The 72,089-nt window shown below is 43.5% G+C and overlaps 1 long non-coding RNA gene across 2 annotated transcripts; it reads right to left on the bottom strand.

Moving 5' to 3' along the window:
• Positions 1-32,391: 32,391 nt before the first annotated feature.
• On the bottom strand, positions 32,392-44,660 carry LOC115946273 (uncharacterized). Of its 2 annotated transcripts, none has more exons than XR_004080367.1 (5): positions 44,521-44,660; positions 38,487-38,640; positions 36,060-36,108; positions 35,834-35,889; positions 32,392-34,763 (listed from the first exon to the last, which is right to left on the bottom strand). It is a non-coding gene; the product is annotated as an uncharacterized lncRNA (long non-coding RNA). The 2 variants fall into 2 exon arrangements; XR_004080366.1 differs by having other exon boundaries at positions 38,478-38,640.
• Between the last annotated feature and the right edge of the window lie 27,429 nt (positions 44,661-72,089).

The following is a 72,089-nucleotide window of genomic DNA, read 5'->3' on the forward strand; positions in this document are numbered from 1 at the left end:
TGAGTTTCCTGGTCTCTGGGGAAACATGGAGCAGGTAGGGCGTGTTGGTCTAGCTCGGGGTGTCATGCTCTACATTGGCCCTTTTGTGCAAGTTCCCTGTGCAATTTGGGGGCTCCAGGGTGTAGCTTGGACTCCAGTTGCTTAAGGCTCTTTCCCCCATGCTATTGGAAGGATGGTACTTGCAGTAGTGCTGGGAAATATAGAGCTCTGTTTTGTAAGAAGCAGCATGAGCTGGAAAATTCAAGCGAGACACAAACTCTTCAAATTTGGAAACATAGAATCATAGAATCAACCAGGTTGGAAAAGACCTTTAAGATCACCCAGTCCAACCCTTACCCCAGCACTGCCAAGGCCACCACTAACCCATGGCATTGAGTGCCTTGTCTACACAGTGTGTGAATACTTGCAGGGACAGTGACTCCAGCCTGAGGCTTTAAGAAAAACATCCACATCTGAGATTTGATTAAGGGTCATTTAGCTGCCCATGGTTGTATTTATACAGGCTTGGAGTTGAGCTGGCTCCCTCATCAGGCTCCAGAGCTGTGGGCACAGCTCACACGGCAGCAGAGCAGCTCAGCAGCCAGTGGCTGTTGGTGTGGGACTACCTTGTCCCACCAAGGACTGGATGGTATAGCTGTTGACAGCAGTATTAGTTTATCTTGCCCATTTACACATGCCCCAAGCCCAATAACTGCTTTTCCTGCTGCACCCTCCTCTCACAGTGCAAAGCACAAGATCAGCTGTCCTCTCTTCTTGATGAAGAGCTACCTGGTGGCAGCAGGTCCCCTCACCCCACTCCCTGGGTCAGCTGGCCCTCCCTGGTCACAGACATGCACCCATGGCTCAGCACTGCAACTGCAAGAGCAATGACCTAATTTTGGAGTTCTTCCTTCTGCTACATGTCCCAGCAAGGCCCATAAATAACCCCCAAACCTCAAATTACCAGCACCCTCCCCTTTTCCAGATAACATGCCTGTTTCCCCAAGAGTGCAGCTGCAGAGACAATCTTTTCCCAGTTTTCCTCTAGAGGGACCCTTACCTTGATTTTAGTTTTATTAGCTGTGATTAAAACACATTTGAGTATAAAGAAGCCTCACTAAAACCAAGATGCTAACCCCGCAGAGATAGTGGCACGGTAACCATTCCTACCACAGGCTGTCTTAGAACTGAGGAGAGTCCTGGGTGTGTGAGGAATCAAGACAGAACCACTGCAGTGCAACTACTAAGTTTTACTGAACCATACAAAGCAAATACATTAGTGTGTTTAGTCTTAAATGTAATTAAATGTTTCAGTAGCAAATTAAGTGAAGAATACAAATCAACAACATTTTTCCAGATACTGGGTACATAAATATTAAATCATTATAAAAGGCATATTAAGAGGAAAATGCAAACATTATGCAGATTTCAATTTCCTCAATTATTGCTAATTCCCCCTGAGCCCTACATTCATTCTCAGTGATTGCAGACAGACTAATCACTCAAAGCAGGACACCATTTAATAAGATGCAGCAGCTGAAACACAGAGTTTGTCACTGGCCCGTGTTGGCATTGTCAACACGGTGGCACTGTCGTCTCAATCAAGCTCCTCAGCCACAAGTGACTGTGGTTTGTGATGCCCGTGTCTGCAGGTATGTAGGTGATGTGTGTTTCACACTGCTCTGCAATCTGGGGAGATCTATCCATCAGCATCTGCCTTCTAAAGCCTACAGAGATCTATTTATGTAACTCCCTCTCTGGAGGAAAGGTGCTGGGAAAGCAGCCAACAATAAATGGAGTGGGTGTGGGAAAACGAAAAATAAGTGAGCAGAAATACTACATAAAAGAATGACCATATGGTTTAAGCCACAGGCTACATAAGTCACAGCTATAAAGCTGTGTCTGATAACAGATCCAGCAGAGTAGGTGCGTATGGCCAGAAGCTCCACAGAGAGGGTCTCAGTGGGGATCAGGTGTGGGGATTGGATGGGGGCTCAGAGACCTCCACCAAGCACAAAACAAATCAGAGCGAGCCCAGAGATGGCTCTGCCTTCTCCCAGACAGCCACAGACCTACTTTACCCACCCACAAACAACATCCTGCAGCCAACACCTGCCAGAGCATCTGTTCACTGGCCACAGCATGGAAAAAGAAAACAAACACCACTCAATCCTATACACTGCTCTGCTTTAAGGACTGATAATTGAGTAGACCAAGTTGCTGATTCTGGATCAGAAAAACCATGTACACTCTCCTTGATCATGGGCTTCTTAAGGCCCCTCCAGTGATCTCCAAAGCAACCGTCAAAAGAGAAAACCTACTGCATAAGTCTTCTGTCATTCAGTATCGTGTAAGACACAGGCTGAAACAGAATTAATGGGCAACAACTGTATTTCAATAAGCAAACTAGGATCTTAGCTCTTCCAATGAATCTTTAGTACAAGGGCTTCAAAGCAGCTTGCTGTCCTGACACACTCTGCTGGGAGATGGCTGTGGGAAGTGCTCCAGGTCACTGCCTGCACAGCCCTGCTAGCTGCCTGGTCCTTCTAAAATAGAAGGTGGGAAACACTCACAGAAACTGAAGCAGGAATTAAGGCAGGCTGTAGCAGGAGCATCTGTATTTGGTGGTGTATCCAGTCACATTGGAAAAAGGGAGTCAGTTGTCACTTCTTAACCTGCATCTAGATGAAACCATGTGGATTAACTCCCTTTTAAATCAGGCACCTTCATTAATTAATTAGTTCCAGCATGCTAGTCCTCCAGCCTGTTAGTGAGAGGGACTCCAGGGATGACAGCAGTCACTCACCAGTGGGGTGTTACCTGCTTTAAAGGAGAAAACACTCTTTACTCAAGACAGGCTGCTGCGATAACTATTAAAATCCAACCCTAAATAGCAAGGATAGACTGCAGCATGAGAGGTGCTGACCCAGATGTGCCAGTTTGCCTCCTTTCTGCAATGGGACCTCAGATTTCGATGCTACATCTGGTCAAGGTGAACTCCCATCATCACAGCAGAACACTGCTCCGAAGTTCTCATACTGTGGCCTGAAATCCCAGTGGTACAGGCCTGTCCCTCACATAAGACATCTCTTTGTCACTCACACCACATTACAAAATAGACTCCTAATGTTGCCTTATCCATCAGCACACAGCACTGAACCAGAACTGAAAAGGTTGCTCCAAATACCAACCTTGACCTACCACTCAGCTTGGACAAGCACCACTGCAGAGGGTCTCCTCCAGCTCAGCAGTGGTGCTGGAGCTGAGAACAAAGTGGGCAGATTTCATCTTATACCCCACACATTTGGCAAAAAAGTGTAAAAAGGATGGAATGGGAAACATTTTGTTTGTGCCTGTTCACGCCTGTGGGAACAGTGTGTATAAGCAAGTCATCTATCCTCCTCAAGCTTCCTGTGGCAACTAGAAACCAGATAGTTTGGCAGATGATAATGAAATGAGTAGAGGGCAGATTGGACTCACTGTTATATGTATAGCACAGTTCAGTGCCATCTGCGAAGCAATACCGCATTCGAAAGGAATGAAAAAGCTGAAGAAATAGCTCATCAAACTGAGAAAAGGGGTGACAGACAAAATGATTGATGCTTTACAAAGGCCATTTCTTCTCTTGCCACCCCCACAAATGAGCTCTAAAACTGATGCAAGCAATAGAAACAATTTCTAAAGTGGGCATTTCTGCCCCTTGTGAAGATGGATCAGAGAATGGAAACCTGAGATTGATACAACCATTATATATGATCATCAAACCAATACTCCACAGTGTATTCTGGGCAAGATATTTTTTTTTCTTTCGTATGCCCTCTTTTTTTCCCACAAAGATTTCTCATTTACAGGATTAAGTGAAATTCTTGCTGGATGCTTGTTCAGAAAATGGAATTTTTAGTTGTGATTGTTCAGTTCTATTTTTCCTTTAAAAGTGGTTGTTTCCCAAGCTAGATTTTAACTTTGCACTAGGAAAAAAAAAAAATTAAATTCCTTAAACCCAAAACTTGGTTTTTGGTCCAAATCCAGCTGAAATTCAGTTCAGTTTGAATGTTATCTTCTCTGAGTTGGACTACTCTATTTTAAACTACCTCTTCCCCAGTATAAGGTGAATGTCTACACAGGGAGACACCAAGATACCCTGGAACTCTGGCATAGCAGGGATGTCCAGCCTCAAAAAGTGAGACATTATAGCTTCAGTAGTCTATCTTTAACAGGAGGCATCAACATGTTATGCTGCAAAACAGAGCTGTCATTTACAGCTGAAGATAGTTACATTTTTCACACCTAATGAGATACTTTAAAGGGGAATATGATGCAGGTAGTGGAAAGGAAAATAATCACCCCTCTACCAGGCACATGCAAGGACATGTCTGCCCCATGGAATGCAGTGTGCTAGTTGAGTTCATCCCACTGGAGTGCCTAGTAGCTCAAGTTTATCTAAGGTCATTTGTGGTAGGCAGAGGAGAAAATAGGAGGGAAACATACCTGCTGACTGGGCAGATCATCCTAGATCACCTTCAGGGGCTTGGATAGTGAGACAGGTAGGAAGTGGGTACTTTTTTGGGGATGGCTGCAATGCGATGCTTCACACAGTGAAGATGTGACCACCAGCAAGCAAATCCCAGGATGAGCCATCAGCCTTCTCGCTATTGCAGGGCTGCCTTTCCAACTCTCTCTGTACTACTGCATGCACCCAGCTTTTCCAGTGAAAACCTCAGCTGGGATTTCCATATAGACCACCACTGAAATCCCGACATGTAGCTCAGCTCTAGGGCAAAAAGCTGCACACCACTCACTGCTCCTCAGAGACCGCAAGTGCACTCTGCTGAGTCAAAAAAGCAGAGGAAACCAGGATTACTTCTGGCTCGAGGTCCTACACATGACAGCAGAAAAGTTTCACCTTTCCAGTGCAAGATTTCATTTCCTGTGCCAAGCCCATGTCAGACATCACAGCAGGCGTCAAAATTCTCTTTTTTGGAGTTTTCTGTTCCAAAAAGAAATCCAAAGTGGTGCTTCCAGGAGGAAGCTACAGGCTGCTGTCTGGTTTGATGTGTGTGTATTTTTAAAAATGAATGAAAAATGTTCAAGATGGATACTAAGTAACAATATGTAAGCCTGAGGCATCAGATGGTTAGAAAGCTGTATTCAGTGTGCACAGATGTAATTCACTGTAAGGAATATGTGACACCACACAGCAGTTCAAAGTAGCAGGCTGCTACTAATTACTATGCTCTTAATGACTTCATCCATCAAACTATAACATGTTCTATAATTATACAGCACAGCCATATGACAACCAAATGCCCAACCACTGTTTCATAGGAGATGGTTACACAGCAAAATTCTCTGCTGATTACAAGCAGAAAACTCAAAAAATAACCGCATTTTAAGTTGTATGAGCCCCCAGAATGATTTTTTTTTTACCCTTTTGTGAGGGTTGAAGACCTGGGAGGAGAGAGGTTACACACAGATAAGCTAAGGAGGGTCTGGTGGGATTTGTCATCATACACATCTGGGATGTCCACAACCCACCACAATTTAGATCAGTTAAGAACACCAGGTGGACATACCTTGGCCTAACAGAGTTGTGCTTCTCCACAGAGACCAAACTGTGCCCAGGGACCTGCCTTGCAGGCAGACAATGGCCTCAGCATCTTCAGAGGGTGCAGTAGGTGAGGATGAAGTGTGTCTCTGACAGATCCTGAACTTCTCTGCAACAGTGGCCGGGCCTTCCCGGGGTCTGGGCACTGCTCACATCCCCTCCACCTGGACTGGCAAGGCCTGTATCTTGGCTCTTTCCCTCCCTAAGATGAACACATTTACAACATCTACCATCAACAGCTACACTGTCCCCAGCCAGACAGCACACTCTAGTGCATGTATTTCTCCCCCTGGGGAAAGGGTGTCAGATTAAAGTCAGACATGTTATTCACACTGCTGTGTGAACTACAGAAAGATGCTTTGGTGCTAGAGCGGAGGAAGACAGGGGTCTAGCCCCCAGTTTTCTGTAACTTGTTCTTCATTCCCTCCTGAGATCCAGTCCCTTCATCATTTCTGTGCACACGGTGACACCCTGCTCAGTGGTACAGCACAGATGGAGGTAAGCATAATTCATCCACTCATCATTTGTGTAATGCTGACTTTACCCTTTTCCCATACACATCAAAAAGGTGTGATTCCCACATTTTCATTTACTATTTCACCACTGCTTTTTTTCCAGAGTCACTGTGGAGGGTGTTATACAGGAACCTAAATAATAAAACTACAGATAAGACAGAGTATGTCAGGATGAACTGCATATTCCCAAGCTAGCAAACTGTGAAGCTAACATTGTACAGATATCCTGCAGCAGACACCTGCAAACTCTAGAGCTGACTGCTGGCTGGTTGAATAAGGCTGTGGTGGGTCCAGATGCACTGAGCTCTCCTGTCCCATCACAATGAAGCAGAGAGCTTGTTCCCACCTTATAAACTTAACTTGCATATCAAAATCAGAGGGCTAATCTCCCTAGAGTTTCTCTGTAGAGTTGAATGAGTGAAACACTGAGTAGGTGAGTTTATGACCTCTTCTATTCACTGCTAAGTTGTGTGTGAGTGCTGGTTTTCAAGATGCACTGGCACAAGGATGTAAAGGATCATATTTATTAAACAGCATGAGAAAAACACAGGTTTAGAAGATGTTGGTCAGGAGCACACCAGAACTCTCCTGTCTCAACTAATCAGAAAATTACTGAACTTCTTGTCCCTAATTTGGGAGAGATGCAACTACTGGGAATGGCATGACACACACCCAGTCATGCAAGCTGAGCAGACAGTCTCCAGAAAGCATTAAGGAAGGAAGACATCCTGCAAGATACTTTAGTCTTCAGCAGAATATATTCTACATATTGGCAGAGTCCTCAGGTACAGCACTAATTCAACAAATTTTAGCAATCAATTTACCAGTTCACGGGGTTTTACACAGATTTCAATTACATTTCAGCATCTTGACCCAGAGACCTGCACTCCTGATCCAGAGATGCAAGTTATTCATCATACAGAAACAACCAAAAGACTGGGACAGCTGAAAATAGCACTTTATTATAGGAAAACCAGGAAAAATAATTTTATTTAAAAATGGACATCACGTAAAGTGCTCATTGCTGTTAGAATTTCCTAAATCTTTAGAGTATTTCAGAATTTAATTATTGGCATAAAATTCGCAGTTCATTAGTATGAAAATTAAAATTTTAAGTGTTTCTATTCCAGCAGTAGATAGAGGGAGTACTTACCTCTATGGGTTTTTTGTGAGATTAATATAACTGTTGAGAAAGAGCTACATAAAACAATTCTACTTCATCAGTTTGTACTTTTTTTGCTGAGTGTGACAAGGTCCAATACTCACCAGGTGGTATTTCAGCCTTCAGGGTGCTACTGCCAGGCTTTCTTTCCTATCTCCATGGGGTCACTGGCAGCATTAGCTACACTCTGAGTACCTCAGCTACAGTGACCATACCCTCCCCTCTTTATGCAGCCTCTCCTCTTGTCCCAAGGCTGTCTAGAGCTTCACCAGGACAGTTGCACTTCCCTGGGCCTCCTCTTCTCCTTCTGATTGTCAAGTATTTTCAATGGCCATGGAGCATGCAGGTTGCTGGAACTCTATTACCAGAAATGCCTCGTACTGCTTGGGTGTACAGTTTGCTTATGGCTCTTCTAGTTAAAACACATGGTTCAGCACGACATGGGGCAGCACAGGAATATCCTGGAGCTCCTGAAAATGTTTCATTGTCAAATACCATCTCAAAAATACTTTCTTCTTTTTCCCATAGATTTTTTGCTCTCACACCAAGCCATTGCCCTATACAGAACAAGATACTTCTTAAACCCTATCAAGGTTTCTATCTGGACTTGTGCTATCTGGACTTCTGCAAAGTGTTTGACACTGTCCCACACAACATCCTTGTCTCTAAATTGGAAAGACATCAATTTGGTAGATGGACCACTCAGTGGATAAAGAACTGGCTGGATGGCCGCATGCAGAGTTGTGATCAATGGCTCAGTGTCCAGCTGGAGACCAGTAACAAGTGGTGTCTCTCAGGGATCGGTATTGGAACCGGTCTTGGTCAACATCTTTGTTGGTGACATAGACAGTGGGATTGAGTGTGCCCTCAGCAAGTTTGCCGATGACACCAAGCTGTGTGGTTCAGTTGATACGCTGGAGGGAAGGAATGCCATCCAGAGGGACCTTGACACATTTGTGAGGTGGGCTGATGCCAACCTCATGAAGTTTAACCATGACAAGTGCAAGGTCCTACACCTGGGTCAGAGCAATCCCAGGCACAGCTACAGGTTGGGCAGAGAAGAGATTCAGAGCAGCCCTGCAGAGAATCCTGGGCTGCATCAAAAGGAGCGTGACCAGCAGGTCAAAGGAGGTGATCCTGCCCCTCTACTCTGCTCTTGTGAGACCTCACTTGGAGTATTGTGTGCAGTTCTGGTATCCTCAACATAAAAAGGACATGGAACTGTTGGAAAAAGTCCAGAGGAGGGCCACGAGGATGATCAGGGGACTGGAGCACCTCCCATATGAAAATAGGCTGAGAAGGCTGGGTCTGTTGAGCCTGGAGAAGAGAAGGCTGCGTGGAGACCTCATAGCAGCCTTCTAGTATCTGAAGGGGGCCTATAGGGATGCTGGGGAGGGACTTTTCATTAGCGACTGTGGTGATAGGACAAGGGGTAATGGGTTCAAACTTAAACAGGGGAAGTTTAGATTGGATATAAGGAAGAAGTTCTTTAATAAAAGGTTGGTGAGGCACTGGAATGGGTTGCCCAGGGAAGTAGTGAATGCTCCATCCCTGGTGGTGTTCAAGACAAGGTTGGATGAAGCCTTAGGTGATATGGTTAATGTGAGGTGTCCCTGCTCTCACAATAAATGGCAGGGGGGTTGGAACTAGATGATTTTAAGGTCTTTTCCAACCCTAACTATTCTATGATTCTATGATTTGCTAGGCTCTCAAGTGGCCATTCATTTCTACAGGTTAATGTTATCTCTGTCAACTTCTCACCCCCACACCCATATAGCTTCCTTGTGTGGTATTTTGTCAGAAGTTTAAATGACTGAAGTCAGCATGTCTTGCCTCCTACGTACTGTCCTGTTCATATCACAGAGCGATCAATACATACAAACACAGGAAGAACCATTTGCACCTAAAGTAGTCAGAGTGGTTAACCATGGTGACCTGCTTCTGCACAAAACAAAGAGCTGACGTCTCACACCAGGGCACCAGCAACCGTGACAAGGTGACACACTGCTGTCCCAGACAGCACAGCCCAGGCAGTGGTGGCTCTGAAAGGAAGGGGATAAATTGCCTTTGCAGTATGAGGAGGTGCCAGTTGCCACCAGCTTGCTTCAGCATAGCTGCAAGAGTAATGACCCTGAAAAGACTGTATCAGTCACTATTCTCTGACATGAGGGCTCATAGTATCACAGAATGGTTTGGGTTGGAAGGCAGGTTAAAGACATCTAGTTCCAGCCCCTGCCACTAGACCAGGTTGCTCTAAGCCCAGTCCAACCTGGCCTTGAACACTTCCAGGGATGGGGCATCAGCAGCTTCTCTGAGCAACCTGTGCCAGTGTCTCATCACCCTCACAGTAAAGAGCTTCTTTCTAATACCTAATCTATCTAATCTTTTTCAACTTAAAGCCATTCCCCCTTGTCCAATCACTACTTGCTCTTATAAAAAGTCCCTCTCCTACTTTCTTGTAGACCCCCTTTAGGTCTTATCACACTTAAATAGATTTTTCTATGGCTTATCCTACACCTTGTTCCCTTTTTCATTCTGTGTTTGAATACTGGGAAATAGTGCAGGGAAGGATTGCCTTAACACTGGGGTTTCTGCACTATGTCACCTCACTAGAGCCATGCGTTATCTCTGCCAGTTTGCACCAGCCCAGCACAGCCAAGCCTTCATTGTTATGAAGTGTTTGACATGAAAGGAGACTGTTAGGTCTATCACTCAGTAGTTTGTACTTTGGGTTGTGCCATGGGGTTGGGTTTTTCTGCCTGTAAGGCTGTGCACGCTGCTGAAAATTATATTCCACGGCCAACTCTTGAGCTGATCCTGGCAACAGGCACTTTTTGCATCTCCACAAACTTAGCTTGTGTATCTCAAAGCTAAGCCTTGCAGGTTGTTCAGCTCGCCCAGGACTTTCATGTTGCAACTGCCAATTGCTCATCTAAGCCCTGCTTTTACCTCAACTATCACTCACTGGTGTCATTTACATCCACTTTCTTTTTCTAAGGAACAGAGGAGCAGAAAGAAGAAAGTGTTCATAGAAGGTCTCTTTTTCATTATTGTTCCTATTTAGAAAAATCCCATTTGCATTGGGAGTTTTTCACAGTTGCTTTAGTGCGTTTGTGTTGGTTCCGTTTTTAAATCATTAATCCAAGGTAGTCAGTCCTTCTGTCTACAGGTAAAGCAGCACACAGTGTTCCAGAGACTGCCGTCCTCCACCATGGCTTTCTACCCAAAAACAGGAGGGGAAAAGTTTCAAAGAAGGGACTGTTGCTAGGAGAGCACTAAGACATAAAAGGAGGACCAGGGACAGCTGGAAAGAATTATCTCACCCAGAATCCTGCATGTGTCATCCCTCTCCACCCTTCACTCTTTGTGAGTCTCCACACCAACATTTTCCTCCTGCTACTGGCACCGTTGACTCCCTCGACTATTCCCACCTGCACTTGACCTTTATTTTTACCCTAAAACAACAAACAAGGCTTACCCCTGAGAGCCCAAAAGGACACACAGTGTAAGGCACATTTCTCAGCTCCCAGTGCCTTCCCAAGGCAAGCACCAATACCAGCTGCCCAGGTTCCCAGTGAGCAAAATGGTCAGAAGAGCCTAAAAATGGTGGAGCAAGCTGGAAACCAATGCATTGAACCAGCAAGGTAAAATATGATTAGCTAGTCAAACTGGATATTACTTTCTTTGCCCTTCAAAGAAAAGAGTAGTGGAAATGCTCTCATGCTTACAGCCAATCTTAAAGAAGAACGCTGTAGTATTACATCTGCCACAGGATTACTTTGCTTTCAATATCACTATCCAAAAAAGAGTTGAACACACATAATAAGACTGCATCACAAAGAAATCATCTTCTATAAAAAACCTGTTTCATAATAAGTAACTCTATTACCTTTTCTGCCTGTAGGAGATGATGAAAAGGGGACTCATCACCAGCCACACTGTCTCCAGCACGACAGGACAATGTGCAACTGATATTTCACTCTACTTCATGAGTAAAATTGGGAATTCATAATTCTGTCTAACACAGGAGGACTTGAAAGCACTTTGGAGGAAGCTCATGGGATGGGATGCCAGGCAATGATATCATGGTCCCAAAGGAGGAGCATTTTAAAGACTAAAGCAATAGACTTTGTTGGGGCAAACCTCCAACACCGAACAAAGGATGGGTCCAACTGTGTGTATGTGTGCATATGTATGTACGTACACACACACACAGACTCAGTGGAACAAGCATGTGCGTAGCTTAACATAGTTCTCAAAGTTGTGGCACTGCATTTCTCCCAACCTTCACTAAAACTGTTTCAAAAAACAAATAACAAGCACATCACGATACTTAACAAGTTTTGCAGGAGCAGCTTAATATGTGGCTTCGTTAAATCTTTACATGTTGGGCTATCATAGCTGTATCAACAAGCAACAAGCTGTCACCAAAAGAGGCTGTTTCCATGAAGCAACATAGCAGAGCTCTCATGATGTGTAGGTCAGATGCTTAAGCGGGGCCAGGCCTGGCTCGCTGCCCATAAAGCCAAAGGATGAAAAACACAGGGAAGAAAACAACTATACAGACGTGTCCAGGCTGTGGTGGTCACACATTTTGTCTGAGTTGCCAAGTAGTGACACTGCATCCATCTACTTACCTTCCTGAAGAAAGTGTAGCCCATGTTAGAGCTCAAAGGCAGCTAGCTCCTACCAGAGCTCCCCTTTCTGCCAAACCAGAAGAAGGCAAAGCATTATTTTAAATCAAGAACAGTGAGGAACAAGCTTTTGTGCCACTGGGCAGCTCTGCCTGCAGGGAAGCTCTCTCACATCTCCATCCCCTTTCTCTCTGAGCAGGCTTCTTTTACAGAGGAGAGACAAACGGCAAGAATCTGCCCTTCTACATTCAGAAGCTTAACACTGAAGCCTGAGGTTGTTACCCTTTGCAGTGTGTGCCCAGGAACTGATATATCAATACAGGGTGATACATCTGACTTGCTTTGGCAGTGAAATGAACATCAAAGCTTGGACAGATTAATTCTATTCAAGGCTCCAAGCACCAGAAGACACATAGCAATCTCTTTTTCTTCCACAGCTTGGAAGCTCTTGTTCTTGCATAGTCCACCTTTCCTTGCTTTGCACTTTCTGTCCTCTCTCATGAAGACCCAAAGCCCCATCAGTGCAAGCTCATAGCTAGAAGGAATTGTACAACCTGTAACTACTGCTCCCTGATTTCAAAGGTCCAAAGGACATTTTAAGGAAGATAATGGGTGTCCTGCATATTAGAAAATGTTTTTTTTCTGTGTATTTATTACAGGAAATTATATCATCCAATGGAGATGGGTCAGAGACTAAAAATCAACAGACCTGATCTCCACAGTTAGCTTATTAATTATCACATATTTTCAACTCTGAAACCCAGTTTCTTAGTCTATAAATTGTGACTTCAGGTGTTTAAAATACTTGAATGCTGCTTAATGAAAGGTGACAGAAGGGAAGAATTTTCTGTTCTCACAATAAATCAACATGAGGATTTTTTGTCCCAGAACACTTCTTTCATGTTAACACATTCGCTAGACTTCATTCAGTAACACTTTAAAGTGAGTTACTAGGGAACCCATCATCCAAACCTCAAAGAGAAGAAGGCAAAGAACCCACTGCTTTAAAACACAGAAGGAAAAAGAGGGTGTGCTTGGTTTGGGTTTTTTTCTTTTATGACTCAGTTACTTATGAAAGAATGTGGGGTGGTGCGCGGGGGATCTGAGAGAAAAAAGTGATCATGAAATGGCAATACTCCTGAATAGGGGTAGAACTGTGACATTTCATTTATCCTAGGCTGTGGGCAAATGCAGGTTCTGAAGAAACAGGAGCTACAGAAAGCTGATTTGTTCTTGAAAATCTTAAAACCCTGGCTTGCAAATAACTTTTTCTAGTTTTCATTAGGAGTGTTTCTTTTTGGCACTAACTTGGATGGAATTTATTGTTGAAGGATCTGAATTCCGGCTCCTTGGGTTTTACACATGTAACACCTATGTGAAGAGCTGTGTGCTGTGAACACCTTTGGGCATACCAGCCGACTTAGAAAATGTGACTTGGAACTTTTCAAGTCTTTTTATTCTTTTTACAGTTCTCTGTTCTTCCCCTCAGCATATTTCCTGTTTCCTCATCCTGTAATAGTTATGTACACTTAAACGGTGGATGAAACACCTTTTGAGCTGTTGTTGTCAAGTTTTATTAACATTTCCCACATTGTTTCCTGTTTTCATACTAGTACCCCAGCAAATGTCTGCATAAGTGAGCAACATAGCTGGTCAGTACTCAGCTACCCTGAGTGCTGGCAGATCATTCTTTTCATAGATCATCAGCTATCTCAAAAGATATTAAAATGATGCTGCTGCAGCCATAAACTTAGTAGATATTAAAGGAATAATTTCACCCACGAACAAAGTTCACCCAGCTTTGAGAGAAATGAGAGGCTGGACACAGACCTAGGCCAGGGAGTAACAAAGGATGTTGCATGTGCTTGAAAACACAGGGGAGGTGTACGGTGGTACACAGTCATTTTCCAGCCTGGTATAGGAACAATGACTTTCACAAAAAAATGGCAAAAAATGCCATTTTGTTCCTGCAAGCTGCAGCACCTCAATACCATGTTCCATTCCTGAGGTTACACTTCCAGCAGTGCAGTGTCTCAAAGAGCGCTGAAGACAGACACTCATAAATTTAAAAACATAAGAAAAGTTTCCATAAACTTCAAAGCAGCAACTGCTTGCAAGCATCAAGTTCTACTAATACTTAGCATGCAAGATGCCCAGTCTATAAGTGTGTCATGCCATAGGAAAACTGATTGCCCAAGTCAGCACCATGCAGCGAATTTATGGTGGCTGTTACATTGCTTTCCCATGTAATCTGCCTGCAAAATAGAGCAATATTTCTCTATGGTAATACAAATTATGTGTGTCAGTAGGGGAGAACAAATCAAGTGCTTTGTGTTAGACAGCAATATTAAAAGCAGCGGACACATCAAGGCGTATTCAGAATTTGTCAGACAGTGACTGAAAGCAGTAGGAAAAAAGCCTATGTTCTGCCACATCAAGCTTCAACAGGGTTTGAGGGAAGGGAGTGGAACTTTAAATGGTGTGGTGCTTAAAAAGAAGCCAGATCACAAGAGAAAGCCATTTCAGATCCAGTAGGTCTGTGTTTCTAACCAAAAGTCTGTGTAAAAAGAAGGAACAGAGAAGTGTGTTTTTCACAATTTTCTCTTGTGGTGTTTTGCTAAGGCTGTTACTTCACAGGATGTTCTATTGTCTTCACTGCCACAATGCACAGGAACACCCTGCAAGCCACTGTGGGCTCTGATACAGTGCCTGACAACATGAAAGATGTGTTTTTGCTTTCAAGACCAACAGAATGAAAATCAATATGTGAAAATTTTGCCACCCACACCTGGCAGGCAACCTTCCTGGTTCAATGAGATTTAAATATAAAGGAGAAAAACCACTAAGCCCACTGCATCCAGATTGGTCTTTGCTGGACTCCTGAAGTCCTTTTGGTAAATCCCAAGGTTCGGCCATAATTGTGCTCTTTTTTGTTTCCCAAGGTGCTTTCTGTGAACCAGGAGGGGATGAAAAGAGGACCACTGACTTTTCAAGCTTGTATTTATTGTGCTGGAGACAAGCTATTTTTCCAAAAGTATTCACAGCTGGGATTGCTGTGTAGTCTGGGGCTAAGACTACAAAAGAAAGCAGCTTTTATGTGAAAGTCATCAGCACAGGCCTAGGACTCCATGAAGATCAGCATGTCTTTGCTCTGGTGGCCTGAAATAAAGATCCAGCATCAGAAAGCAGGAAGACCAGACCTTGTACCACAAAAAACAAGATCCCTTTGTTTTCAAGTTGTCAAGCACAAGTCCCTTTGTGCTCTTTCATCTGATGGGGACCCTGATTTCCCCATTCTCAATGAAGCAAGTTTCTGAAACAGTGGTAGGTAGACATGAGAAAGGGCTGGTGACCAAAGATCTGAAACTGCACTACAATAGGAGCAGACCTAGAGGTATGCTTACCTCCACCAAGACCTATGGCCACTATTTGTCTGCACATCCATAGCATATGACAGCTTAGGTCAAAACAGGCATTTCCACTGGGATGACTTTGGGGAAGTAAGATCAGCAAGCACCTCTCACATCAGGCTCCCCCTTGAGCCAAAACAAAAAGGTTCTTGTAAAGAATAACTTCAACAGCCCCTCACTGGTCATGGCTATGTGCACCACAGCCTAGTCCAGACTGGGACATTAGATGCCCAATAGAACTCTCAAAGAGGTGCAAGATGAGCAAAAGTGCCAAAATAACATCTCTATGCTAGTGAGCCTGCACTCAGTTTTAAGGCAGCTATGTTTTGCAAGGGGGGATTGAAGGTACAGTGGGAGGTTAGTCAGTGTCATAAAATGTCAGTAACTTTTTTATACAACCAGAAAAAGTCTTTTGGGGTTTGGTTTGGGGTTTTTTTTACACCTACAGAGTCTATACGTTGTATTTTAGATGCCCCAAAAATTCCCCTTAGCACTTTTATCATTCAGCATCACTCCGGAGTTTAGTCAGCCAAACCATACCCTTTTCCAGTTATATGAATTGCATCTTGAAAACAGCACAGCCACTAGTATCACATCGTCCTAGAGCTGAGCCACATGATAGAAATCTCTATCCTGTTTTTCTACAGAGATGAGTAAGATTTTCCTGTGCAATTAATTTATGATATCTTTCTGTGTATTTGTGTAAATATATAGAACAAAGATGCCACTGCAAAGATAACAATTTGCCAAAGTGCTTTTTGCATTCTTTCAAGTGTGGTTGTTTTATTTGCAGTTTACTGTATTTTAGTCATGTTCTGACATTTGACGAATTTTCACTGAAAATAGACCTCTTACTAATAACAGAACCAGACATAAAACTCATAGTAACAAGGAATAGCAGATTTACCATTATTTACTGTTTACTATTATAATCTTAAACAACAGATTTACTATTTATTGCATACATTTATTATGTAGTAACATTAGAGTATTTGAGTAAAATGGAAATAATTGAGTTTTTTTTAATGAGGCTAAAAACATAATTTACTTACACATATGTAATAGTAATAACAGTAATCATGATAAATATTTTTGGACGGATTTTGTCACTTTCAAATACTTCACCCTCTTAAAGACAACAGATCTATTTCTATGAGTAAATCCTGCATGTTGCAAGGAAGGCTGCAAATTCTATAGTAACACAGAGGTGAAGAATAATTTACAAAGACACAAGAAGACAAAGTCCTGATTGAAAGAAGCCTAAGTGTTTAGAGCCAATTTTCTATTGTCCGCTAGGCTATTATCACTGAGATCTGGACAGAATTGGGAATTCTGTCCATCTTGGATTCGATCCTTATTTAATAATCAAACAATTAACTTCAAACAACCAAGCAGACCAAAACACTCTGTTTAACAAGTGTTTTTACAGAATAAGGGTTGCCTCATGATAAGATAGGGTATATGACCTTATGTAATTTCATGCTCTCGTCAAACAGTGGGATAAAATTGTCGCTGATTCATGAGCTGTAAATAGGGGACATAGAAAGACAAGAACATGCAGAAATATGGGCAAAAAGCTTCATATATGCTTGCTGATTTTGGACAGGAGGCATTGATTCAAATGAATACATTTGTAATGGAAGACTTTACCTCTTCCCTGGGCTTTCCTGGAAGTGTGATACTTCTAATCTCTTGCAGTGATATCAGATTTTTCAGCAACATCTGAAGCTCTGCAGCAGGGGAGGTCATGGGGAGGTTGTTTGGCTGCTCAGCATAGCCAAGCCATGGTCAGCCAGCAAGACACTAACTCAGCTCCACTGCTCTGAGCCACCTAGCACAGACCTTCCTCCTCTTCCTTCCCCCTTTTAGACAGCCCCTATGCCTCCCAGCTTGAATTTTTCATATTCAAAATAAGGCTGCTTGCAGTTGCAGCTGCAGTCACAACAATGCCTGCTCCCAGTAGTGCAAACCCTTTGCTTTCCATCCTTCAGGTGGCTTTCTGCAGAGCCATACATCCCATTTATGCCCCCTGGTTTCTATTGTCACCCTTTGATAACTGTAGGACACATTAAGGTAGTGCAATTCACTAAGGACAGCTTTCTATTTGCTCTAAAACCTGAGCAAAACAATTCAGCAATGTAACTTTGCCCTTGTTCTCACACTTTCTTCTCACCTTTTTAGGCATCATTGAACTCTTCATTAACAAACACAGACAAGAACCATGCATGTCCTATAGATGCAGTCCATGTGTGCCAGCAGATCACCATGTCCCATGGCGCACTCCAGCTAGGAGCTTCCCACCAAGAGCAGGTTCAGGCACAGGGGCTGACTGGATCAGCTGGAGGAGCATGATGTGGAAAGGCAAAGGGTATCTCCTGGGAAAGGTTTGGGAGTTTGAATTTTTGTCAGCTTTGCTTCAAGTAATTAGCACTGCTTCGGAATGCAAGCTGTGCAGTGGATAGGGAGTTGTCTGGTTACACTCACTGAGGTTTTCTCCGCATCTGCCAGCAGCATCCATGATCCCATACAAAGCACTGTTCTCCTGCACATGGTGTGGGGCTGTGGTCCTTCCATGAGGCTGGACTCTGCCCTAGGGCTGGGAAAAAGTGCAGGACTCCCCAGGAGGGCAGTGGGCAGGGGCTGGTTAGGGAACACGCAGGCACACAAAGTGCCCACTGTCCTCCTGGCACTCAAACATGTTTCATCATCTGGCACACTTTCTTTGCCTGTGCAAAAAGATCAAATCCAGGAAAAAGCAGGAAAAAATGGCCATTTTTTTCAGAAAGGCAGGTCCAAACGTTTTCTTTTCCCCTTCTCCCACCTCAGCATAGCCCCATTCCCAGAGCAAGGGTGAGAGAAGGGATCCCATGCAGTAGGACATGCTGCAAGAAACATGGGCACGACACAAATAACTTCCCAATGAACAGCACCTGCCCTACTTGCACTGCGCCATCACAGTCAGATGTGCCTGTGTCATATAGAAACTAGGTTAAATGAAAGGGGTGTAGCTCTATGAACCTTCACTTTAGTACAGCTTTGCACCTTCTGGGTCAATACCTGAGGGTTTTGGTCAGTTCTGGTCCAGAGAGAAGTAGGTACACAGGAGGTTTGCCTGAATAAGAACTAAAACAAGAATTTGAGATTTCAGCTGCTGTGAGGTGAAAAGACACCTGGAAAAGATGTTTTATCAGCCTAAGAGTGCTATTCTGTGTGGTTTGTACTGTTTTTAGCTGCCACACCAAATCCAACCTTCCCAAAGGATGCATTGGAGCCTGAAGCCACAAAGCTGCCAATACCCCACCTTTCTGACCACTCCTAGTCTCCCTGTCACAAAAATAAAGCCCAGGCTAGCACATTGTGCTGGGAGCAAGTTGTTGTCTCCTGCCAGTGCAGGCTCAGTATCCATCTCTCACCCCCTTCCTCCCTGGGGCAGCAGCAGCTCTCACATCCCTCTTCTGCCCAGGGACAGGGATCACCTTCCATGAAGCATCCAGGCACATGATGCACCCCAACATCAAAAATACCATTGTGCTAAAAGGTATGGGAGAGCTGTGAGCAATCTGAACCATAACTCTGGGCAGGTTACTCATGACTAACTCCTACACAGGCCAGATCTTACTCAGCAAACACAGGGCTGGGGCCTAGGTTGCACTTTCACAGGCAGTTCAGCCCACTGAGAGTGAGAAAGGGTGTTTCATTCCTTCTGGCAACAAAACAGTAAACAGCTTTCTCTGGTAATATTGTAACCACCATGCTCTCGGCATTCACCATTTACCCAAGGAGAGGGGACTTGTGCAGCCTGGGTCCCTCATTAAAGGGAATATTGCCCTGCAAAAGGTGATCTAAAGTTTAACTAAACAGAATTTAATCTAAAAAACAGCTTGCAGTGTTTCGAGCCAAATCGCAATTATTAAGCATCATTATCAATCAATTTTGCTCTTCAGACCATCAGGAGATACTCTCCTACTGACTTCCACACTGTGCATAGGAGCTGGGTCAGTAAGTTGATTTACGCTGTCTGTAAACTCAAGTTTTGTTACAGGTGATATTTTTAAATGCTGCTTGTTCCTACTGAATGCCAATGATGTTGTGTTGCGGTATTTGTTGTACCACGTGTATCCATCTGCAGTATAGCCATCGACACCAATTTTGCTTTCCTCATCCGAACTGTGCCTGCTGGTACTAGTGGCTGTTAAAAAACAATCCCATCAGCAGATTCAGAATATTCTTTCACCTTTGTTTCTTTCTTTTCCTTCCTGAAAACCTCCTTCTAAAATGCTGTTTAATACATCTAGAGAACAGCAGAAAATTAACACCATCCTTTTGTGATTGAAGCCCAGATACCAACGGAGAAGATTTTGAGATATTAAAAATGATGTTTACAATGTGATAACAGCATTTTCCCAGTGCAAATGGTACTGGTAATCATAAAAGCCAACACCTTAGGCCATCTCTACTGAGCACAGCTTATGGTATTGGTCCCGGGGGAGCACGAGTACTCCAGTGCTCAGCGGAGGAGCTCTGGTATAACATATCCACTGACCTGCACTTGAACCTACCACTTGCTGTTTTCCTCTTATAGTCTAAATCTGGAAATGTGCTGTCTGGTCAGTAGCATACTACCAAATCATTCAGTGAAATGTTCTGGATGCCATAAAAGCGTGCCTGTGCTTGCAGCGCCATAGAAAACCAACTTGTAAAATATAGCCGGAGCGCAGCTCACAGCCGCCACCGGTATCAGAGGCAGCCCATGTGCTGCTGCGGAGGCACCTCTGTAATGCAGCCAGGCAGCAGCTGTGTGCATTGCAGACATTGCAGGCGGTGGGTGGCTGTCTGTCTGTGTGCTCAACAGCTGTCCCCACCGCCACGCCAAGCCAGCACCCGGCCTCCCCAGAGAGCACCTCTTTTGGCTCAGCCAGCACCAATTCTGGAGCACCCTGTGGGAGCGGTGCCACTGCTCTCACCCATCCTTCTCAGTGGGGTCTTGGGGGGATGCAGCCACCTCTGCCAGCCTCAGGCACAGGGAGAGCCCGGTGCAGTGTTTGCCTCTGGGTAACTCGATCAGCTGCCACAGCCGTCTTTGTCATAAATGACTGCAGACACCAACTATTTACTGGACAGATTTGTGTTAAAAAATACCAGGCAGTAAACTGCAGATTTGGAATTTTGCCCTCTTTATTCCCTAGCCCTGAAGTTTAGTTGAATCCCTTCACTTTGGTGAGCCTGTACATCTGCTGCCTTACAGCAAATCCTGTGTGTTGATCCTGGTTGTGCTAAAGACACGTGCATGTTTATGACATTTGTAAAGGATGCCATTAATCCATCCACAAACCTTCTTACTTTATGCTATTTGGTAAGAAAAACAGAGTTTAGTATTTGTTACCAAAAAAAAATCCAAAAGCCTAAATTTCCAAGTGTATTTGGTCTGCCATCAGCAGAGGGATGCTCTTGGCCATGTTTGCAGAAGCCACCAGCTCACAGTGTGAGGGTCCTGGGGCAGGCCAGCATCTCAGAAACGTGAACCTTCAGAACTGCATCTTCTCACTGCAGTTCAGAAACTGCTGTAGCAGCTGTAGAGACCACCAACAGCTTGGATGGCAGTGAGCACCGAGGACACTGGCAGCCAGAGGGAGCCGGGTGCGTGACCTCACCTAAAACCGCCTGAAATCACTATGTGTCTTTCAATTGGCTTCAATGATCTTTGCCTCCCTCCCCAAATGAGTAACAAGGATCCTCACAGATTAGGCAAGATGCATGCACAGACAGCCACACAGTTTTAAATGTGCTTACTTATGTTTAGATACTTTAAACTTTCTCAAAGAGACTGACACTCTCCATGAGTCGTCATGGGTTTGCTTCTGGGGTGTTTTCCAGTTTCATAGCAAAAATCCCCACCAGCTATTTCAATCACTCCTGTGAGAAAGGAGTATTTTTCAATGTAAAGTGGTGGGGTTTTTTTTCAGGCTGTATATTGCACCGACACTTAAATAACATGAAGCAAACTGTTTACTCTTCTCAAGCTACAATGTGTCACTTAGCAAACTTTTAAGCAGAACTATACACTTCACTCATTCTGACTAAAATACTGGATTTTTTAAAAGCCATACAATATGCATGAGAGCACCAACTGAGCAAACGAAACCTTCTTTTTCCTTCCCAGGGTGACTGCATGAGCTCTACTGAATTTTCCATTGTGATGTGCTCTGGCTGCAGAGGCAGGGCTGTGACTGTTTTGGGCATAGGAGGTGGCAGGGCTGGGCACACAGAGATCTGAACCTTTGGGACTATTTTGGGAGTACACAAACCATGAATGTAGGGCTTGATTTTAAAAATAGCCTCTTCTTTACAACTGAAGCTCCAGCTCAGGACACAGGGATTGCAATGAAGCAAGTAAAGATTAAACAGCTTCAATGCAGGACTTGGAAACCATAGCTCGAAACCCTTCTGCAACATAGAATCATAGAATCATGGAGTGCTTAGGGTTGAAAAGGACCTTAAGACCATCTAGGTCCAACCCCCCTGCCACGGGCAGGCTTAATGTCATGCTGAAGAGGATTCTTCTAGGCTTGAAAGAGCAAAAGAGGATGGAAAAATGAACAGGATTTATAAAACTCCTTCTCTGATGGTGTTTCGTTGCTGTTTTTTCACATAAAAAAAATCACCCTTCTTCTTTCCTCTCTCTTCATCTGGTAAAGCAGTTCTGCTGCTCCAAACAGGGGCAACTGCAGGTTAGGTATGAGGGCCAGTTGGACAAGCCTTCCACATTGCCAGGCTGAGGTCCTTTCTCAGTTATAAGGCTGCTCTGCCTCATGCAGAAATGCTCTTTAAAAGCCAGCTGAAAAGGGGAAGGGAAAACTGGGTTACACAAAGAATTTCTGTCCCTCTTGCTCCATCTGACCAAGCAGAATGGAGAGGCAAGCAGAAGAGAAAACAAGCTCAGAGAAGTCTTTTCTGCTTTTCTGCTGTCTGAAAACCCCCTTGGCATTTCCTGTGCACTAAAGATAATCTCAGAGCTCACATCCAGTGGCAGCACAAACACCATGTGTCTCAGCACACCTGACACCCTCGCACAGCTTTGTGATATTAAAGTTGCTTCATTTAGACAACAGCGAATAACAAGCACTGGTACCTACTCTTCTCAGCAGGCCTTCAGGGCTTGGCAAGGGGACACAGGGCCTCTTCTGGACCTCTTTATCCTTGGAAGAAACCAACTAAGAAGCCAAAGGAGATACATAGAGCTGTTGTCTCCAATGGGTCTGTGGCCAGAAGCAAACCTAAATGATAAACTATGTACCACATGAAATTATTAAATCCTACACCATATGAAGAAGCTTTATGTTAAGAAGTTTCCAGAAACAGTTATTTTCATTACCCACTAAGGACCATCTATTTAGCAACTGATAGACTTTGGAAGTTGTTTCATCAGCACTGGCCAGACACCCACTCCTCTTATCAGATCTCTGCTCCCAGGGAGTGCGGGCTGGGAGAGCCGTCCTGTGCTCACAACTTCTTAGATCACAGTGAATTCTTTATATTTACAAAATCTCTATTAGCCTCTGGAGACCTCAGATAAAGACAAAAGACCATAAAAATGTCCATTGGAGGTCACACCAAAGGTCCCTCTAGTCTAACATCTAATGCTGGCAATAGCAGATGCCTAGGAAAGAATACAAGACTAGGGCAAGCCTATAATAAAACTACCATGACATACTCTCTCAACCTCCAGTGATTTGGAGGTCAGGGACTTCCTGACCCAGATAGTGTATGTTTGTGTTTGAGGGCAGAGAAGGATTTGAACCTCTATTCCAAGCATTTGAATGCTACGGGAAAAAAACACTTAACCCAGCTGGTGAGAGAAATAAAATGTTCACTGTAAATACAAAGCTGGTGGAAACAGACCAGAAGTGCATTTCCAAGCCTAAAACATTACCTCTAAGAAAACACTCAGCCTTCTGAGGCCAAGAAGCATCTTTTAGCCTGAGAGGCTCCAGCTGCTCAGCATTCCCAGGGCAGTGCTCACCCAAACCCCTTCTTCCTTCAAGCTGATCACCCAGAAGAAAATGGGGAGGATGAAGAACTCTTAGCAATAAGTAGGACCAATGCATCCAAAGCCTTCCCATTAAGGAATTCAACTAGATGTTAAAGGGTCTTCTCGGAGAAATCGCAGGTTAGATACTCAAGCATCAGACCAAAATGGTGTCTCATACTGGGAAGCAGTGGGCAAGTGAATCATTTACTGGCCAAGCACAGCTATTCCAGATGGAGTTAATGTAAGGAAGTAGTTATGATGTTGAAGTCAAGGGGTTACCATGGTGGCCCAAGTGCAGACCAAATCATCGGGCAATGCCCGTGCACTAGCATGCATGTGCTGATGGTACCACAGGACAAAATGCTGCCACATCATGAACTGCAGCATTCAGACCCAGGTCACCAGGACAGATATCACAATAGGTCTCACTAGCAATAACAAAAACGTGCACAGGTGCCTCCATTACTTGAAAGGCTGCACAAACATTCATTCCGCTGCAACATTCTGCAGGCCCCCGGCACTCACATGAAAGAGCAAGTGTGCTTCAGACGTACTGCACTTTTCTCTGTCAGCCACCACATCCCCTATTGAAATAATTTCCTGTTTTATTTGTCAGATTGCTGTTGTCATAAGCTGTTGCTGGGGGGGGATGGGGATGGGAAGGTGGTGTCTGACCAAAGAGCACAATAGCCTGCTGGATGAGGGGTCAGCTTGGCTGCTGACCCATGGAATGGAGTTGTGGTGGAGGGACAACATGAGGAGCAAGGGGAGAGTAATGCTCATTGCTCCATAGCATGTTTCCTGGAAAATCAAGGAAAACAGGTTTGATAGGACACAGCGAGAGAGCCTCATCAATGCTTTGACTACAGAGTTGATGTTTCAGGCCCTTCTAGTGGAAGAAAAGCAAAAGCTGTGTGGGACAAGAGTACCTGTTTGAGGATCAGTCTCTGTAACTAGAACAGAGATACAACACACAAATCCAGATTCTAGTATCAAGAGCTACAGCCAGCATAGCTGTCCTCTCTCCTTATGGTAAGCATAGCAGAAAAAGTAAAAAAAGGGAGCTTCAAACCAAAAATGGTGCTAAATGTTAAGCTACAACAGCTGCATTATTGCTGGTGTTACCTTTGCCTCTGGTTTCCACATTCGTGTTTCTTTTACACTGGGACAAGTCTGTTGGCCCACTACAGCCTCCTATTGGATTTTTTTATTTATCTTAGAAATACACACAGCGAGCGGCAGTTTGAGTGAGGTGAGGGTCAGATGGGAAGGCAGGACTGAAATTAGCAACAACCCAGCTGCTGGAAATTATTTTGCAGGCTCTGGAACAAACTGCTCAGTTTCACTAGGGGCCACTGTGCAGCACAGCATTGGCCCTTTCCACGGGGCTGGCAGGAAGGACCAGCGTCACATCATGGGCACAACGAGGGAGGGGGAGGAGGATGTGTTTTTGTGCAACAAATTGATTTTTGAAAAGCCAAGATTTTCGCTCAGAGGAACTTTTTAGAAATTCACCAGCAATCCATTTCCAAAGCCAGAGTAACTGCAAAATTCAGCTTTTTTCCCCTCTTTTTTATGCCAGAACTCAAGTAATTTTCATGGCTGTGAATCAGAACATCTTCATTCTTGTGGCATGTTTTTCACTTTTATGAACACTAATTTCACTACATTTTTAGAGTGGTGACTTTAGCCACAGCGTGGCTGCTGCTAAGTTCCCACGGCTACCAGTAGGACTTTTATGTGGGAAATCTGTGGGCAGCAGGGAGCCTCCCTGTTTGTATCAATATGAACTTCCCAAGCACATCAGCCTGACATTTTCTCAGCCCGAGAGCCGGAGCACACATGCTCTCACTTAGAGCTCTCTTTTCCTAAGCTGAAGGACATGTGTGATCATTTTAATTCCGACAGTTTTCTAGGAGCCTTTTGCACACACAAAATTCCTGAGGGTTTTTTTTCTCTTCAGCCATGCAGAAGCCCAATCTTATGAACTGCTGAGTGCCACTGCAAGGCACTAAGGGACTACAAATCCCGGGAGTTGTAGGAAGCATCCTTCCAAGCATGCTGGAGACCCTGAGTACTGCAGATGCACCCACATTCCCTCTCCACCATCACAGATGGGGCTGTTGGTGCTGGCAGGTCATTGTCGGCACAGCCGTCCCGCAAGAGTTTCCCAGCCCTTCACTCGGTGGCTACGCATTCCAGAGATGACCAGACATAAACACATCTCCTGCACTTGCATACTGGAGCGCTTTCTGCAGCTGGGTAATAAGTTGAAGAGCACATTAAAAGCATATATATTATCTGCCCAAACTAAAAAATAAAAGCTGGTTATATTTTGTGCTCAGAACATAAAAATGCGGTGGGAGGGCAATGGGTGAATTGTATGGCTTCAGCATTATTAGAGATAATATACTGCAGGAAAAAAATCAGCTGTGGAGAGACACCGTTTAGCCAACATTTAGAGAAAACACACAACCCACAGACATGACAGGACCATGCTCAGTGATTCTAGCTCACTATTTCTTCCTATCTGCACAATTGCAACCACACTAGCTGTGGAAATGTTTCAGGTCCATAATCACTGATGATGGACATCCATCATCCGGAATGTGAGGCACTGGGAAGCAGAAAACCTTCATCAATTTTTATCACTTTAGTCACATTTATCACTTCAGTCAAAAAGGCTGCTTGTGAGAGATGCTGCAGCTCTGCAAGAAGCTGAAGCCAAAGGAAATCTCCAAGTTCTGATCTTTCAAAACCCTCATAGCTCCCCATTTTTGATCCAAAGTGTTCAACTACTTTATGAACCCATCCTTTGGCAGCCACTGCAACTTTTATTCCTTGTACCTGGCTGCAAGTGAAGTCCACAGGACACTGCTCTGGGCATATTCCTCAACGTGTTCCATGTGAAGACAGGAATATTGTGAGATACACTGCTCGTCAGCTAGCAGCGAGAATGTCAACACAGAATTTACAAGGCTTGAAACGGAAAAGAAAATAAAAAGCTGAAGGTACTTTCACTGTTGTTGCAGCCAGGATAGTCCAGGGATATAATTGTGGTGAGGTTTATGGGAAGAGGTAATATCTTCCCCAAGACCAACAGATATATGTGGGGGAAAAATAAGATAACCTTCCTCTAGATGAAAGCTATCACAGCTGGGCTTTAAAGTTCTCCAAGTCTGACTGTTAAAACCTGGAAACTGTTTCCTCAGGCAGAACAGGGCTTCCCCAGACACTTGCTAAATGGTGACTTTAGAGGTGCTATGTTTTGGCAGTGCTTAGACCATGACAGTCAGAAACACACAAAGACATCACAGCTGGGTAAAATTCCTGCTGAAAATACTCACCAAAGGCTAGTGTAACCAGCAGTAAAAGAACACCCAAAAGATTTCTCTCTTGTCTATAACTTAGTCCCACTTTGTAAGGCAGTCTCAGTGTTTGTGTGTGCACATCTGTGCCTTTTCCCTTCAAAAAGTGGCTGAACTCTTTGGCCAAAGGAGCCAAATGTGACAAAGATTTCAAAGTCACCTGCACATCTAAAAGCCAAATGAAAATAATTGGGCTAGTAGAAGAGAGAACACCCATACACAACCTCTACAAGCAGTCACACTAAAAGTGGAGCTGTAATATGAACCTGACATTATTATGTCCTCCAACACCTACTGTAGGAGAAAGAATCTGTAACACTTCAGTAGGGAAATGGCTTCAGCACTGATTTGTACTCACCGATTATACAAACCTGCAGGGTTCAGTGGTTTTGATGTTCAACTGATTATTTACTGATATTAAGAGCATGTTCATTTGCAGGGTAAGGGGCTGGAAATGGGGTTTTGCTAGGTACCTCATGGTCACTCATGGTCACTTCATTGAGTCAGTGGCCACTCTTTACTGACTCCCTGGCCTCAAATAACGCCAATCCCACCAAGGTGCCTGCAGGCAGGAGGCATGTATGGAGCTGACCTGAATGTCAGGCTGGCGAGAGGAGCTGAAAAATGAGAAATGTGCAGAAGAAAAGCAGAGAGCAGCAAAACCAGGGCAGAAGATAAGATGGAAGGATGCAGGTCAGTACTTTGGTCTCTGCAAAACTGGTATGGACTTTTTGGTGTCAATTCATAAGAAGGGAAAGTGGGTGGCTCCAGAAACACAGTAAAAATGAGATTAACTTGCCTACCAAATTCTCAGTCATCTCCTCTCATAACCACTGCCAGGAAGTATTAATAACCCATCTAAATTTAAAAAGAACAAAAAAGAAAATACTATACCGTGTGGCTCAACCACAAAGAAACCATGAATTTGCTCTTTCAATAATTAAAAGTGACCCAGCAAATTTTCCAGAGCAATCATCTCTAGTTCATGGAATAAAAGGCTATCTTCACTGCCCATGTATGCAGAGTGTGCTGCATTATCTGCCCAGATGATTGCATCATTTTGCCTGTTTGGATGAAATTATATTTTGTGAGAGTGACAAAGTAATTCCCCATGCACCAGTTATTTTTCTGCTTAGAAACTCCATGCAAAATTATTCCATTCATGGAAGAATTGTAATGCCTTAACTACCTACTTGCTCATATTTTGTAAATTATAGAAGCAAAAAAAGCTCATTGCCTCTGCCAGCATGAGACAAATATTTTACTGCATATGACGAGGGCTGACAAAATTTCCACCCCAAGCTCTTTTGAGTTCAGCTTGGGACATGACTTACAGACTTCTGTTTTAACTTTCTGCTCTGCAGAACCAGTGTGTTCCTCCAGCTCAGCTAGCGCTGCGTGTGCTTTGACCTTCAAAACCAGATTTCTAGATCTCTTCACCCTTGGATATTTTTAATGCACTTACTTCACTGAATGAGAAACATCATCAGTATCCGTGTCCCGAGAGTTCTCCAGCAGGTAATGTCTGAAATGTAGCTCTCTGGGTGCTATTTGGAGAAAGACTTCACCACTTTTAATCCTTTGCAGCACAACCGCTTCACACAAGACAGTGAGAGTAAATACTGTGCAAAATGAGTAAAGATGGCAGGAGTGAGTTTGCAGGCAAAACCCACCATGAGTCAAACTGTCCCCTAGCTACCACATTAAATCATTCTGATAGAGGTGAGATTGTGCAAATGCCATGAAGACAGCTTCAGTTCATTAACATCTGAGAGAGGTTTTCTCAGATGAGTGTGGTCCCAGATCTGAAATCCATTAAAACCTTGAATCATTCCGGATCTGGCTTTGAGAAAGAAGGGCAGTTACTGGTGTTGAGTGTGACTGCATGTATTGAAGCAACCCAAGTCATTGAATTCTCAGTGCTGCTGCAATGGAAACAAAGGAAACAGAGCTGAAGGGACTTCTGAGAAATGTTGCAAACCAGTTAACCAGACAGGAATTGGAACAACCTATCAAGCAATATGGAAAGAGACTGGTTCCTAGAGATATGCCATGTACAGCCATTTTGTTCATACAGCGCCTTTCAGTGCTCCAGTAATCAGATCCATACGTGTTACGCTACTGAACAAGAAATGTCCTTTAACAATGTCCACAGATTTAAGCATAATTGAAGTAAAAAATTGCTTTTGTTGCTGTACCACTGTGTACAACAGCTCTTGACTAAAAATTAATAATGTCTGGCTTACTGTGTCTACATACCACATCTCAACGAGTCTAATTTCACATTAGAATCACCAGCCTTTGCCTTTTATCAGATAGAGAAAAGGGAAATTAGCACTCTCTTTGTCATGTTTCAGAGCAAAACTATGAGCTTTGAAGTTATGCATTTGTGAAAGAAACCATGGTGGGCTGTTAAAACAAGCTTTTGGTACTGAAAAGGTTAACTAATTTTGTTTCACCAATAAGTTTATCTATGATCAGAACTGAGTCATACAGAAAATACTCCTACAAGATCTGACCTTTTACTTGTATCCCACACTGAGATAATATTATACTTAAAATGGATATCAATAAGAACTTTGTTTTAAAAAGTATATTTAAAATAAATTACTTTTAAATAACAGAAACTGTTTTCAATTAGCCCTGTTAAAGGAAATCAACTAGAAAGTTATGTATGCTTTTTTATTTTCTTTATATAAATTATACCCAGGAGTCCTATGATAGCAGCACTGTACAAACTATGCACTACCTTTGTATTTATTTCTTATCAAAATAAACTTAACAAATTAGATTTGTTTTTACAGCACTTTATATCCAATAATGACAATGTTGTATTGGTCCCAGGATAAAAACAATGAAAGTAGCAGCTGAATGGTATTTTTATTAAGAGTTAACAAAAATGTCTTATGCAAACAGAGTGTATAAAGAAAATTAATTCCATAATTCCTCATGATGAAGGCATCCTTCTTTTTTTCTTTTTTCCTCACAATATCAATCTCATTTGGAAAGATCATTCTGAGGGGAAAACTAAGTTTTAGCATGACTTACTCAGCAAAATGATATGGCTGAACTTAAACATTGCTGACTGCTAGGATTTAATATTAGGAACTGGCAAATGTTTTGATAACTTAATACTTTTTAAAAGAAAACTTGTTTGTTACTGAAGATTTTGGGAGCCCAGAAGAAATATAATCTAAAAAATAACAGAAAGTGCTAAAGATCCAAAGCAATGTTTCTTCTTTTTCCCATTTTTTCCATTTCCTCTACCTTGAACTGGTTCCTCCATGCTAGCAATTTAGAGGCCTTTTTATTGGTGGCAGATTCAAGTATCTCTGAGATATTCACCCTACAACTCAGCAAGAGCCCATGTTTTCCTCCAGCAGTGGCAAAACGGCAGAGCTAATAGTCTGGGGTTTGTTACTAAAAATGAGTCCTTATACAAAAAAAGGAGAAAAAAAGAAACAACCATTGTTTAGAACATGTGGTTTGCTGCTATTAAGTTAATAGTGGAAAACCTCATTACTTTTAAAGTTCATTTTATTTTGTGGTGGCATTGTTCTCTAGACTGAAGCAGATTTTCTCTTAAGCAGAGCCTCTAATTCCACCTTACAATCTTCTGTTCAACAAGTCACTCTTAGCTTGGCCAAATGCATGTTTTAAGTCAAAGTGCTGAATTAAAAGGGAAAAAAGAAAACATTTTCCCACACATGCCTCTGGGGCTGCTAGCAGGCACTCGTGTGCCATCTTCTCCAGCTTTTGCTCTGACTGGAGGAGTTTTCCAATAAGGATCTTGGGTTAAAGGTGCTCTTTGAGCAGTGCTAACAAAGTTTCTGTCTCTACTGAAGGATTAGATACTGCTGAGGGCTCTGATGAGGTCAATTAGAGGTTGGATAAATTCCGAGGCCAGCTCCATGCAGGAAGCACCATAGAGAAGCAGAGATGTAAGAAAGGTGTAACATGGTTTGATGGAGCCATGGGTTCTGAAAATCAAAGTGGCCAAACAGAGAAGAAAATAGAAGATTGTAAAGGTTTCTGGTTCAGGTTTCTTCTCAAATTTTGGAAGCATCTAATCTGACTGTTCATTGAGGCTATAATGACCTACAATAACAGAGAACCAAATCTGCAATTTGAGAGGAAATTAACCCCAGGCAGAAGCCTTGCCTATAGTTTGCGTGCTATATATGCCTATATATATATATCTCCTACTTACAAGTTACTATGACTCAAATCTGAAACTCTCGTGGTTTAAAATACCAAGCACAATTCAGAGTCACACAATATTTGTGTTCCACCAGCAGCCCAATATTTTTTTCAGTTACATATGTTCACACCATATAAAATTCACTTTTGTGTAGACATGAGCTATTATATTGTAAATTCCACTCACAATAATCCTTGTGTAACTCAGTCTTTGAGCTGTATATCAAGATACCCTTAAACCTTCAAACTCAGCCATTCCTCTTGCACTCTGCACTTTCCTAGGTACCAGTTCACCATGAAAATTTGACATATGAATAAGCAAAATTTATACACATCACACAAGATCACTGATTATCTGATGATGGATTTTTTTCCTGAACATCACGCTAGCTCTTCTCAGCAAAGTTGCCAAAGCCTGAGATCTACATCTAGAAGCTGACTCCCTTAGCCCCACTGCTGCTCAGGTCTTGCTTCTCCTTCAGTGGTAATTCTGGAAGCTCAGGAATTCAGCCCCTCAGTGTTCTGGGGGAATGAAAATGGATCAGCTGCCCAGCAAACAAAGGAGCCCTGACCAGTCTGAACTCATTCATACACGCTCAGCAGTGACTGCCAAAAGTAGCTCTGTCTTACTGCAAGTTCATAGGTTTGCTTCAAGCCAGTTATACTAAACTTTGTGAAAGCACAGCAGACGGTTGTTTGTCGCTTCACTGTAAATAAGAGTACCTCGGGAGGAGGGGTCTGATCTTCAAAGGGCATGAGCACCTGCAGCTCCCATACCAGCTCAGAAGAGCAGCAGGTGTTCAGCATCTCTGAAATACCGGGCTTTGAACTTAAAACACATGAATGCTTGGATAACCTTGCAGACGTGGGGTGACTCTTGCCATGTAGAGATTTAAATAATTAGTTCAGAGCTGGATACAACTATAAACCACACCATGGGCCAGGACTGACCTCTCAAGTCCCTTGTTTTCCAGACAAATGAAAGCTGAATGTAACCAGCCTAAGACTGAGAAAATTTCATCTCTTGGCAGATGTCTCAAGTGTCAGCTGAGATGGAGAGTGACACCTTGCTTGGATGGAGGGTGATGTTTTAGAGCTGTGGTGTTCCTCTGTTGGTGCAGTGAAACCAACTCATTTTTGACATCTCACACACATACAATTTAAAAGTGAACTTGTAAAAAGGGGTTATTGCAAGAGCTGAGTGAAACTAGCTTGTTCAGTTCGCAGGGTTTTTGTGTTAACCTTCTTATGTTTTGCTTCGTACAGTTGTATACCCCAGGAGTTTTGCTTTGAGTTTTAGCTTCAAACAAAGCAAAACTGATTGTAAACCACTGTATTTTGACTTCTCTTTTTGAAACTGCATCTCACCCAGAAAGTTTCAAAAGACAAAGTGCAGAGTACTGGTAGCCTGGGGTTTAGCTCAGCCCATGTTCAAGCTGTCAGACTGAGGGTCACAGACAAGCTTTGCTTATGTGCAGTGATGCTGAGACCTGGATTTTCCGTGCAGTTTCATGTCTGCTATGAAACTACACAAACCCACCCTATTTTATGTAGTTTCTTCCAGGAATAATAGGCAAAGCCATTCCAGAGTTGTCAGATTAAACTAACATTAAATAGTGGCAATTAGCAATTGTTATTTTTAATAGATTTGTTTCCAGCTAGATACAATAAAATCCTTATAAGCTTTTTCTTAAATAGAAATCCAGAGATACAGATAGCACTATTTACTGCTAAATGAATGCTGTTTGCTTACCTTTACCTTAACAGACATGATTTGTCAGAAGCAGTAGGGTAGTGTCCAGAAACACCTTCCTGAAGGAAGCTTTGAAGAAAGACCTACCTAAACATACTTCTATCCTTATTTTATCCACTTCCACATTTATTTTCCAGGCAGCCGTTCAGCCCAATGGTTAACACATAGGATTATCATTCCTCATGGTCACAGAAAACCAATTCTGTCTAATTTACAACAGCACTTATTATCATATATCCATGGTCATCATTTAACTTTCCACTATATTAATAACCAAGACCAATTTTACCTAGTGAGTAACCTAAACCATCTAACGTGACAAAAATATCACATGCTTATTTCTCTTTCTAAGCATCAAAGAAGGTCATGATGATGACTCTGGGTATCAGCATTTTTCCTGTGTGATTCACTTACACCAAGAAAACCCTCTAGACATATATTCTTTTTTTCTGAACTTCAGCTTAACCAAGAGGATCAACAGGTCCCTTTCTCTGTGGGTGGTGATAATGTCAGTACACCACTGCCCAAATAACCTTTCCCTATAGGGAAATGCTAACATTTAATTCTTTAAATTTAAACCACATGTATTTTGGTCTCGTAACTGCACTCTGTATTAACTGCCTTTTGTTATTAATTTGTATCACTAAAGCTCCTAACGAAACTGGTTATTTAAACTGGAAGTGTTACGTGCAGTAGAAATCTAAAATTCACGTATAAGCTATAATAAATCAAAATATTTAAATATTAACTAAATATTTCACCTACCCATTGTAAACTCGTTTTCAGAATTAATAATGACACAGCTCCATGTATGTTCTGTGTAAAGCTGTGTCTCAGAAGAGCTGTTCTTTTTAGCCCGTTCCAGGGAACATAAACAATGGCTTCCAAATGGTTTCTATCTCTTACCTTCATCTTATTCAGAAACAAGAGGTGTCATTAAAGTGCTGTCTGCATGAGACCTCCACCAAGAAGAGAAAATTATGTGTGGGTTGACCACATCCAGTTTTCCTCCTTGGTCCTGCCTGGAAGAGGCACTGCTACTGTATACATTCTTTACCTACATTGCTGAAGGGTGACCACAAATACATAGCTGCCAATGGAGTAAAAATGTTGGTATTTGGGACAAATGCTCAGGGACTTCTTGTTCAAATGACACAAAACACAGGATAAAGTGCAACAGTTTCCCCAAACTGAATTGTTTCTCAGTAAAATGTAACACAACTGCAAATATTAAAAAATGAATAGACAGATTAGCTCTAAAACTGCAATTATACTAAAAACTAGTGAGGGTAGAAAGACTATAAACTTTTTGAATATTTTCTGTAATCTCTGGAAATTAAACAGCATTTACACATACGATTTAGATAATATTTGCATAGTTCTATACTTACAGTCATTATCTTAATTATACATTTCATGTTTCACTGTATAGATATTTAATACACATAAACCGTAAACCTTTATGTTGCAGATAGCAGAGTTTGCAGGTAGCAGAGTTTAGATACAAGTACATTATCTTTTGAACAGCATTTTTTGAACCACGCACCACCTCTCAGGGACAAACTCATGCTGCATTTTTTATTTTCAATCTGAATTCTGTAGCTAATTCCATAAACTACATCTTTCACTGACCAGGGTGCGCTTCAGTCTCCTGAACTAACATTAATAAGAGGAACTTTACCCACTCTGGCTGGGGGAGCTTACTGGGGCCTGGTAAGTCATATCAAAAATAACAGTCATCTGAGATGGTTCCAATAACTCAAGAGATATTCTCTGGGCTTGGTCGCAAATGTCAGGGTGCTTAGGTTGTAGCTCTTTGAGGCTTGCCATAATGCACATTCTTTCCAATTTCACAATCTTCCAATTCATTCCCAGTCCATAAACTTTTATCACATGCCCTGGTATTTAGTAAAAACATTAAAAATGCCATTATACCCTTCTTAAGGGACAAACCATTCCCAGTTCTCTGTAGGAGCCTTCCTCCACCTTCATTCCGGCTCAGATTCCCAGTGATCAGTGAAATGAATGACAAGAAGGTATCTGTTTCTTGTTTCAAACCACCACTGCAGCCACGCCTTGGGGTTGGTCCTGAAGAAGCTTGATAAAGACTTTAAAGAAAACAAAAAAAAGACTACATGAAAACAGTTCTGGTTCATTTAGAAATGATAAAATTACTACGGTGCACCATTAAATCAGATTTCATGATTGCTTTTTAAGGGACCCAACTTCACGCCTTTTGCTGTAACAACTTCGTTTTCTAAACTTCTACAAAAGTAGTCCAAATTCCTATCGCTCGTAATGCTAGTGACTGATTAAAAAAACCTCATGGGAAAGTGTTCTCTATCTGTACAACCCGAATTAATGCCCATGGTGAATTTTATCCAGAATGTTCTATCTTTTAATAGGTTTAATTTCATTTTGAAGATGAGTTATGTATTTATAATTGTTATACATTATATAGAGAAAATTGTTCTTTTTATAGAAAAACAGTTCAGTACTTCTCAACGTCACATTTACAATTCATATATAACTACACTACCTAATATATTCAAGGTTTTTAACTTCCCTCTGATTCAGTAGACCATCAAAAGAGGGCTTGATTAACATAGGTTTCTAATTGCCTGTGTAATTAATGCAAGCATTTCTCTAATTACGTCTATCTCAGTTCCCTAGTACCTGAAAATACTGCTTTCTTCAGCGAAATTAGTTTGTTGCATCATGACTGAAACTGAGGAATTAAGCTTACTTTTGCCAGACTCTCAACAGTTTTGAACATCAGACTGATATGTTCCTAATGAAAAGCCCCAGATTTCTGTCCAGGACCTTTCGTAGTGTATACCCTCAGCAAAAGCAGCTCCCAGCTCACGCATAGATTCAGTTCAGACACCATAATTCAAAACAGATTCTTGATAGCATCCCACTGAACACAGTAAATCTGTACTTGTTAGATACAAAATTACTTTCCTGCCTCTATGTCCTGTTAAACTTAAATAAAACACCTCAGACGCAATTACCTTCACAGCTGTGCTATCTTTAATTTTGTTAAGCATTTGTAGAAGCATATTATCTTTTACATCACTTATCTAAAGGAGAAATTCAAATGCCTAAAAGAAGGTACTTTATGTCTGCTGAAATACCCTGGAGCATGCAGGGCTGGAAGAGATGATGTGGAACTTACAGGAGACTCACACCTTCAAACTAGCAGTGAGAAGCCAGGTGGGATACCCAGGGGCTCTGAAATGACATAGATCTGTGTTTAGACACATGCATTTCTTCTAAAATTAATAAAACACTAACACTGAAAACCGAAAAAGACTAAACAAATTTTTATATGATTTCACTTAACTAAAAGCATGAGAAAAATTGTAAAAACTCCAAAGAAATAATTTTGCCTAATCTCATACCTTACTGCATAAAATGTCTCAGAGATCATCACCACTTGCTACGTAGGTCCTATAGAAATAAAGCACATAATGAACTGGTCACATTCACAATACTTTTATACTTCCTAATTTCAAATTTTAGATTACTGCTACATTTCCAAAGTTAACTACTCAAAAAATCAGAAAAGGCTTCATGCAAACCCAAGACTACAGCTTTTAGCTATTCTAGAGTAAAGTTATTAATTCTAAATGTATATACTGTTTTTTCTCATTCAGCAACCAATAGCTTGATATGGGTCACAAGAAAAGCGTTGTGACATCGGTAGTTAAATGATGTCCTGATAAAGTTATGTCTGACTACAGGCCAATAATTTTACATCACTTTGTTGTGATTACAAATTCTAAAAATGTAGAATCAATTCCCACTTCAAGGTGCTTCTCGCAGCCAAGCCTTAGAGCTTGTTCTCATAGTTTTCCTCAAGCAAATTTCCCTTTGATTCCAAGAAGAGTTTTTGGTGGAGCATTGTTATCAGAGTAGCAAATAATACTTTGTGATAGCATTTCTAGAAATGGCTGAGGAAAAGATAAGCCTGGCTGGGCTAGTCAACTGAAGATGACTGCATTGAAGGTACAAGAAAAGTAGATACAGTGCTAAGATGTATCAGGTGAAGTATTTCTAAGAGAGTGAAAGCTGTTGCATTAATGTTGTATGCAAGGCAATAACTAAGAATACACACTTCTGCTTGCCTTTGTTTAAAAACAATCAATTGAGCTTAAGGTAATGCTGGGGGATAGAAAACTAGGCTTGTGGAAGAAAATATCCAGTAGGATATAGGATGGGCAAGACACCCTCTGCATGGATTTCACAGTAATTTTGCTTTTCACCGCCAAAAGACTAGACTTGGTAGACCAGGAACCCTCAGCAATGAACCAGCAGGATCTTGGTTCTTTATAATTCAGCCATAGTTTTCTCACTTTGATTATGAAACACCAGAAAGAGTCTCTTCATATTAAAAGAGGCTGCAGCTAATACCCAGATGGACACTTGAAGGAAAACATAAATGTTACAATAGATATTAAAATGATTACATTATTATTTTCTGCTTGAGGCTTATTTATGGAATAGAAAATGAAATACTACTTTTGGTTACTTTAGCCTAAATCCTAAGCAATTCTACTGATTTCAGTTGCTTCAATAGGATTACTTCAAGTTCACCTTGAAGTAAATGAGATCTGAATTCAACATCTTAATTCTGTGTTTCATTCAGGGGAACTAATGCCAAAAGGCCACCATACAGACTGATGAATATCACTGATTTTATAGTCATGGGCGGTGAGTATCCTTCAAAAGCTGTATTTTAAGCAAACATATTTTTTTCTTCTTTGTCACAGCCAAATTCTCCAGTTCAGGAATTTACAATATTTTCCTTTTTCCAGAATGACACCTGCTGGTGGGAGAAGCATGGATGAATTGCAGATACTTTATAGGTTTGATTGTAGCTAACCTGACATGTTCTCAGAGCATGGCCAGCACCTGTGTCCAGGCGAACTATTGCAAATAAAGACTTGGAAACTGTAAAGGTGCTATAAGGAGTATCTTGCAAAAGTACTAGTTCTCCGATCTGATTTAAAACCCTCCCTATCTTACACAAAAAGCTGCTGTGCTGCTTCAAACCATCAAGTGCAAGTAAAACCAGCTGCTAATGCAATTATTGGTGCTTAACACCCCAAAAGATTAGCATCTCAAAGACAAGTATTGTGCACATGTTCCTGACTCAGTATAGGAGGACATTGCTAGGAGAGACAGAAAGCAAGTTGTACCTTTGCCAAAACTGTGACAAATACTCTTCAATATACCAAGCAGCATTAGGCTCCATAATGGGTTTCCATATTCATAGCACCTCTGTTGCCTGGGTCTCTTGGCATAGCCTCCCCTCCAGCTAAACTGAAGCCAGGCTTGAGATTTTGATGCTTTCAACACATCTACAGCAGTATTTCCAAAAGTGATTTCCAATGCTAAGAACATCCTCACTAGGAACACGCAAATTTATTTCCTCTTTCTGAGATGCCAACTATCCGCCATCTTCTATAATGGCAAATGGAAAAGTACGTGCTCAGGACCCTGAAGAAAAGCCTACAGTTGGACTCTAAATATCCAGAAATATGAATTATTGAAGCTACTCTAGGATATTTTTGGACATTCAGTTGTGGTAATTTTAAGAAACCAGATTTTGAGACCTTTATGTTTTAAACATGACTTGCAAAGAAATATTTGTGGAAAAAAATGCTCACTTATAAAGAAAACAGTATTAGAAATTCAATTCAGAATTAGAATTCAAACAGTTCCTTTGAATTATTTAGAAGACCATAGGAAAACATACAGATTCAAATGTGCTCCCCTTGGGTCAGTTATTAATGTATAGGTATTGTTTGGCATACTTCACTAACATCAGAAGGCAAACTGTCTTGTTGATCACAATATTTAGTGGCATTAGGCTTCAACTCAGGAGACTTGGTTTCTGTTTCTGGATTTGTCACTGGTCTTCTTTATGTCTTTGAGCAGATACATGGCTTCACAACTCCGTTCCTTCAGTTCTCCCATCTGTGAAAAGAACATAACATTGCTTTATTATTATAGTTAAGTGACTGATTTACAAAGATTTATTTATTTTGGTAAATGCAAACACATGAAAAGGGAATACATTGCTGTAAACTAAGGCACTTTAATAGATTTTCAACGGATAGTTTAGATCTGGAGGTTTTCTTTAAACATATTTCTTGTGAAGTTCATCAAAACTTCAGTCCCACCTCTGGTTGTACATACTTCTGTTTATAAAGTCCTTGCTTATCATATATGATTGCAACTATCAAAAGCTGGAACCTTATCACAAGTTTGATTTATCTTCTGTAACAAAGCAATGACTTCATAAGGAGCCCAGCTACATCCCAGCAGCTTCAGAGTGGTACCTCAGCGCAGGATAAGTACTTTGCTGAGCACAGAAGCAGGCTGGAAGCAGAAAGACTGATAAAATCCCCCAGCCTATGATAGCTTGGCCTTCTCCACAAGGTTTGAGCTAGCTAAAAAGGATAGAAAAATGTAGAAAAGATGCTTTTGCAGATATGTTCCTACTTTTTACTGCCAGAGCCTGAGGAGATTTACTGAAAAAGGTTTTCTAGCTGCTCCACTTAGCTCAAGGAGTGTTTCCTTGAGTATGTCATTATCAACAATTGACTGACAACTGTGCTATAAGCCAGCGAAAAGACCCTTCTCATCCCAAAGTGATAGCACTGCTTGTCTTATCAGAGTAAAGGTCAGCTTGAGTTTTGAGGTCAGGTTACTGCTTACCCTTAAGTAGTCTTTCCAGTTTTTAACGCCATACATGGTGAATAAAATACATGCACAGGACAGACACAGCCTGGGATTCAAAGAAGCCTCTGCACAAAGATGAGAGCTCTGAATTTGGCCAAATTTGGCAGAATTTTTCTGCTCTCTCAACTCCACTTATTGAACTCACATGGCATGGAATAACCTTGATGTTGGGATTACTTCCATGTCCCATTCTTTTTATTTCACCTAGGACATTCTTAACTTCAAGCTTTTAAGCCTTGCTCGCCTAACCATTAGATATGCATCATTGCACAGATCCATCCCACTTCTTAGTAGGCAGCTACTAGGAAACTGGTTTAAACACAAGCACTGCAGCTACAGTGTTTTTAAGCTCTCTCATCACTTCTGGTAATGTGTTACCAGCATCCTTTCCCATAGATATGCTCCTATCCCTTATCCCATCAAACAACATATGCCCTATGACCAGTCCCAGCTGATCTAAACTCCCTTAGCTGCCAAACTGTGCTATCACCAAAAAGCTCCTCCTCAAATGCCTTCTGGCTTAAGCTGACCTCCCTGAGGATAGCACTGGGCTCTGCAGAAATGATATCCAGCATCAGAGTAAAGCATTACTTTAAACTGATCCACACGAAACAAGAAACAACAATATATCATACCACGGTTTAATTTTCTCGCTAGTTTTGCATGTGTAGCTTTTCTTCCTCCTGTAACCAGCTACCTCCAGCTTTAGTTGATTGTGTACTTCAAAGAGTACTTTCTTCCCCAAAAAGACTATGATGTCCTTTTCTTCTCTCTTTTGTATTAAGCTTTTTTTTTTGTCTTACCCACATAATTTTAGTGTTTGTAAGGGACTTTATCAGCATGTACTTTTCTGTCACCTCTCTCACAGGACCACAGATTCACAGAATGGTTGAAGTTGGAAGGGACAACCAGGGGTCATTTAGTCCAACCTCCCTGCTCAAGCAAGGTCACCTAGAGCACATTTATTCAGGATCGTGTCCAGACAGCTCTTGAATATCTCCAGGGAAGGAGCCTCCACAAGCTCTCTGGACAATCTACTCCAATGCTCAGGCACCCTCACAGCGAAGTTCTTCCTCATGTTCAGGTGGAGCTTCTTGTGTTTTAGTTTATGCCCATTACCTCTTGCCCTACCCCCTGGTACCACTGAGAAGAGTCTGGCCCCATCTGGACACCCTCCCATCAGATAATTCTATACATTGATCAGATTCACCCTGAGCTTTGCCTCCTCTCCTCTCATCTTCTCTGCTCTTTTTCTCTCCTCTCTACTATTTTCTCTAGGCTGAACAAGCACAGGACCCGGCACCTGCCTTTATTGAATTTCAGAAGATTCCTCTCTGCCCATCTAGATCCCTCTGAATAACAGCAAAGCACTGCAGGGGATCAGCCACTCGTCCCAGTTTTGTATCATCGGCAAACTTGCTGAGGAGGCACTCTATCCCTTCATCCAAGTCATTGATGAGTAAGTTAAACAATACTATACACAGCACTGGCCTTTGGGGAGCACCACTCTAAGAGAAATTCCTCTTCTTCCAACTTCAGTCCTTTGCAGCCAAGTCAGAGGGTTATTCCTAGGGTTCAGTAACTGCTTTGGTCTAAGCAGCCACTTCTCGGTGCACAAGCACTTATCCCACAAGGATGTACCACTTACCCTATATTGACCTGAAGAGATCTGGAAGGCTCAAGTTTGCAACTGGGAAAGTATGCCCATTTCTTCAGAGCCCTAAAGGCTGGTGAGTGCTGGAAGTCCCTGGTGTGCAAGGGGAGCACACACAGGGGCACCACTAAGAAGTGTACTGCTGTGGACCAACCCATCTGTCTGTACTGTCTATGGGACAGATCTGAACACAGCCACAAGTACTTGCTGCACTCACCACACTTGAGGAAAGCTCACTGTGCGCTTTGCTGGGCAGTCTCCCTACCCAGACCATGGAGCAGCAGAGGATGTGTACATCACCCCCTCCTTCCCTTTAGGAAAGGTTAATGCTATACAGGAGTTTGACCCCCAAACTTGATATAGATCCAGAACCACAAGAGTTCCTCTGCACAGAGGAAGTAAGAAGGTTCCTGAGTGTTGCATATTTTTGTATTTCTATTTTTCACATTGTCTTTTTTTCCCTTCTACACTGCTTCCGTTTCTCTGAGTTGCCACTTTACAATCCTACCCCAAACACCAGAATTATATTTACGGTTTTCCATCTAAAAACATATACTTTCAACCAAAATGTCATATATTTTAAACTCTGATAAGAGAGAATCTATGCTGTGCATGTCTTCGGTGTCTGCACATGACTGCAGACTGCACAGGGTGTATTGTCAGTCCATGAAGAAAAAAAGCATAGCTACCTGCCCCAAACTAGCTGGTGAACTTGACCAGAGAATGGCTGTTTCACTACTCTAAGCCTCTTTATATCTGCCCTACTTCCCTGTTTGTCTTCTCCTTCTCAGAGAAAAATATTTTCTGAGGACATATCAAATATGCTGCTGTACCACAGCAAACTCTTCAGTGAGATCCAGAAAGGTTAGATTTTAAAAGATGTTACTCTTCCAGTAAATCAATGAATCAATGATTTGTGCACCATGTTCAAGGGCTTTGGGGTTTTTTTCTTGCTTTTTTCATTTTTTTTTTCCTATTTACTGTATAGAAATTTCTTTCCTTCAAGAACTGTTTCAAAGCTTTGCACCCCAGAGGTCAAACGAACAGGCCTGCTTTTGTCCATGCAAGTCTCTCCTCCCCTCCTACCCAGAGAAACTGTGCTTTTGTCACATGTCCCTTTCCTCCTCATGAGACATTCACACATATAGTTTCATACACACGTTCTGCCTGAATTCTGGGTCAACATCCCACTCCACTGAGTGGAGCCCACTAAGTGTCCTGAGCTTTGCTCCCCCATCCGCTGGTTATCTGCCATTCCCATACTCACAGTAAGCATCCAGACTGCCCTGGTGATATACCACCACCAGTTTATCCAACACAGATTATAGTTCATCTTCACAGCACGGGAGCCTTTCTCTTTCCCACATTTTTTTCTAGAGGAAAAACTGTTTGGTATTTCTATCAAGCTGGTTTCATTTATTTCCTTTATTCCTACATACCCTGCCTTCTGAAACACAACCTTCTTTGCTGAGACACAACTCTGTCCTTGCACTACCTATTAACATCTTTCCTGGGATGATTACCCATTGAATTAGATATGGCGCCTTTCCTGACTATTTTTAATTTTGCTTAGGATATAAGTTCTAGGCAGTTTTCACATGAAAAATTTTAAAAACTCCACACCTCCTCAATATTTCGACTCCTTCTGTCCTTAGTCTGGATTACTTCAGTAATTAATTCATGTAGTTTATCAAAATATTCCTTTTCAAAATCAGTCCTGCAGTCCTGCTTCTATTCATTCTTCTACTTAACGTGAACACAGTAGACTTGTGAGTACTTGTTTCAGTGTTTCTTTTGTTCTTATTCTTCCACAGAAGCCATGGTGCTCATCAAAACTATGTCTAAAATAGGACTGGTTGAGAAATTATTTGGTGAAGAGGTATTTCATCTACCATGTTTATGGATACCCTGAGAAACAGGTCCCTACTTCATAGAATCCCAGGTTAGAAGGGACCTCAAGGGTCATCTGGTTCAACCTCTCTAGACAAAACATGACCTAGACTGGATGTCCCTGAATGCTGTCCAGCCAACCTATATCTAGGAAGGCTCAGTCTCCCATAAAGATATAATTTCCAGATGTTATTTATTTCTCTATACTGCAGAGATCTCTGTTCACATCTAGATGATAAAGATTAACTAAGGACTACAGCAGCCATCTGGAATGTTCTCTACAGGTTCTCTTCTAACTAACTTTTCCCAAAGTAATTTCAGCACAGACAAATTTTGTGTTAGGCCAGCAATAAATCCTAATAATTGCTTTTTTCTTTTTATTTCTTTTTTTTTTTTCTGAGGGAGAATTTATGACACACTGGGTTTTTTGAGAAAGCCAGCATACAATATTTCCAGCTTACTCCCAAAGCAATTGCATCATTGGACAGCACAAACCCCAGGGCTGCTGGACTCCTGGCTGCCCGAACACCAGGATACCTCAAAAAAAGCAGCCACCTGTAAATCAGGAAGCCTTGGGGCTGGGTAAGCCTAAAGGGGCAGCAGCCTGAGGACTCAGGAGGCTTGGGAAGGGTGACTAAAAGGCCTGATCCTCCATCAGCCTGGTAGGAGGCACAGGGGGGAAATCAGAGAGCTACTAGCCCACTACATGGACAAGGTGAGCTGGTTATGCTGGAGCTGAGGGAGACTTGGAGTGATGGAACCAGAATTTACTCCTAAAGTAACTTTACTCACTTTGTTATTTTCCACCACACTGGTGGTCTATCAGCCCATCAAAGAAGTGAGGGGTGGCTGGTGAGAGCCACGGGACCATGCAGCAGCCCCCCATCTCAGCTCCCTGGGGCTTCAGTGGAGCTGATGCACCCCATGGACAGCATTTTCACCCCGCAAAAGTAGCATTTGCCAGTGGAGCACAGCTGCATCCAAACACTTCCGATGAGCTCTTGCCCACAGCACACTACTGGATCCAGTTACCAACACAATATTTAAATCTTTCACAAGCATTGACAATGTGAAGCAAGGCCAGCATTTCAGCCACTAATGAGTAATAGCTCTGAAGCAGACTCAACAAGAAGCTTGTGGGAATTTTTGTCTAGCATTATTTACTACTGCAGGTTACTTACCAGATCTAGCCTGTTCAGGCTGCTGTGCTTGTTACACTAGCAGAAAAAAAAGCTGAATTCTGGGAGTCATTTTTTGTTGCAGTGTACTCTCACTCACTCTCACTAACATGATACGAAAATGATGCCTGGAATTACAATAGCGTCATGGAAACTTTCCACTACACTTCAGCAATCCTTAAGGGAAAACATGTACATATGCACTGCAGATATTGTATGCATTTCCAGGAACCTTGTCAAAATTGGTCACATGAAAAAAAAACACAAGTCAATTAGGAAGAAAACGGCTTCATCAAATTCTTCTGTTACTCATACCATAAGGCAGATACAAGACCAAAACCAAAAGTGTAATTTTCAAAAGCCTTTTGAAAATCTGGCTGGATTTCCTACCTTGTTACTTTCATGAGCCACACAGAGAATGAGCAGTCCATGATCTTTTGAGACACAAAACACCTAAAGCAGTGACAGGTTTCAGGATTGGGTCCAAGCACCAAATTGTTTAATTCAAGAACAAACCGCATTGTATTTTGCTTATGCATCTGCAAACAGAATAGGATATGATAAAACAGAAAATTCTCTTTGTGGTTTTGTGCATATCATCGTTGCCACTTTCATAATTAGAGGACATAGGCTACCATTAAAATCAAATGCAAAGTTCCCATTGACTTTAGTAGAGGTAAGCCAGGCATTAATATTATGCTTTTCAGTTTTCTTGAGGTTTAAACACCTCATAAAATAAATTTACAGATGAACTAGTAAATGTACACTTACAAAGAAACCTCCTAAGGACTCCCCGAAGCCATATTTTTGAATGCTGCTATTCACCCAGTTTATATCGGACAGATTAAGGGACTGTCAAACAAAGGTGCATAGATCAAGAACAGCAATAAGAAACGCTGAAAATGCATTCCAGAAATATAATTCCAAAAATTATTTGACATATTTGACAAAACGGATTTGGTAGAGAGTTTTATATTATGTGACATGTTACAAAAGCTCAGAAAACCCTATCTATTTATTTATCTGCCTATCCATTTCAGCAATCTGCAAATGAAAACACGTACAGTATATGCAGCAAGGGTTGTTTTTTTTTCAGGAACCCTTTCAAAACCATTCAAATAAAAATGCAAGAAAAGCTAATTGAGAAAGAGAGAAAAAGTGAGGGGGCAGAGAGATTCTAACCAGTGGGAAGTCAGAAATACTACCATCCGGAGCTGACATTTTCTTCTTCAGAGCTATGTGCCTGTTGGGCATAATTTCTGATCTCACAGACTTTCCACATGTAAAACTCCAACTGACTTCAGTGCAAATGAATGAACTGCAGGATGTAACTAAGCCTGCTGCGGTCTGAAAAACAATCTCATATGCTGCCTGAACATTTCCATGAATTTCAGAGATTTTCAAGTAGTTTTCTTCATTCATTGCCAAATAATAATTTATAAATAATTAGAAGTATAAGGTGTAAATACAAATAGAAGATGAACATTAGATAACAAACAGATACAAGGAACTAACAATTACCTGACTTGATGAAGGCAGTATTAAATCAAACATCACATGACATTACCAAAGAAAGAGTTGTGATTGATGGATGACATTTGCACAATCATCTTGCTGCAGATACTACTGGCACAAGCAGAAAGGTGCTTTTGACAATTAATAACCACTTGGGAAGTGTTTGCCCATTAGCAAACAGGAGCATGGTAGAAGAAAGGATACTGTCCAGCTCTACAGACTGAAATTCAGCTATCTTAACCTGGAGAGCTTGTTTTCTTTTACTGCTATGCCCTGCTTTATTTGGAAAATACCTTGTACCTTCTCAACAAGTGGAGCTCTACAGCTGTCATCCACCGGCTCTCCTCAGTGCCTCTTCATCTCCAGAACAGGCTCGTGCTAGATAGGGATAAAGCCATATGAGAAAAAAACAGCGCAACCACAAAACTAGGGTCACTGTTTCAATGCAAGAGAGATCATTCTGTTATTCTTAATTTTATGATGCTTGTCTATGTAGCTTGAATATTATCTCAATGAGGTGTTTTGCATATGCTTGATTTTAAAAACAAACTAATAAAGATTGCTTCCACTATGTGCATCCTGCCAGCACTGATCCATTAACTAGGATGGTTCCTTCAGGCCCACACAGACTAACAGAGAAATATACAGTGAAGAATCACAGAACCATGGGCATTAGATCACAGAACATGGAACGTTAAGTCAGGAAGGATCTCAGGAGCTCATGTGATCACACCCACCACTCTTTGTAAGACTAATTTCAACATGAGATGTGGTTGCTCAGGACCTTGTTGAGGTTGTTCAATCTCTAAGTGCATGCAGGCTCATGGCAAAGAGGAACTACACTGAAGGCTTGCCAACAGCACATGGATGGAAACATTTGGGAGCCCCAAACAGGAGTCAGGCTCCCTGCTCTCAGTTCCACTTAGAGGCATCGCTGCAGCTCAAACTAACACCCAGGGACAATACTACAGGGGTTGCCTCTGGTTTGGCCTCTGATGCAACCAGCTCAGTCATTCTGTGAAGATGCTGTATGGAAAGTCTGATCATGGGAAGGAGCTGTGCAAGGCGGAGAAGACAAAATCGGGAAATATTTGCTGTTAGGCTTTAGTAAATCTCTGTGGAATATTTGGTAACCGTGTTTTTTTCCATGTCTTGAAACAGTTGACCAAATTTGAAAGGCTTTGTGAGTATGGCAAAAGGCACATACCTGACTCAAAGGCAGAGAAAGGTTTCTCTGCTCCACAACCATTACAAATAAAGGGATAAGATTTTTCTTTTTCTTTTTTTTTTTTTTACATAACAGAAAAAGACAATTTTTACTAGTCTTTTCCTTATGAATAGGTCAATCACTTTTCAATTAAAAAGAAATAAAAAACCTAGAGACTGACACTGAATAACAATAAATTTAACCCAAATACATTAAATTTGGCAAAGCTCTGAGAAAAAAGAAAACAGAATCTGATAACAGGAAGTGTTAGGAAACCTTCATCATGGCAGAGCTGCCCCTCCTGCCTGTAATATTGCTTGTTAAGTGCTCTGGAATCCTTAGAAGTGAACAGAACCACATAACTGAAGCTGCTGGACTGCATTTCTCTGTTCCCCATTTCTGCTGCCGTATCTTACTGTTAATTATTGTCCTAACCCTCAGCTGGCTGGTGGGAGCACCAGGCAAGTATGTTTTCCTCTGGAACTAAACTGCAGGAAAAGAAAAAATTCTGAATATGCACTGCATCAGGATTAAAGGCACATTTTGAAGTTTGCTTCCAGAGAAAATGCTGGTGCATTCAAACCCTATTAATGTACAGCGGAGGGAGTGCCAAAGGACGAGAGCACTCCACAAATACAGCTGCAATTCCATGAAGTCAGAGCAAACAGCTCCTTGCCCACAAGATGAGGTAACTAAGGGATGTAAGTGTAACAGCCCACATAACACAAACGGATCTTGCAGCTATCTGGGCTGTGAGGCCCCAAAACTAACAGTATGAAACATATTGTACATATACCTTTTGTATTCAGCTTGGATTTTATTTGTGGATTTTATTTGACAGTTCTAAATCCTGATTTTTTAAAAGTGTTCTTCCTACCATCACCATTATTACGGGTTGTTTTTTTCTGAGCTTCCAGTATGAATCGTCACTGGTAAGGGACTGGAGCTGGTAAGGGATCACCGATGAGCTCTCTGTCCTGTTGTACTCAGCAGAAATCTGCTACTGATTTCAGAGGAGCAAAATTTTCACCCCATGGGAAATCAAGGTAAGTGGGAAATAATGCTCATTTCATCCTATTAAATAGTAAAGCTCACACGTTTTCAGGATCTCAGTCCACAGACATTTCCTTTTTCTGTCAGAAAAATACAGTTGGGAGGATACGTAACATAAAGTACAAAAAAGGTGCTGTAACACAGGGCAAGACAAGGGGGGCAAAGCTGTAAATTCCTTCCATCGACATGGTAATCTGTATTTGTAAAAGGCCAATATTGAGCAGGCAGTGAAAACAGAAATGCATAACCACATCACATCATTCCACTGCCAGGAACATTCATACTAATTTCACCATCAAACACACAGTATGATTACTTAAAGCTTTTTTTCAACCAATACTACTTATAAAAACAAAATCCTCAAGATGATATAACTTCACACTTTCATATTCTGTAACATGAATATACATCAAATTGGCAACAATCTGCACTCTGTGTACAAGCCTCCTTCAGGATCATTAACATGGAATCAACTCCTTGCGATAAGTAAACACTTATTTTTCTTTGAGTTTATGTTAAAATTTGAAAATTAATCTTGCAAGTAATTTTGAGCCAGCAAAACAGCGCTGACAAAGCAAGCACTGTAGTACGATATCTTTTATTAGGCCAACTTAGAGCTCAAAAATATGCAAGTCTCCTTGACCACACACAAGTTCATGTATGCAGAACTCCAGGCTGGACCCATAAAATGTATTAAACTACTTTGTCACTACAGGTATATATATAGTTCATATGTATATAATGCATATGCATACACATTTTGAAAGTCTTCAGAATAAACTCTTCATTGATAGAGGTTTAAAATAACAATTCTGAAGGACTTCTGTGGGTTGGCATGTAATCTTGCTATATATCACCGGGTTTAATGAAGAAAATTTAGCAGCACACAAACCAAGTCCTGCTTCTGATTTCTAATGAGGTCTAACTCCTATGAAAAACTCATGACTCTTAGTAATAGTGTTAGCAACCATAGGTTCTTTGCTGCTAATAGTAACAATGGTAAAACCCAGCAAAGATACAGCACTGTGCTTTTGTGGTTTACATCAAATGTTTTAAAAGGAACAATAGTCAGTAACCTTGTAATAGATATACTTCAGGATGCTATATGTAGGTAAAACCCACTCTAAATGGATGTCTCTTCTGCATAAGAATTCAAATGTTTCTAATATTACTACATGTCCACAACAAGGTGTGTGCATACCCCACTCACCTCTGCTTTTCATCCACAAGCATGCAAAACAGATCACCATTCAATTCTTCAGCAGCACTCAGTTCACATGACAAGCCTTCCACCGAGGGAAGAGAAGGGATGGTTGTGGGAGCTACATACAAAGAACATATCAAAGAATTACAGTATGAAGGCAACCACTTTCTTCTTTCTTCAAGTGCTGGAACCTGTGGAACTGTTTCTGGGTGTTTTGTGAGGAGTGCAGTCATACCAGTAAATGCAAGCTGTTCATTAGAACAAAGACTGAAGAATCAGCATCCTTCAAGCCTTTGTGCCACCAGCTCAAGTACTGCTTCATAAGTATCAGTGATTGTGTGGTGTTCCTACAGTCTTCAGCTACTGGAACTCTGCCAGCACATGCTGTGGCAGTACCTTATGTTCTAATTGTATATGCCTTGGGATGGGGTAGTGGATCTAACCTGATAGCATCAAATGTGGCTCTGATAAAGTCTGCTAACTCATTTCTAGTGAGTTTGAAGTTGACACTATATCTTTTTAGATTTGATTGTGAACAAAGGCTGTTTGTGACCAAAGAGCGTCACAGATTTGCAGAAGAGCTTTGTCTGGCTAAGGCAGTACGTTCATGAAGGATCAACATTTTGATCCTTCTGCTGGGGAACTGGGTCATGGAAAAAAATATTGGTAAGTGGATATAATGATTAATAAGAAATCTGAAACCACCTTTAGAATAAATTTAAGATGTGGCCTCAGTGTTACCCTATCCACCTGAAAATAATATGGAGGATTAGACATAAAAGCTAGGACTTTATTTATCCCTGAGCTGAGGTAATGGCTACTAAAAATGTGGATTTCATTGACAGATGGTTTAGTGAACATGATGACAGACACTCAAACATGGCTCCATTAAAGATAAAACCAACATGCTTAAATCTCATGAGGAGGGATTTTGTCTTATTGGTAGAGAATGTATGTCAAGACCTTTAGAAACCTAGGAACCACATAGTGAGAAAAAAACAAAGACTCAGCACTCATAAGTGTCTGGCTGAAGTTCCTACTAAATGGACTTTGATAGATCATTTTTAACTGACAACAAAGGCACCAGAAGGATTGCCTGGATTGTAGCTCCTCACTGAAATCTGTGATGAAAAATACTTCCTGCAGCCAAATGGAAAACTAAGGAGAGAACTTTCTCCCTAGAAATATGTTTTTTGCAGATACAGAGTGAATCTAGTCTAGAGATACCATCTAAGAATATCAATATCGTCAGGGGCAGAAACAGGAGATGTACATATAGTATCAGACAAAAATATTGGGACATTATGTTCCTCGAAGATGCCAGCTTTATCAGTGACTGGAAAGATACTGAAGATCTAACTACTAAAGTTTGCTATGCTTCTGCTTCTGAGACTTCAGCCTCCACTGCCTGTTGCAGTGCCAGCTGCAATACACTGGCTCAGTTGTCTTCAATGTTCTGTGTCCTTTTGCTGTCTGGTATCAGTGAGGGTACTGAAAGGATGGCTAAAAACTGTCCTCCCTTTCTCTGTGGGCCTCAGTGATCACTGATTGCTGCTACAGTTCTGGTCTTCTGGAAACCCTGGTCTTGGGTGCATTTGATGACAGTGGGTGACTTCAGCCCCCTCATTAACAGGACATTAGAGACTAGAGAGAAACAGCCACTTCTAACATGTATTTCTTCTTATTGTAAAATAACTGTCAAAAACAGGTTGGATGAATAATTCCCCAGAATTACCTCCTCCTCTCCATTAACCATAAACTTTAGCAAGATGACACGCTTAGATATAAACATCCATGTTGCAGACATCTACATTTAGATTAGAAGAATCTCACCCTAGATGTCTGCATTTCAGAAGAGTAAAAATTGGTACTTTATAGCACAGATGCATCCAGGAGGTGGTATTATCATCATATTACAGCCTTCCACATTAAAAAGACTAACAATTTTGACTCCCAAGTCTTCTCTGAGCATTCACAATGAATGTCATACTGCACATTTGTAAAGAATGTGGCCTACTTCTTAAGAGCAAAATGTAGATCATGGCCACCATGTCATCCTTCTTTCACACAAGGCTTAAAACCTGGGAATTTTATAAAGTTCACCACTAAATGAAACTGCACATATGTTAATTACAATTTTATTTATTTGCCACAAACACCTGCTGTAACAATAAATACAGAAATGAAGTACAGGGGTAACAAACCATCCCTGACTAATATATACAAGGAAACACTAGGGCTGATCTGCTTCTTTGCCAAGGAACAAAAATGTAGAGATATGCAGGGTTTGAAGCTGTTTTTCATCCCTGGATGGAGTCCTGTGCAAAGAAAATATATGTTCTGTGATTTAACAGACTCAGAGAAAAATAAGCTTTTTCTGTTGCTTTGTAACAAGATTCCTCCATAATATTTTCATAATTAAAAACTAGGAGTAGGCAGGTGAGAGGCAGAGCTGTTCCATGTGAACAAAGAGATGAGAAAGAAAGGCATAATTGGGGCTCCTACTTCCAGTTCCTACTGCACAAGCTATAAAATCACTGCAATGTCTTTCTCAGAGAGCTTTAGTATGTTATTTCATATTGTCTTCCAAGATAAAGTAGGCCTACAGACCTCCTTTGATATGTTTACACTGAATTAACATCAATTAATGATGAAGGGTACAATGAACAATCCATTCAGCTGACCAAATGTGGATGCCTACATAAGAGTGAGATGAATTGTTGCTAAGCTCCATTGCTTGTATCAACTACTTTGACTACATAGACCATTTAGACACCCAACTCACATGTGGACACCTATATTTACCCAAAAGGTAAGTGTCTAAAATCTCTCCCAGGTCTCACAACTCACTGGCAGACAGGTGAATATTCCAGACTAGGTTAGTAATGAACTAAATGATCTTAACAAAAGGGAAAAAATGCTCTGAAAACAATAGGAGGCAATTCTACTGAGACAGAATACAGCTCTACTCTTAGGCAGCACATGAAGGATGGGAGATGATAGGCTAAAAAGCAGTTCTGAGAAAAAAAAAATAATAAACTGAAGATCAATTAACAGTATCATTTGTTTATGAAAAAAGGCAGTCATAACATGATGGGATGTACACCTGACAAGGCATATGAAGGAATCCTTATATTCTGTTTGGCACAGGTTACATTACATTCAGTTTTGGGCACTACACATGAGGAAAGATGGAAAATAAAAGTAAATCTGCAAGAATGCCTGGAGGTCAAGAAAATAAGTTACTGTCAAACCATTTCAAGTCAAGATCCAGAAGAGGTAGCAATGGGCTTAACTTGCAGCAGAAGAGATTCAAGCTACAGATCAGGCTTACACATGTAACACGCACAAGTGAAAAAGGACAGTTTTCTAAAATGACTCAACACTAGAGTGAGCAGATTTCTAAGATTCTGAAATGTCCTTTTTTTGGAGACAGGTTAAACCAGGAAAGCAGGTTAGTCAAACATCTGTTAAGCAGAACATAGGTTTATTCAATTTAATTTTGCCTTGATCAGAGAGGAGTAATGACCTCAGTCTGCTCTAGCCCTGCCTTCTATAATTCTTTGATAACAATCTATTTTAGAGATACAGAAGCAAAAATATGACTTGCCTACATGTATGACTACAAGTGAGGCACATAAAGAATTAGGACACTGTGGCTTATCTCATTCTTTTAAATAACACTAACCACTAGTATCAGCATATTCTTAAAAAAAAAAAACAAACAAATCTTTTAAATAGCCACATTTTTAAAACAGATCATAGGATCATAGAATAATTTGGGTTGGAAGGGTAAAGATCATCTAGTCCAATGCCCCTGCCATGGGCAGGGATACCTTCCACTAGACCAGGTTGCTCAAAGCCCCATCCAACCTGGCCTTGAACACTACCAGCGATGGGGCAACCACAGCTTCTCTGGGCACCCTTGCCAGTGTCTCACCACCCTCAGCATAAAAAGCTTCTTATGTCCAGTCTAAGCCTACCCATTTCCAGTTTAAAACCATTGCCTCTGTAGTACCTCAGTACAGCAGGTAGAGTCTCTTCTGAGCAGAGCAGAGGGGCAGAATCACGTCCCTCAATGTGCTGGCCGTCCTTCTTTATACACAGCCAAGGACATGATTGGATTTCTGGTCTGCAACCACACACTGCCAGCTCATGTCCAACTATTCATTGACAAGTATCCTGAGGTCCTTCTCCACAGGGCTGCTCTTACTCCATTCGTTCCATAGCTTGTACTGAAACTGGGAATTGCCCTGACCCCAGGTGCAGGACCTTGCAGTTGGCTTTGTTGAACTTCATAAGGTTCACATAGGCCCACTCCTCGAGCCTGTCAGGGCCCCTATGTATGTACCCCTTTCCTTTAGTGAATGAACTTCACCCCTGAGCTTGGGGTCATCTGCAGACTTTCTGAGGGTGCACTCAATCCCACTGTCCATGTCACTGATGAAGGTATTAAACAGTTACTAGCCCCACTATGGACCCTTGAAGGACATCACACATTACTGGTTTCCACTTGGACATCGGAGCATTGACTGTAACTTTTTTGACACAGCTATCCTAGTTGCCTATCCACCTAACAGTCCACCCATCAAACCAGTGTCTCCAATTTAGAGGTAAGAATATTATAGGGGATTGTAACAAAGGACTTACAAAAGTCCAGATAGATGACATCCATAGCTCTTCCCTTGTCCACAGATGCAATCACTCCATGATTTGCCCTTAGTGAAGGCATATTGGCTATCTGCAGTCACCTTCCCTTTCTTCCACATGTTTTGATATATTATCAGGAGCATCCACTCCATGATCTTAGATGACTGGAGGTGAAGCTAACTGGTTGGTATTTCCCAGCATCCTCCTTTTTCAAATATGCATCCACTATTTCCCTTTTTCCAGTCACCAGGGACTTTAGGTGATTATCATTACATGGTTTGCCATGGTTTAGTGGGGGTGTCCCTGCCCATGGCAGGGGGGTTGGAACTAGATGATGTTAAGTTCCTTTCCAATTCTAACTATGATTCTATGATGACTTTTCAAGTATCATGGAGAGTGGCTTGCCAACTACATCAGCAAGTTCCCTCAGGATCTCTGTGATGATCTCATCAAGTTCCATAGACTTAGGTATGTTTACGTTCCTTAGGGGGTCTCAAACCTGATCTTCTCTTACAGTAGGAGAGACTTTGCTCTCCCAGTCCCTGCCTTGAAGTTCAGGAGCTTGAGAGATGTGGGAAGGGAGATTACCATTGAAAACTGAGCCAAAAAAGATAGATAAGTACCTCAGCCTTCTCCATGTCATTTGTCACTGATCTTCCTGCCTTATTTGGAGGGGAGGGAAAAGTACAACTTGCAAATTAAAGTAAGTGCATAACTACATTATTGTTGAATCTGTAAATACTGTGTAATTTCACTATTTTAATGTATACAAATCAGACTCACATTCACAGCCGCATCGGTTACTTAGCATGATACATCTATTACGTAGCAAATAGTGATACAAAACTGCACATGCAATTTCATGCAGGATTTCTGTATCTTTTTAAGTTGCCTGTAAAATCCCTGAAACAAAGAGACCAAAGAAAACTCAAAAGACTGCTGCAGTATTATCTCTGTCATATGTAAAGATCACTTTCATTTTCTTCAGTGACTTCCCTGCAGAATAACACTAACACAGAAACAGAAATATGATCTCATTCTTTGACCTTTTCAAAACAGATGGGTTGGGGGATCACCACGAAAACTGCAACTTTGCACTCTTCTAACATGACTGTTAAAACCATGTTCCTTCTCAGAAACTGTGCCAATCATTTGCACTGAATTAAGGCAATTTTCTGGCATTATATTTCAATGACCTTGGAAAAATACTTTGTAATTTGCTCTAGATGGCCCAAGCATATACCCACTACTTCTGTGGGGTCCTATGGCAATACTACAGAGCCTCCCAGCAAAGTAAGGAGCCTTCAGGAGGAGAAGAGGTACAAACCAGACAATGAACATTTTAAAGCCAAGTGTTCTTTTACATCCATGTGGGCTTCACCTGCCTATGCTCCTTTCTGCAACAAATTATCATGGTTAACTATTTCTCAGGAATTCTTACCAAGTTTTAGAATTTAACTGAATTTCCCAATTCAGTTTCGGGACAGGTATCTTCACCTGCATCATAGAACTCTGGGAGAAAAGTCTAGCAAAAATGGTGTGTCTGCCAGAGTTGGATACATACAATGTCTCTTCTCTGTGCCTTGTGAAAACCCTTCAAAATCAATGTTCAGCAAACTGGGTTTTTATATGCCAAGCCTAAAAGACTAGTCACAGATGCTACCAGACTTTCAAATTTGTGACCTTGTAAGATATTAAGGTCATCAGATCTATCAGATTACAACAAAACTCCCATGCTATTTTCAGCTTCCACAGCCTCTCAAACAGCAATGTAGAGGCCATTGGCTCTAGGATAGGCCCTGTCTTTTGGAGCTCTAACAGTGACACTCACCATCCAGATCCACAGATACTGAAGCACAAGCAGTTTAGCCCTGTTATCAGGGAAAAAATATGCTCAGGATTTGTCCAGACAAGGAACTTTGAGAAAATTAATCTGGATCCACCAAGTGAAGCAAACTGTATGATATTGGATTTACGCTCTCAATAAGTGAATAGGGTGTTTAATACCATTTAGTAAATCTGCATTAGAAACCTATTGAGACTTTCATGTCTCACAGATAGGAGTCTTTTGTGCTCTGTGACAATGGCAGTTTCTTAATACAAACTCCCTAATGCCAGCCTTAAAGTCTTCCTCTTTGTCAAGACTTGTTCAGAGCTAGGAGGAGCTCCACCTAAACCTGCACCTCTTAACCAGGCATCAAGAGGAATCATAGCAGTTATGAGAGCAGCAATCCATCCAGATTAAAAGCTTATGCTTATATTTGGGGTTATAAGTAGAGGCATTTAGATACTGTACATTTTAATGGTGCCCTGCTGATATCAAGCTTTCCTAAAATTTAGATTAACAGTACATCCCCAGTGAAGAGATATTGTCCCTCCCTCCACAAAAAGTAAGAGACCAGAAATGATTCATTATGTATTTTACTCAAAAAGCAAAAAACACATAACTGAACATTAGACATATAAAATACAGATGTCTACACCTGACATGTCAGATCATGCTCTACACAAATGGGGCACAACTCCTCTCTAAAACAGACCAGATGAATTACGGACTCGAAGTACCTGCTTCTCTATTCTGACTATAAAGAGGTGTGATGTGACATGGTTTATGCTGTACACCTGTAAGGATAAATAATATTAATGACCATCAAGTTTTACCTAATCCTGGTCTGATCTTGGCATGCCCTGTAAGGATGATCAAGTTAATGACTGTAGGTTCCAGATCTCTGGCTGCATATTGTATTTCCCCTGTCCCTCTGCAGGACAGCTTCTGTGCATTGTCACGATATATCCAAATGAAAGTCATATTCTAATGGTTTATTTTTCTCTTAGTGTGTTCCAGAGATCCAACTGTTTTCTTTTTCTTCTGCTACAAAGGGTGTCTGAATGTCACTTGGGTCAAACACTGGTGTCTCAAGACACTATAGCCACTTGTAGAAAAGATGGATGGAAAAAGGCTCTAGGGCAGTGTCTCACATCAGATTGCTCTAGCAGCCCCACCGCGCCGACTGTGACACCACATCAGCCCTGACAGATGTACTTCAGCTTGTGAGTCCCACTTCTCTGGTCTGATTTCAGTCAGGTTGATGCCTCTCTTTATAGGCAGTGCCTTTGCTTGAGGTGATAGTTTGAGAACTGCTGCTCCAGGCCTCATAGAGGTTTGAATTAAGTGTATACAGTCTTTTCCGGGTTACTAGACTAGGTAGTGACACACTAATCTAGTTTCCTTCTGCAAGAGGATAACAGATGGGAGAAGCAGGAGGTGTCATATCTTGACTGGTTTTTATACTGACATGTATTATTCTTCCATCTAAGACAGAGAAACACAGTTTAGAGGAAACTAGCATGGGATGAGTACAAACTGGCTGGGAAGTCATTCACTGAAAGCATTTATCAGCAGCTAGTTATTGAAATGAAAGGATGCATAAGCCAGGATTCCCCAGGAATCTGTGCTAAATTTAGGGCTTCTCAATATTTCCATTAACAACTTGAACAAGAGAAGATAAATTATGCTTATTCATTACTGCAGATAATCCCATGCTAATAGAGTTTGCCAGCTCACTGGAAGATAGGTTTGAAATTCAGATCACCTTGAAAAATTGGAGAAATAGTCTTAAAAGTAGGTGCCAAATCAATACACAGTATACAAAGTCCTGCACTTTCACATTGCACAGATACAGCTAGGCAAGAATCGGTAAGACAACAGCCCTGTGGAAGGGAGGGGAGCACAGCCAGGATATAATCAACTACACTGCTGCATTTAAGTGAAAAAAGAAAGCTAACCCCAGAGTGGGATATATAGAGTCAGACAGCTTTCAGGAGACTTGAGTTGTCTGCTCCCTCACAGCACCCAACTCTTAGCTGGAATACTGAGTCTAGTTTGAGATATGTCAAAAGAGGAATTGGATGGAGTTTAGAAAAGAGAGGTTAAGAATTGTCAGAGGTCAAAAAACCATGACACCTATGGAGAAAAAGCAAAAGGATTGGCATGGTTTAGTCTATAGATGACTACAGAAAACACACCAAGACTTCCAACATGAACAATAGTTAAACACTGCCATAGATTGCATGGGGCTGGGGGGAGGGAGAGGGGGTGTGGTGAAATCTCCATCCCTGTATCATGGTTGAAGTCCAGCCAGTAACTCAGAACCACACACCTGCTTGCTCACCCCCTCCCAACCTCCCCTCCAAGGCGGGTGGGGAGGAGAATCAAAAGAATGTAAACCACATATGTTGAGATTAGAACAGTCCAACAACTGTTGGACAACACCTACTGACCGATACCCAGCCTGACTGAGCAGTGATCTAGCCCTCCCGGGTAACTGCCCCCAGTTTATATACTGGGCATGACGTGCCCTGTGCTGTGGTGTGGAATACCCCTTTGGCTAGTTTTGGTCAGGTGTCCTATCTCTGCTTCCTCCCAGCTTCTTGTGCCCTTCCCCACTGGCAGAGCATCCGAGACTGAAAAGTCCTCGATCAGGGTAAGCACTTCTTAGCATCAACTAAAACACTGGTGTGTTATCAGCATTATTGTCGGAATAAAACCAAAACACAGCACTGCACCAACTACTAGGAAGGAGAAAAAATAACTGTTAAAGCTGAAAGCAGAACACCCTGGATGTCTTTAGTAACAGGCTTGACAAATGGAAAAGACAGATAGCAGGTCATCAATGCATAGGGAGAGGTTGAATGAGGTCCTTTCTAACACCGTTTTCTAGAATGCAGTCATTCTGCATTTTCTAAACATTTTGTTGTGAGTAGTTGTGTTTAGAGTAACTGCGCAACAACCAGCATTTCTCATTCAGCATCCTTGGAGCTGAATGAACCTGAGTTTTTTACTTGTTATAAATTCAGTAAGTCCACTGCTTCTCCGAGTTTACTGCACTAAAGCTAAGGCAGTTAGACAGCCTGCCTTTATAATGCTTTCATTGAATAAATTTGCACAGCTGCTACCTAGAGTCTACATTATTGCTCAGCACCACTTTGTTAATTTGGAATCCAGATCTGGTGACTGATTTAGGAAAACAGTTCAGCTAATCCCTAGTGAATAGAAATCCTCAGCCTAAGATTGTATGGCTCACTGGATTCCCACATGTGCAAATGCAGCAGCTGCCTTGCAAAGGGAAGTTAAAATATCAAGCCCAAACTTTGGGGTTTTTTCATATGACATGCTTATTTTCCTTCCTCAGAGACTAGGGCTCCAAAAGGAAGGAGCAGAGATGATCACAAACTTTTCCAGTAGGCAGCTTTTGCAGCAAGGCAGCAAGTACACGTATGTATTCTAGAAAGCTCCTTGAGGGCAACAATTCTGGCAGTAGAACGTTCAAAAATGTTCTGTTAAAAACCCTTATTCTGCTAATTAGCCTTGTCTTGTTTCTTCAATCAGCCAATATAATTTTAGCATGAGTGTGCATGTTATATCAGTAATCCATATATTTTAAACTATTTCCATGTAGTTGCCTCCTGTGTGGTAACACATTCAGGCAGAGTACTGTAAATTGTAATTCCTCAGTGAGAGCTTCTGGGAAGTCATTCATCGTTATGGGAAGGCCCCTGTGCAGACCGCTTCCTGCCTGATAGGAAGCCCTGGATTGACCTACAATCTGTTGAGCTTTGGGAGACTACACAATGCCAATTTCTCCACTCAAACTTGGCATGAGGTGGGCATGCAGCTGATTTTCTTGGGAGGTTGAGATAGGCCAGTCAGTGAGACACATATTACAGTATGTATACTGTACCTGCTCCTGCAGTAGCCATCCACATTTAGAAATAAATTAATAAATGTAATGGAAATAACCATTTTAATTACAACAACAATGAAAAGCCATTTCTTCCTCCAAATTATTTTGAAGATAACTGCTCTCAGATAAGTCCTTTAAGTGGCACTGTGTAAGTGAATGGTTCTAGGGTAGCTGAAACTAGCTTCTACTGAAGACAAGCACAGAACTTCCACGTACCCATACTCATGAGAATATCCCTCACCTACAATTCTTTCATTTATCATATTACTTACAATATGAGTTTTAAGAGCATTATGTACATTGCCTGGTTATACATCGATTTATATATGACTCTGGATATCTCAGACCCATGCTTCCCTCTTCTCATTCTTGCTATGCTCTCCCACCCCACTTTTTTCACTTTCTCCTTCCTATACTTTCTTCCAGTGTTCCTGAGATTTCTTCTTTTTCCTTGCAAATGAAGTTACATGGGATTAACCTTGGAGGTTCTTTTCAACAGACTGATACTTCTCTCCTATTCTCAGGAACTAAGAGATTTACTTATATAATACACTTCCTGCCAATTACAAAATGGACTGCAGTTCTCTAACAGTGCAGTGCAGGACACTAGACCAGAACAGCTGAAATCCCTTCATTTGAAGCAGGATATCCTGTCCAGGTTACTTCCTAGTGAATGTACATTAACAGGTGCAATGACAGATCTTTGGTATAACGCCTAAAAAAAGAATGAAGCTCAAAATCTAAAGTTACTCAGACACTTACCTCCTATTAACCAATGAGAAATATCTAAATAGGAGTGAGACGCCCAAGGATCCCAGATGACATTTGGGGATCCAGGTCTATGGTCCCATATGAGCTCCCCAAGCACCAGGTAACTCAGGATGTTCTCAGATGGATGAGATTTTCATCTAGAAAATTTCGCCAAAGTTTCTGATCCAAGTGTACTTCTGGACAGTGAATTAGGTGTTGCTGCTCCATTTCTCAAAAGCTGTACCAGAGATAGCCAATGTGTCCTAGAAATGGTCGTGTGTTACAGGTAGAAAGCAAGGCTCTATACAAAGATGTGTTGATTGTGCTAACTTACAGTTTTTGTAGTGTCACACATAGTTGAGTCACTTGAACTGTAGTAAAAGCCAAGCTGACTTTATTAAAATAAGGTAACTATTTTGTGACAAGCAAATACTTTCTGTATATCATTTTACACTGAATTTCTTTTAACAAGACTTCCTGTAACATTTTGTAGTTTTATCTGTCTTGCTTACATCCTTAGGCCATCCTGGCTATGATGTGAGTATGACATTTTATAAGCATGCTACAATTCTCCATAATCACTGTAAGTCAGTATATAGAATTGCTATAATAAGTTAGATGGTTTCTGGACTCCCCAGAGATTATCTTATCCACCTAAGTTTATAAGCCAAATAGGCAACACATGAACAAGAACAGAGTGTTACAGCTGATGAAAAGAATTTTAAAAATACCTGTTGAAGTGAAGAAATGCTGATCCTGAGGGGACATTCTTCTCCTTTAGATGTTTTTCCCCACATTTTTTTGTTTCTTTGTGGGGAAGAATGACTGTAATATAAGGGAAAAGAAACATAAGTGATACAGTATCTGTAAGCTAGATGGTACCATATGCAGACTTCAGGTACCTAGCCTCTAAGGTAGGATACAAAGTCCTAAATCAAGTGCTTCAATTTGCTGTGAAATACATGAGAAAATCTGGACTCTCAGAAGAGTGACAGATACTCAGTTGCACATTAAGTCACGAGTAAGGTGATACAACAGGCCAGGCCTGTGAAGCCTCCGAAATCTGATTTCTATCTAGAGTTTACACACTTTGAAGCAACGACTCAAAAGCAGTTTGAAGCCTAGGCTGGAACCTATGATTGTCCTTAAGTACTGAGCATTGCTAGTATGAGTAAGCACCTCAGCAGGAGCACTACTATTACTCTTGCATGCTGCAAATCTCCCTGGCCCCAACCACATGTCATTACCCAAACTCTTTTCATTTGTATCTATGCAGATGTTTCTCCATATATTAGCCGTTTAGTAGGCTAATCATTTTGGTTACTCTTTCCTGAATTCCCCCAAAAACACTTATTAATTTATGATAAAGAATTAATATTAATTAATCTATTAAATGAGGAAACAGACATTCAGATGTATGCAGATAAACATTTTTTCTCTATTTACTCCTAATTTACATCTTTATGAGTCAAATCCCCACTGTTACATTGCCAAGTCAAATAGAATTTCACTGGTGATTAAAGTTGTCCTGTAGGACAGCACAAAACACACATTTTTAATGAATTTGGTCTGCTAAATGCACATGGCTAAGAAAGAATATCTCTAAGCAAAAGCAATGAATAAAATATTTTTTTCAGAGACACCAGCATTTCAGAGTGCAAGTAATTGTCAATTTCAATAGATGAGTATCAACGCCGTTGATATAACTATGTATAACTTTATATAGTAAGTCTATTCCCTTGGAACTGTTGTCCCACACTTACAGGTACATAAGGTACTCCAATAGCTTTCAGCTTGCTTGGGAACAGTAAAAGGCCACAGCTGAGATGCAAACATAACTCTGCTTTTAAAAAATAATAAAAAAAAAAGAAAAGTACAAGAGAAGTTCATGAGAGTTTCGGGTTTGGTTTTGGTTTGGTTTGGTTTTCCTTTACTTTCCAGCTGACGGGCCTGATTCTGCCACCACAAGGGAATGGGCAGAACAAGGGCTGCCAGCGGGAGCACGTCGGGTCACCACCGAGCTGGGGGAGCCGCCGGGGGTGTCCTCCGGGAGGGGAAAATTCCCCCCAAAACAAAGGAGGAGACCACAGGGTGTATCGGGTGCAGCCGCAGAGCAGCCAGGAGGGAATGAGGTTATCTATCTGCCGCCTTTCCGAGCTCTAGGCTGGACACTGATTTTTACATGGCAGAGATGCGGGATGTTGCAAACAAGACAGCAGGGCAGCCCCGTGTTACCGGAGAGCGCGGAGAGGAGGCGGGGGCTGAGAGGAGCCCGGTGCCAGCTCCCGCACGCCAGCCCTTCCAGCACGGACCTTCCGCCGCGGGCCCCCGGAGGGGCTGTGGCCGGGGCAGAGGGTGTGCCCCCCATTCCACCCCTCCGCGGCCCGGGCTCTGGTGCGGCGGCGGTGCCGCAGACAGCTGCCCCCCTCCTTGCCTGCCCGTCCGTGCCAGTCCTGCCTTCCCTGTCCTACCTCCCCCCGGCCCAGCCCGGCCCGGCTGCTTACCCCTCCTGGCACTGCCCTCTCACCAGCCTGCCCACCACTGCCCCAGCTGTCCCAGCACTATCCCAACTGTTAAGAACAGCCCCAGACTGCCTCAGCACTATCCTCTCTCCCGCGTTATTCCAGCACTGTTCCAGGACAGTCCCAGTACCATCGCAGGATGTCCCAGCACTATCCTAACTTCCAGAACAGTCCCAGCCTGTCCCAGCACAACTCTAACTGATCCAGCGTTATCCCAGCACTGTCTCAGGCTGTGCCAGAACAGCCCCAGCACCATCCCGACTGTCCCATCATTGTTCGAGCACAGCCCCAGAGTCCCAGCACTCTCAGATCCCCTGAGGATCCATCTTCCTCCCACAAATCCCCCGGGTGGCCTCGCGCGAGGCTGGATCCCGCGTACCACCGGCCAGGCAGCAGGAAAAGGGGAGCTCGTCCAGCACCCCCCTAAATGACAGTCCCAGAGCCAAGGGAAGGGTTGATCGTGCCCCAGGACAGCTCACGGCCGCTGCCACCACGACACAGACGGGAGAAGGAGATGAGGGCTCTGCACATGGAACCCTCGGGTAGCTTAGCAGCCAGCTGTCGTGTTCACAGGGCTGTGGGCGCGGGGAAATGCCAGCAACTCTCCAGCTCCACCACGGAACTCCGAGCACGGACAAATCCGCAACTCGGGTGTCAAGTTTGTAGAAAATGGTCGGACACAAATCCCTTTCGCATTTTTCTCCCGGAAAATAACTAAATCAACAAACAAATAGAGAAATAAATATTCTGGGCCCGGGAGATAAACGACTGTCTAGGGTAAATACTGACCAGCAGCAGCAGCTGGAGGAGAATCACCCTCACACCACCAGCGTTTTAACTGCAGCGTTTAGAGGAGAGGAGGGGAAACGCTAGATCTTGCGAGTCGCAACCGCCTGCACGCCACTGGCTTCACTGGCTCCAGTGCCTGCGAGGAAAAGATAAGAGGCTGGTGCAGAGGAACAATTAAACCAAATAATAGCGAAGAGGCACTAATGACTTGGAAGCAGCCGCGGCCCCGCCGGAGTGTCGGCCCCGACTGAGAAGCGCAGCGCAGGTGGCAGCGGCGGCGCTGGTGCCGGTGCAGCGCCCGGTCCCTCTGCCCGGATCCTCTGCCTGACCCAGGGTGGCCAAGGCGACACGGGGGGAGTGGGGAAAAACGAACACCGGCCGCATACGGGGAAAACCCGCTGCCCTGCGGGGAAGAGTGAGGGCACGGGGAGCGCGGCTCGGCGACACCACTCCCCACGGTCCGGGCAGGGGCACGGCGGGCTCCTCGGGGGCTGGGGGGGAAGGCAACGCCGAAATCCCCCTAAACACAGGCGGTTGGATTTCAGCTGAGCGTCGTGGAAGTTACTGTCATTCGCTAACAGGTCCTGGAAGTCTTTCTTGCGTTCCAGGCAGCCAGAAGTTACTTTTCGTGTCATTCCCGCCGCTGTCCTTCCGTATTTCCAACACACCGGAAAGTTTCCATCCGAGCAACTTGAACATTTTCCAGTAACTACTCATTTTCCCGGAAGCCAGAACTAGCCTGGGAAGCAGCTCTGAAGAGGGCTGACAGGGGCTCCCCGCCCCGCTCCGCCTAACCCAGAGCGGGTGTAGGCATGGCCCCGGAGCCGGGACCTCCACCGCCTCACCGGCACCGTCCGGGAGCAGCACCGGGGATCGGGGGCTTCCCCGGAGAACCAAGGAGCAGAATAGAAGCAGCCGTCTCAAACCCAAAGGGCAGTTACATCTCGGGGAGGGGGGGGGGGGGGAATGAAAAAAGAAAGAAGGGAAGAAAACAAACAAAAAAAAAAAGAAAACGAAAATAACAAAGAAGAAAAATCAAAGAAGAAAAACAAAAGGAAAAGGAAAAAATAAAAACCACAAAAAAAGTTGTTCCTTCTTTTTTAACAGCCATATCCTAACTCTTCCCGACTCTCTGAACTTCTTTGCTTAATCGCACCGCTTGACCTTCGGCTAAAAGGAGGTGATTCGTCGCTTCTTTCTATATGTTAAATAACTCCCGATGTGCCGGGAGAAATAAAAGTATCAGCAGACACCCAGAGAGCCGAGGATTTGTGTTTGCTGTTTTTAACGACGAGATTTTAAGTTGCTTGATTTAATTCTGCCAAATAGAAAGGTAACAGTTGTCTGTAGAGCTCAAATTACCTGAATTTACACCCAAATCTACGCAAAGTTTGACAAGAGACAATTCCGATAACTCCGGTGCCACTGAGGCGGGAGAGGGACTTGGGGGGCGCATAAGAACATGGGCTTGAGGACATCCCCAAGGAAAAAGGTGTCCGAAAACGGGGCTCCGAGAAACCTGACATCCAAGAGATGAGGGGGATGTTGAGCCTGGCACAAAAGCGAGCCGTCATACTGAGATTTAGTTATTAGCAAGACAAATCTTTAGACTGGGGAACGAAATGGGGAGAGAAACTTAATATCCGTGACTGGGGAGGAGAAGCGAGATCCCCGGGCCCCTGGTGCCCGGCAGGCATTCTCCGGGCAGAGCATTTCTGGGATGACACCCCCTGCTCCCGGCCAAAGCTCTGAAATAATTAAAGTTAAAAAGAAATATGTGTATATATATATATATATATACGGAAAAAAGAAATCGGGAAAAGACAGTCGTCCCTGGGACACCGCTCTCCAAACCCAGGTTACTGTATTTCTTTCGCTAAGACCTGTCATTATTTCCTGTATGTCCTCCCGCTAGTCAATCATAATGAGCAGGTTTTAAAACCTCCACTAATTTACACAGAACAAAACCACTTTCCAGCCAGGCTGGAAAGAAAAAAAGAAAGGGAAAAAAAATTCCAAAACCTCGACTCAATTAAAAATAACGATTTTGTTCTTGGACAGCTACCAGGTTTTCGCTCTTACCGTCCCGGGACTTTGATTTAAGGTCGGTAACATCCTGTAAGGCTACAATCCTTCCGCATCCATTGCCATGGTGCCCCGCCAGCCCTGCGCCGCCGGGCAGCCCGGAGCTGCCCGCAGCCTGCCCGCAGCCTGCCCGCACAGCGGCTTTGATCGCAGAAAGGAACGTGATGAGGCACACGGGGTTCATTAAGCCTTGCAAAGATCCAGTTGGTACGAGCGATAAAAAACCACATCCCGGTCTTTAGAAACCTGGTTGCATACGCTAAGTATAGACAACGAGGTCTGAAGAAATAATGACGAAATTACGCAGCTCTAAACACACCCAAAAAAAAAGTTTCCAGAGCGAAAAGGAAAAAAAAAAATCCAAAATACCCCAGTGGAGATCGAAAAAAGCCCCAAAATCTTCGTTTTGAGGCGCAGAGCACGTCCGTTCCCTCCATAGGTTTCCCAAAACCCCGCTTTTAGAGCCCATTCTGTGGATACAGGGGCAACAGGGAGGGGGCTCGTCCGGGGAGGGGGCGGCGGGTCCCGGGGCCGCCTCGCAGAGCCTGGGGGCTGCAGCCCGGGGGAAGCCGCGGGGCTGCCGTGGAACTCCCGAGCATATCCCATCCCAGCGGGATGCCGAAGGCGCTCCCACTTCGCTGGTAAGGGAGCCGCACCGTGTCAGCCCCGGCACTGCCAAATCCCTTCTCACCCCCCCCGCGCTTCCTCCCCCTCTTCTCCTCCCGCGCTGTATCGGATTTTTATCTTTTTATTTATTTATTTCACCCACCCCCAGCACAAACGCCTTCTCCCCCGCCTGCGACATTTGGGGCTTGTGAGAAAGGAGAGCCCTGAAGCGGCGATTACCACCGCGCTCTTTCCGTAAGGCTCTCTCCACGGGGGAATTTTGCGGGTTCTTTGAAATAAAATAGAATAGAATAAAATAAAACAAATGATGCGGGCAAGGCGCTGACTCTCTTTGGCGAGGGTTGGCAGCACCAGCCCAGAGGTGGCTGCGCCACCGTGGCTCGTCCCCACGTCCCTCCGAGTCCAGCTGCAAACGCAGCTGGGAGGGAAACGGGGCTTGGCGAGGAGCCACCTCCCCGCCGAAACCAGCCCTTCCCCGAGCCCCAAACCCAGAGCCGGCGTTTTTCCGCCCCGCTCCCCGCCCAGGGGCACCGGGATCCGCTTTCGATCGCTGATTCCAAATTTCGCTGGTTGCTTAAGAAAGGAGACTGAAATATCACTACTGAGGGAAAACGCACCGCTGCTAAAAGTTTAGTAAAGAGTTTCGAATCAACTCCCCACCACTGTTGGGAAAGTTTCTTTTTTAAAATATATAGGAAATAAGATTTAATTTCTCTGTCCCATTCTGAAATGCTGGGAGTTGCCGTACTTGTCCAATAAACCCCTAAAAGTTTGCAAAAAGGTATGAGGATTAATGATGATAACACCAGAAGCGGCGCTTGGACTGGTGTGTAACCCCGGCGAACGCCTGACCAGAAAATCCAGGCGCCTGGAGCCGAGTTTGTCGTTTCACTTTGCTGTCAACGGCGTGTCGATAAATACGAAGTGAGAACTGGGGGAGGAGAGGGCAAGGGAAAGGTATCCAGGAATTCTCTCCGAAAAGCAATGTTGGGCTTTTTTGAGCTCATTTCGCCTCGATTCTTTTGTCATTTTAAACATAAAACCAAGCTGGCTGGGTGATTTCCACAGCCCCTCGCCTGGCTGGGGCAATGCGGTAACTCCGCGTACAGATTACTTGAATTAAGTTGGTAAAACGCTCTTGGTTCTTCCCCTGGTGCCGAGCGTTAAATAAAAGGTCGGGTTAACTGTCAGAACTGGATTAAACTATAAATATTGAGAATGTGGACATTGGGAGCTTAATCGTTGCTACTTTCATATTAGATTACAGAAGGAATATGGAAAGCTGTTTGGTAAGGTTGTGATAGGAAATACAATTTCCTTCTCTATCTTAAGCGCAATGTGCAACACGTAGTAACTTTTCCCTATAAGGCATCTATTGCCCTGTGCAGGAAACAATCGGTAACCCCGCGGAAAATAAAGTATAGCTCTTAAAAACTTCGGGAAAGAAACAAGTTTGTACTCCGTTTGAAGTATCTTTTGCCTTCACAGACCAGCTGGTGAACCAGCCCCGAGGCAGACACACTGCTCTGCCCGCAAACTTGGGGGAAAAAACACCCAAAAACTAAACAAGAAAAACCCAACCAAACCCAACCACCCCCGAAGGCGGAGGCACTCCTGCCGGCAGAAGTGAAACCGTCTCGATCCAGGCGGGTTTATTTGTAAACCCGGCAAGCGGCGGGGGAAGGGAAGGGAGGGGAGAGGGGGCGCCCGCGGGAGCGCGGCCGGAGCCGCCGGGGCCGGGGCTACCGCTGCTGACTCGGAGGAGCGATGTAGGTCAGAACGAGTTCCCTCAAGTTACCCGAGTTCGAACAATTCAGCTTTTCTTTCGAGGCTCCCAACGTGCTGTTGCAACGCTCCTGAACGCCGGGGCTCCTGCCGCGGTTCAGCCCCCGGCTCTGAGCGTCTCACCTCCCGCCCCTGCCCTCCCTCGCCACTGCCAGCACACCCCCACGTTCATTTATTTTGTTAATCTTTTATCTCACAGCCGTGGGTTTGTTGGTTTTGGTGTTGTTTTTTTTTTTAAAGAAAACTTGTGCCAGCGCGTCACACTCCCCATTTTTTACTAGATTTAAAGAAGCAGCAAGCGAATCGCCTGCCTACTCCCCATTCTGCACGGCTCCTTCCAGGAAGGCTTATTCACGGCTCGTAGTTTGGATCTATTCTTTATTACCACTAGTTACTACTTTTCACCACCAGTTAGTTTTTACACCATCACTTAAAGGGCTATTAACAGAGTTCCCTCTGGCCACAGGTTTTGTGTGCAAAAGACAATCAGTCTTTTGAGCGACACGGAGAAATTACTGTCTTCCAAATGGGTGATTTTCGTTATTTTCTTTTTTGTTACTCGTTTATTTTATTATTTTTATTTTTTTCCCCATATCAGCGGGGGAGCCGCAGTCCACACGGAGGATGAGCAAGCGCCGTGTCCTGTCGCAAGAGCAGCGAAGCGGGATGGAGACCTTGCAGCGAAGCTGCGGAGGAGAGGCAAGCCCGGGATGAGGGGACTCTCCAGGACAGCAACTGCACTCAGAGACTGGATTTTAACCCCTCGGAGCTGTTCTCAGCCGTCACCTCCGCTCCCCAGCGCTGCAGCAGACAGGGGCCGTGAGCGGGCTGGGGACATTTCCGAGGGACTCCCACTCTTCCCCAGAAAATTATCACCAGGAAGGCAGCCGCCGTCACGAAGCACAACTAAGAGGGGAAATCATTCGCCCATAGATTTCACAAAAGCGAGCAGTGGGGGGAAAAAGATAACCCAAAACTCGTACCGACAGAGAGCTCTATTTCTACCGGGCACACGCACGCCCCATGTGTCCCTCGTGGGTGTTTTGGGGTAATCGCGCACCCTGTGTCGCGGTCTCGCAGGCTCCCAGCCTTCCCCTTCCCTGCCGTTGCTCTCCCGCCCCGGCCGTGGTGCCAGTGGGCGAGGACTTCCCTGTCTAAACACAGACGATTTCGCCGTCGGAGCAGGGTCCCCGCGAACGTTTCCCAGAGCAACAGCCCCAGCGGCTCCCCCGAGCACCGAGGCCGGAGCCGGGAGCGCTCGGGCAGGCTCGGACAAGCCCGGCCCCGGCCTCCGCCCGCCCGGGGCACGGCGGCTCTTCCTCCCGGGGCGGGAGGGGCCAGCCCTCGCTCTCAAAACAAAACCCTAAAAACCCCCACAAGAACGGTGTTGAAAGAAAAAAAAAAAGGGGAAGACTCTGTGTGTGTGTTGGGGGGTGCGTGTGTGTGTTGGTTGCTTCTTTGAGGCTCACTGCCCGCCCCGGCCCCGCCGGCGGAGAGCTCCCCCTCCCCGCGGCACCCGAGGGCGGCGGCCGGGGTGCCCGGAGGCGCTCAGGACGGGGAGAGGGAACCGGGCGAGGAGGGTGGGGGGAAGGTGGTCAAAGCTTAGGGCCTGTTTGGGAACCCGTTCCCAAGCCTCGGCGGCGGTGGAAGGCCCTCCTCTGGTGTTTGCAGTTTTCTTTGTTTACATTCAGTTTAGAAACACTGGCCTTCGGCCAAGAAAAACGCCGGTTACATACACACACCACTCCCCCTTAACCCCCATTTCTTCCCCGGTTCAAACTTTCACGACCCCCAGGTTGTTAAAATGTTATTCCCAGATTAACCCTTCGCCCACCTCGGAAAGAAAACACGGTTGGACGGGTGCATGCACCTGCCCTCGGAGCTCCCAGCTGAGGGGCTCGCAACAGGTTCTACCGGGGGATGGAAGTGGAGGTTACCGACGAGGAGAGACGCGCTGAATAGAGCGGAGCGGCTCCGCCGCTCGGTTCAGCGTGTCTCTCCTAGCTGCCCGCGGGGCGGTGCTGTGCGGCAGCGGCAACCGGGCGGGGAAGCAGTGCTGCTCTCCCCGCTGCCGCTCCGCCCGGTTCCCCCCGCGTTGCTCGGGGCGGCGGGTGGGGAGAGCGCTGAGGTCGCTTGTATGCTGTCTGTCCGTCTCTCTGTCCGTCCTCCCCTTCTTTCCCCACCGGCCCGCCTCTCCACCCCGATATCTTCCCCCCCCCCCCCCCCCCCTCAGCGAGGAGTAAGTGCCACTGCTCCGCCTTCTCCTTTTCGCAATGTTGACGCAATCTATAAATAGTGGAACAAAAGAACCAACTTCCTCGCAGCTTTGCTGAAACTGCACAAAAAAGGCAACCGGGGGGCGAGGGGGGGGACGGGACACACACGGTTATTTTTTGATTTTATTTTTCTCCGGTTAAAAGGCGAATCCTCCCCCCCTCGACACACACGCTACTGGAAGATTATTTATATTTTTTTTTCCTCGCTGTCTCCTATGCTGGCAACGTCCTGAGAGTGGCTGTTTTGCTTTTGCGCCGAGAGTACGGCTTCCTCCCCTCTTCTGACAGTAAGTGCCCTTTAACTACTGCCTTTTCTACTGGGGTAGGGGGGAGTGGGACGCGAGGCTGCCTGCTCGCCTACCTGCCTGCAGCCCCAGAGGAGGAACCAGGCTCTTCGGGGACGGGGGAAGGGGGGTTGTTAGAGGCGTTTAAGTGCAGGGGTTGCGCGCACGGGGGACAGCGCGGGGGTACTCGCAGATTTGAACGGAGTGGGGGGGAAGCACGACCCGTTGAATAAGGTGATCGGGAGTGAGGACGCTTGCCTCTGCCCGCCGAACAAAAGCTGACGCTGATATTAAACGGGCTTTTGTTAGGGGGAAGTGTGTGTGTGTGTGTGCGGGTGTGTGTGCGCGGGGGGGTGAGCGGGAGAACAACACCCCGCCCGCAGCAAGTTGCCGTGCGGCGGAGGGCACCTTAGACTTGTTTACCACTCGGCGCCGCGCTCACCGGTGTTTACCCTGCACACACGCCTCGGGGCTCCCCCCGTTCAAACCCCTTCCCCCCCACACGGAAGGGGGGGTGGGAGTGTGAGCGGTGAGCGGTTTAAAGGTGGGGGGGCGCGCAGAGGAGATGCTGATACGATCACACGTAAAACAACACACCCCCCCTTCCCCTTTGCCAGTCGGATCGGCGCTAGCGCAGGCAGTTACTGGCCGGAGGGAGAATTACATCATCCCCTGCTCCAGTGATGCTACCTTTAGTGCCGCTACCATGAGCGCAGGGAAACAAGGGGGGCGCGCCCCTAGCACCCCCCACCCCCGGTCGGGCGTGTGCTCGATCCGAGGGGGGCGGGGGGGTGAGCCTCACCCCCGCGTCATTCACACACACACGCCCGCCCGACTGTTTACAGCGCTCACACAGGCGTATTGTGACGTCGCATGATTGACAGCCCGCCTCACTAACGGGGGGGGGGGGGGGGGGGGGGGCGCGGCCCCCGACGCCGAGGCCAGAACGCGGGCTCCCCGCTTGGTTTCCCCTACTGGGGGGGGTTGGAGAGCTGAGCCTGAGACTGAATACTTCAGAAGTTAAACCGAACTTAGACGCTCCAGCAAGAGGGTGTTTTAGGTGCTGCCGATAGATTGGCGTTTATGACGTTTTGTGACGGTTTATGACGTTTCAAACGCAGGCTGCACGCTCGAGAAGCGATTTGTTGCTAGAGAAGAGAGTGTGTTTATAAACGGGTCAGATCTGTGAAGTTAAACCCCGGCCTAAACCTGGCGCATTCCCTCTGGGAGCAACTGGGGACACGAGGGGCTGGTTCTGTGCCTGAAGCATGCTCCTGGTGTGGTTGGCACAGAGAAAATGTCACATTGGTGGCCTTGAACACGTCATTGTCCAGAGGGGACAATAAAAAGCTATTTTTTATATACATATATACATATTTAATGAAAAATACATTTAAGCACCGAGAACAAAATCTCGGTTTCATACACTGTCTGCTTGCCTCCGTGATACCAGTGCAATGTTATAGGG

Source organism: Melopsittacus undulatus, chromosome 2 (assembly GCF_012275295.1).
Source record: "Melopsittacus undulatus isolate bMelUnd1 chromosome 2, bMelUnd1.mat.Z, whole genome shotgun sequence".
Taxonomy (NCBI): domain Eukaryota; kingdom Metazoa; phylum Chordata; class Aves; order Psittaciformes; family Psittaculidae; genus Melopsittacus; species Melopsittacus undulatus.